This window comes from Micrasema longulum, unplaced genomic scaffold (genome assembly GCF_059751315.1).
Source record: "Micrasema longulum isolate JH-2025_06_02 unplaced genomic scaffold, ASM5975131v1 h1tg002220l, whole genome shotgun sequence".
Classification (NCBI taxonomy): Eukaryota; Metazoa; Arthropoda; class Insecta; order Trichoptera; family Brachycentridae; genus Micrasema; species Micrasema longulum.
Window position 1 is genome coordinate 1 of NW_028279382.1, and position 68,210 is coordinate 68,210.

Genomic DNA, 68,210 nt, shown 5'->3' on the forward strand with positions numbered 1-68,210 from the left:
TATTGTAGCCGGTCCCTATTGTACGATGATGCTTGGGGACTTGGGGGCAAATATTATTAAAGTGGAACACCCTGTTGGCGGAGACGAGGCTCGGAAATGGGGACCTCCCTATATCAACAATAGTTCTGAGACTTGTTATTTTATGTCATTAAACAGAAATAAAAAAAGCATATGCATTGACATAACGACTTCAGCAGGTAAACACATAGTTAAAAATGTCACGTGTCATGCTTTTGCTAAACATGCCCAAGGAGCTGGGTTCAGACATGAAGTGTTAATTTAAATGGGCAATTTTCACTGTAAAACATCTCATAGTCTCTGGACTGCATCTAAAACGGAAGACTGATCATCTTTTCGCCGTGTATCAAATAAAACAGATAAGCTTCAATAAGGAAGTTCAGTGTTTTTTGAAAAAATCTGTTTATAGATTGTCAGACTATCAAGCCATATTTTTTATGTATCATATTATCGCTATGATTTTTAAAAGTTTTGTAATTACTCCACCCTCGGCATCATGAGTTGTCGTCGGTGAGTTGTACTGACATTTAAAGGTAGAACCTCGTAGCGTCAAAATACACTATACGTTGAAAAAAATAGCTACCCTAAAACCGGAAATCTTTCACAACTCATAACAATGCTGTAATTGATTGGTTGATTCACAAGAACCTGTGACGTGGTGCAAATTAGTATGTTTTTATAATTTTTTAAAACATTTTTTTAGAAACTTCACCGTACAATTAAATGCTCTAATTTTTACCGCATGTAAGAAAATATTTTTTATCTCCAATTTCCCGTAGCACTGAACTTCCTCATTGGGTTGCCAATTCAGTGCCCTATGCACCACTGGGTGTGGCTAAAGAAATTATGAAACATAAAATATTTGTAAATAATTAAAGTTTTTCAGCACCCAGTAACCCAGAAAAATGTCATCATAATTATTTCAAATTTCGATTAGATGCACAAAATCCTCTAACTGTAAAATAGTCATCAAATGGGTTGAGAGGTTTAAGGACGTGGGGTGATGCAACAGGAAATGGCAAAATGGTTCCTGAATACTGGTAGTGCAGCTACGATAAGCTGGCACTGCATTTAAAGTTAAAGGCTGTTTGGAGATGGGGTGTATACTCGATAAAAACTTAATGCCCCTTAGATAACGCCTGCATAGCACCTAAATTCCTCTATGCGAATGGTGGCACCTACCTGGAACCAATATAATAAATTATTGAGTTTTAAGAATAGGGTTCTCAAAAGAAATTTGGGTGTGTGGTGGCTTGATTTTGTAAGTAGCATAGAAATAAATGGTAAGTGTATTAGAGCACATTTCAAAATGGTGTAAAATGTTTCCCTCGGTGCTTGACACCCGGACAGTGAGGGATCTTTAGTGTAAAAAATAAATATAAAAATTGTAAAAAAACAAATTAATGGATGCAGCAATTTTTAGCATTGAGCTGAGATTATTTGGTTGCGTTGGTCACATACAGGCGATGCCTTCGAGAGCCTTATCCAGGCTATCCCACTTTAGATGGCATCAAACTCTCGATGTTCATTGCAGTCAGTTTGTTAGTAGTTCACGTCTGAACTATGGGATGCGGAACTGACTTGGGAAGACGGACAAGAGTTGACAGCAAATAGAGAGACATGGAGATTTGTTTGCAGACCCCATATGCTTCAACAAGGGAATGGACGTTGAATATTGGATTTATTATTATTATGTACAGCCTTATGCTTAAATCTTGCAATGCACGGTTCTTTGTTCATTTTCAAGTAATTCATCATTTTTCATTATGTTTAGTCTATTCTTGTAGCTATTGATTTAAAAAATATATATATTGGATATGTATTTTTAGGAGCGTCTGTAATTTATGACTTAGTGAAAAAATGTGATGTTTTAATTGAAAATTATGTTCCTGGTAAACTTCATAAGTATGGTCTTGGTTATGACAAACTGAGAAATTTGGCTCCTCATCTCATACATTGTTCCGTGACGGGATATGGTTCAGATGGCCCCTATGCTTCCAAACCGGGGTATGGCTGCAATTAGTTCATTTTTATAACAATTACTATAGTACGTTTATTATTTGTATTATAAAAAAATAAATTCTTCAGGTATGATGTTATAGCTGCCGGTTATGGTGGTCTTCTCAGTATAACCGGGAGTGAAGGTGAACATCCCGCCAAGGTGGGAGTTCCCATGACTGACATAGCCACGGGACTATGCGCTTATGGCTCCATCATGGCTGCTCTACTTCTTCGACAGAAGACTGGGGAGGGACAGAAGATCGAATGTAACCTTCTCGCTACACAAGTTGCTAGCTTGATAAATCTGGGATCCAACTATCTGAATTGCGGTCTTGTTGCTGTTAGACGAGGCACTGCTCACGAAAGTATTGTTCCTTATCAAGCCTTTACTACCAAGAATGGCCATTTGATAATTGGAACTGGGTCCAATAAACAATTTCAGGCCCTGTGCAAAATTTTAAATATTCAACATATTTCAGTCGATAAAAAGTATTCTACTCACGCTGGCAGAGTTGAGAATAGAAAAGATTTAATAGAGATTTTAGAACAAATTTTTATCACCAAGAATACGAAGGACTGGATGAGTATATTAGAGGGTTCACCTTTCCCATTTGGGCCAGTCAACGCCATAGATAAAGTATTCACAGATCCTCAAGTAGAACATCTCAAATTAGTCGAAGAGTTGGATCATCCCACCGTTGGAAAGATAAAGATGGTCGGACCACCAGTGAAGTTTAGCAGGGGGGGTAATTTCATCAGGTCACGTCCCCCCTTACTTGGTGAACACACTACACAAATCCTTTCCAAATTTTTAGGATACACAGATGATAAAATTTCATCTTTAAAATCAGATGGTGCCATCATTTGATAAATCACTAAATTTCAATTCAATTTACCCCCTATTTTATTCGCCCTTTTAGGTATCTGGTTGTATTGTTAGGTTAATAATATAAAGTAAGTCTTCTTAACAGTATATGATAACATAAAATTTCATATCAAACTTTTGCTGTTACATAAACCGACATAGTGAAATGTTATGCGTAATAAAATTTAAGAAATGTTTATATGTTTAGTATTTAAATTTCTAAAAATGTATTAATGTTAATTATTCAATTTTAAATGTCCATCATCAAAGTTTTGATATTACGGATATAAAAAATGTAGAGAAATGAAAATAAAAATTATTTTGCTATCATTTTGTTTTGTATTTTATAAACCATGTTTTTAATTTCATGCACTTCCCTTTCGAGTAAGACCGGGAAATTAATAATATAGGAAATTAAGTATAAAAACATACTTTAATGATAAAATAGACTAGAAATTTATTCAAATAATAATTCTATTTTGGACTGATCTCCGCACTTCCACAATATTTTCAGGACCGATTTACTCTAAAAATCATTCCACACAGATATTAATATACAAAGATAGAAAATTAAAATAGTGAAATTTATTCCATAAACCACTAGGTATAATACATGTAATAAGACCTGTAAATTTCTGGTAATCTAAACTCCTGAATGTGTTAAATCCTATATTTGTCTACAAACATTTATACATGCTTGCAATATTGTTTAAAATATATTATGCCTAACGACAGTGCTAAGTCAATCTGATATTTCCGTCACATGCGCCTGTTGCACTTATTCAAGATGTTGATGTATTTATTCCTTTGAGATTATGTCAAAAACCTTTCATTGTGTACGCGTGCTGTGAATACGTTGTATTCTTCTTGTTTTAATGTTACCTAAAAAAGTAAATAGATCATGAATCGGGATAAGCATTTCATCTGTGGAAGAGTTACATGAAACCTGTACATTGGAAAAGAATGGTCTTTATTTAGTAATTACATTTTCCTTAATAACATTATTTCTAAGAACCGATTATTACTTAATCCTTTACTATGCTGTGTTCTCCTAAGTATCGTCTGTGTAAAATTCTTTATTAATTTTTATTGTTTAATTAATGATTTTATAAACTAATATTAATATCCCAAAAAACCTGGCGTCAAAATATTCACTTTAAAATTCGAAATAAATAATTGCAACATTATTGCTTTTTTATTTACAATTAATGCGTTTTAAGCGGGATTCAAAGCCAGAATCTGTATACACAACGCAAAAATCTTTGCCATTTCATCACGGACGTGATCAAAGTAATGTTCTATTACGTGTTTTGCTTGTGTAGAAGCTTTAAATACCCACAAAAATCTGAATAGTAAGTAGTGGCTAAAGGTTAGAAGGTAGAAAGAAGGTAGAAATAACTTATATTTCTACTTATATGAAAATAAAATATGTATTTTTTTATGCATGGTAGAATTGGCTCTGCACTATTTAGCCATTTTACTGGAATAATTTAACTATACTGTCCTTTATTATTATTATTGTTATATTGTCCTTTATTCTTTGTGTATTGTTTGTTTTTTTTAGATTTTATTTGGTATTAGTTTATAATGGAAAACTCAGTCTAAAAATAGCACGTGCTAAAGGTTGACAATATCTCCCAATTCTTATCTTAATTTATTTTATGTTGATGAACACACAAAACTACAGCCAACCGGTACTATAAAACTATATTTTGCAAATTATATTTTTATTCGCTTTTTTTGGTTATATCGGGACTGAAAATTTTCATTTGTGTCTCGAATCGAAGCTATTTTTTTTTTAAAGATTTGACTTAATGAAAATCGCATATAAAATTTATTTATCGCGTAATTGATAATTTTCGTATTCATAGGGTCTGAGAATCCCATCTCCGGTGGGTATGAGTTAATGAGTAAATTTAAAAGCTCTAATGAAAAATTGCAAAACTTTGTGTCACATAGCCATAGAATTTATGCACATAGCACTAGAAAAATAATTTTGATCGTCTTTAACTAATTCTGAGTTTAAAAAAGATTAAATCCGTGTACATCAGTAATTTGTTTAAAAAGTCTGATTTTTATTGTATCTCAAAAGGTTCCGGGTTCAATTTCCATTGAGAACACAAAAAAAGTTTTTTCTATATTCTAGGTATTTTGGGGCAATATTTTAAAATAAAGTTGGTGTATTTTTGTGAATGTACACAAATTATTAATGTGAATAACTAAAATAGGAAAATCACAAAGATTGCTTGATAGTGCTTTAAATATTGAGTGTAGATTTAATTCTAGTGATTAAAAATATATAATAAATTTATTCCAGCAACCTCCCCCAGTGGCGGTATTGAAGCTCCGCAGACCACGGACTGAAAAAAAAGTAGAATGGACCAATGATACTGTGGATAACGAGAATATGAACAAAAAAAAGAGCAAATGTAAGTTTCTAAAATCATGCTTTATTTCTAAAACCAGCAAAAAAAGGAATATAATTCAGAGGAAAATTATATTAAAAAACACATGTTTTAGACCAGTGACCTAGTTTTGTTTCTCATTTATTTAACTTTTTGTACATAATGTTAATTGTAAATTAGCGGGCTTATTGCCAAATGGCAATTTCTTCCAACCAATCAATGTTGTTGGACCCATCGTCATAAAACTAGTGTTTCATAATTATTGTTTGGTAATGTTTTTATTTTTATTGTACCTATCGTTGGTGATAGCAACACTGCAAAACTATCAATTGATTTTTTTAACAGGTGATCCTAAAAAGTGTTATGTTAATATAATGGATTTTACTCAACCAAACATACAATACAGCTTGAGTATCAGAAAAACTATAATTATTTGTTATTATTTAAAAATGGCAATCATTAAAAACTAATGGCTCTTGGTCCCTATAACAATTTCTTTCATTAAATCATTTTTGTAAAAAAAACAGGGTACGCGGTATTGCAGTATCACCGACACTATGTGTTTATTTACTTTATATGATACGAAAATACATAAGTTTTTGTAAATATACTATTTTATAAAAATATGGTTTAGGTACTTTTCTTTTTTTTTAGTTTTGTATTAACTTATTTTCTATTGAATTGTCTTTAAAATTCATTTACTTCTTATTTTGTTCAACGCATGATACTAAAAAAAAGAAAAAATAATTTAATATTTTTTTTTTTTATGATAAAAAAGTTGTACATCATAATAATAATTTATTTATTATTTGTGTTTGTTAATTGTAAATAATGTGTATTTTGGGAATGAACATTATTGATATGCAGCCAGCATGTATGTAAGATCAAAAGTCAACACATAAAATTCTAACCAAAGCAGGTCAACAGTTTGACAGTCAGTATATTAATGATTCTATAATTAAAGACTGCGCTTGAAAAATATTATTACTGTTCCGAAAATATGAAAAAAATTATTTGTTTATTAAACAATTCGAATGATTATACAAACACAGAATAGAAGAGTTTTAAATCTGCTGGAAATTACTTTTATGTGTCATATTATCATTTTTTCCCTTTATAAAACTTTGTAAATGAAATAATTATTGCACTTTGTTATATGTACTTAATTATTAAATAAATTGTATGTATCCAGGTTGCTGCATATATGAAAAGAAAAAAGAGATTGGAGATTCAGATTCAGATGACTCAGCCGATGAATGCGATAACTGTTCGGGACATGGAAGGAAAAAGCACCACCCTAATCCTGCACCCAGTAATGTTAATCCCTCTCCACAAAATATATCATAAGTTATTTTACCATATTTTTTCTCTTTAGATGTTCTTTGTTAAATAATATCTTAAACAGCATTTCAGTAAAAGTTAAATTGTGGAAAATATCAATTTATTCTCGTTGAACTACTTGATAATTTATTCATGTGTATAGTGTAATTTAAAAATAATATGTTAAGTAATTATTATGTATAGGGCACAGTTTATAGCATAAGAAGTGGCATGGTCAGCGAGCAATATTATTTTGGATTTGAATACAGAAGTGACAGAATTTTTAAAAATGAAGTTATTTATACATTATACTTAAGCAGTAGGGAAAAAATCATGAATGTCAAAAAACAGGAAGGCAAAACACATTTATAAAGTATATAATAATTGTTAGCATTTCTAAAAATATATAATTATTTTGCTTCCAGTTATGTTCAATACCATTTGTACATTGTCCTAGTGATTAATCCTGGTATTTTTCACCTCATTGCCTGATGGAATAGCTGACTGATTTCAGTGGAAAATCTTTATTTAAAAGACATTTTATAGTCATGACTTATTTTCGTATTTATGTAGTACCTCAATGACAAATAATGCATTTAAACTTTGTTAATATTATTTCAATAAGATCCTGCTATAAGAATAATATATTTAATAGAAAGAGTAATATATATACTACAACTCGTTTATATAAAAAGCTGAAATTTCCTAAACTGATAACATGCCCATAAGGGCTGCTCGCACTTTAGTAATGAATATTTTGCTGTAAACTCTCGAAAATAATATTATATTATACCCTTTAGCAATATTATACTTCCTCTATAATTTATCTGAACTAAAATATCTATCTAGCTCAGCTGATTAGTTTACTCGAGTTAGCACAAAGAGTACTTTAGCTTAAAGAAGTAATTATTTTATAGATTAAAATAACTCTTATTCTTTATAACATATTTATTATTTGATAACTTTCGACAAATAAATCCTTATTTAACCCTTAGTTACATGCGCCACGCCACTGTGTGCTGTTTTTTTTTTTCTAAATTTGAAATAGTATGGTAAATAAATAGTATGGCCCATTAGTTGCATCGCAGATGGCAAGTGCCGCAGGTAAAAACTATCAACTAGCAGTCTGTCATCAAGTGTCAAAGTGAAAAGGTCCTGATTACGCTACTTGGTGCCATGCGCCTGTGTTTATGTTTCATGAATGCATTTCCTCGGGCATTAGTTTTCTACCTCCTAAAGGCGAGGTATTCCTCATAAAATATCAAGAAATACTTCCAGAATAACCTCCGGTTTCTAATCTTTGAAGGTGCGGCTCCTGTCATGAGTGTAGGAAATGTATGAGTAATAAAACAACTGTGCGTTGCTCCAAGTGAACCTGATTTGTATGCAAACACTATTTTTGACAATTTACAAAATGCATAGCTTATATGGTCAACATCGATGAAGACGGTGAAGATTGATTTCACTTTAATTATTATCCTTATTTTTTGTTTATTATTATTTATAAAATATAACAATCTTGAGAAGGTATTATGTGACATTTTCGTTTACTTTTTCTGAAACTCATTTGGAGCCACTAATACAAATTTTTTTTTGAATTTTGAGTAAGTATACCGTGACATTTTTCTTTATTCTGGAACTCAAATGGGGCCACTAACACTACCTACTGTTTTGTGAATTTGTAAAATATTCGTATTTTACTGTTTTATTTAATTTTGTACTTGTCATACATTTTTTATGTCAACCCCTACTCAATTAAATGATGATTTTACAGTAGTGATAACTATTTTTTTATTTTTTTAATAGCATAATTATACATTTTTACAATTTAAAAAAAAATTAACTTGTTATATTTTTACTAAAACTAAAATCCCACCAAGCCACTTTTTGTAGCTTGTTGGTGAAGATTATATTTATACTGACTTAATAATATTATTTACATTTATAAAAACAATGAATAACAGATAAAAATTAACAGTCGGAAAGATCAGAATAAACAGGTTTATACAAATAATAATATATAAATTTATTTTTTAAATACAAGAAAATATATGAAAAATTAAAATATTTACACCTAAGCTACTATTCATATATAAACTCTTGATCGAGTAGCCACTCTCTTATTTTGCTCTTGTTACAATGTGAGTTAAATTTAAGTTCTTTTGGTAATAAATTAAAAATTCTAGGTACCAAATATTTGAGAGTTCTTTTTCCATATTTATTACATACTTTTGGTACTACCAAGCCATCATTAGACGTGAAGCGTGTATTATGGTTATGTTTGAGAGGAAACTTGAATGTATTGCTATTAAATTGTTCCAAAATGATGCAAAGCCACAGTAGTCCTCGAACAGGCAGAGTTTTGATTGTTTTGTACAGGAGATCATTATTACTTCTTTGTTCGTAAATCTCTGGAGGTACAATTTGCTTAACTAGAGAATACTGTAGACCCTGGATCATAATAAAAAACCCTATTATTTTTTTCTATTGATAAAGTCATAAAATTACAAAAAAAAACTTATGGAATACATGTATTCGTTTATTAAGTTACAAAAGCAAGCAAAATTAAATTACAAAAGCTTAAGATAATTAAAAAAATTACAATCATGTTCTAAGAACTGATATCTCCCAATATAGGCTGATTTACTAATGAGTTAACAATAGTTGGATTTTCTGCTTTTGTTGAAACGGTAAGATTTTGCTTTCTTTTATTTTATATTATTTGGTACTTAAACTATACATTAAAATTAAGTTGTGGTAAATACAATTCTAGTAATAATAATAATAATAATAATAACAATTTAATATTTTGTAACATCACACTTATTCTCTATAACAAGTTTTATCCTGTTAGGCATAGATTCATGCAGTGAACTAATAATTTCTTTTTTTCAGACATCAATCATGAGTTTTTTGAGCTCCATGATGTTTTTCGCCTTTTTTTGGCTAATTTTTCCTTCATTGGGATTCAGGTCAGGACTGTTTCCGGGCCATTTCATAGACATTATTCCCATTAATTCCTTGAAATTGGTTATCAATAATGAGATTACATTATTTATGAAGGATTAGCATTAAAATTTTGTTAAACATATTGGTCTTGTACTCATAAAACGAGCTCTATGACACGGGTCGGAATCGTATTGAAAAACTGGATCCTCGTCAAATTCAGTAAAGCCCCTATTGCAGGTATGGCGTCATTTTGGACAACTATTTTATACTGTGCTTCATTCATCATTCCTTGTACAAAGTATACTGGTCCAACGCCATGACTTGTCATACACCCCCGTATTATGACGTAAGGTGAATGTTTTATCGTCCTTCTCATACACTTTGGATGAAACCTTTCTCCAGGTTTACGGCGCACCTGCTGTCTTCTATCTGAGCCAAACAAGTTAAATTTGGACTCATCGAAAAACATCACTTTCTGCCAGTCGGTTATGATATCGATTTATAGCCCATTCGAGCCGAGTCTTCTTCGTCTTGTCTGTTAAGAGAAGCTTATTTACAGAGTTCCGCACCTGGAAACCCTTCTCTATCAATCTTCTGGATACGGTTATTCTTAAACACATTGGCTGGTAGATTACACTTCCTTGCGTATTTCTTCAGAAGTCATCGATCGACTATTTAACATGACCTTGACTATTTTACGATCTTCTCTCGGGGACGTAATTCTGGGCCGACTGCTTCGTTTTTTACGCTCAATAGAACCAGTTTCTTTTTGTTTTTTTTATGAAAGCCCTCACAGAGCTTTCGACAAACCCAACTCGTTTGGCGATTTCACCAATTTTTAATTTCTCCAAAAAGGCGAGAATTTTCGACAATCAACATTTGCTTGGAACTTTCCATATTAAGCGGACAATGCTTACTCTTAGACATGTAGCATGAGACTAAAATTATTTAGCTGTTTTAAAATACATTAACTAATTACCAAACCACCCCCCTAATTATAATGTAAAACAAATTTCTCAAATCAACTTCCATTTTCGAGAAATATTGCCATAAAGTTGAATTAACAATCAAAATTTTACTACGGGTTTTTTTATGATCATCACTGTATGTGATACATCCGATGGATGTATTTTTGTCGTTTCTTGTTAAGTCCTCATCCCATTCAATTTGTGTCTCTTTTGAAAACTCATCGATGAGAAATGGCTTAAAGCAAATTACTGTATGGAGTATCGTGCATGTGTAATAACATAACTCCTAACCGCGCGTGTAGCTGAGGGTTAAACATGCATTGTAAATATTATTTATTGTTTCAGCATTTACTTTGTGGAAAAACATTTTGAATTTATTTAAAATGAATGATGATGGGTAATTCAGAATACATGAAACTAGTTGTGTTATAATATATTAAACTCTTATGTGGTAAAAATTACAAAGGGATGTTTGCTAATGATATTATTTGTTTTTGGATTGTAAAAATAAAATTTACAGATTTTATTACTGTTTTTTTTTTTTAGATAAAAATAAATTAATTAAACTCTGAATAGTAGATAACATACTTCTGTGACTTTTGAATAAGGCAGGTCACTTTCATGATAAAATATCTTATCTGTGATATTTGATCATTTATAGATTTATAATACAATCATATTATGTATAAAATGCACAGAAATTTGTAAAATGTATTCATGTGTCAAATCAGTCACTTTTTTTAGTAACATAAATACGACTTTTATCAATTCATTTATATAGATTAACAAATACAATAGAGACGGAGAACATTTCAGCAAAGGGAATATGGAAGTCTAGGCTCCTTCTCTAGAATGTTTTCCATATCTGTTGTAATTTGTTAGTCTTAATAACTCCCTAGGGGGTGAAATCCGGTCTTATCTTTGGACAAACTCAAAATATTGCAATTTATATGGATTTGAGTGAGGAAACTGCAAGTGATGATTTGCTGTAGCAAAAATGATGTAATTAAGAATTTTTACTTATTTACGTAAATGTACAATTCTAGTAAAGTCTACTTACATAATATATATAAAATGTGCCGTATGTAAAGTTAGAATTACATATGAAAAATTATACAATTCACTTACTTGAAAATGAAATGTATTATTTTTGTGTGGAAGATTTCTGTGTATTATAAATTCTGAAAACTATTTTAACAGATTATAAAAAGTCAGCAATAATTGCCATAAATACATTTTTATCCTATTCTGATTAAGTTAATTGATCTTGTTCCAAATTGTCTATAATATTGATAATCACATTTATATGCAACCAATATTTGGTTGCGTATACTTTTACTTAGTATTTATAGAATGACTGTAATGAAGGCTGTTGAAATTGGAATTTATAATGATATGGTGAGGAATTAAAGATGGTACTATTTGGTCAAATTAATAACTTATGCCTTTAAAAATTTATGAGACAAAATTGGCAGTGCATATTTATTTTTATTTGAAAATTACCGCAGTCAACCTCGAACCCTAACTATACCAAACACAACATGTAAAATATCTCAATAATTTTAATTGTGTTATTGGTATTTGTGTACTTATTTTAATATAATTTTCAAAAGCAAAAAGGCATAATTGTTTTATTAAATAGAATTATTATGTATCATAGAAAACATGTTCAGTTAAAAAGTACCTGTATAGGTTGTATAAATATGCTGTTTAGATTTAATTTAATAATGTGTAGAAGAAATGTGTATACTATAAGATTTTTGCAAATTTCCTTTTTAAAGTCTTTTCTGGATCCTACTTCGAGTAATGTAAAATGCCACAGAAAGTGTTTTTACTTTAAGTTTGTATTTTAGTGTAGTTACTTGTGAAACAGGGATCGGTTCTTTCGACAGATTGGCGTATTTTTCGGGGTATTCATTTTCAGATCGATGTTGGTTTTTCTTAGATTGTATCATTTGAATAAAACCTGACCTTTTATTGTGAATTCTCCTATACTTTTCCTTACAAAGCAAATACAGAATACATTCTGAATTCATGAGAAATTTTCAGTTAGAGTTGGATATTTTTGTCAATTTTATTTTTATGTGCCTATTTATATTGAAAATTGAAAAATGGACAGTGCGGTGTTATACAATAACCAATTATGCGATACAATCTCAGAGTAATAATGCGCTAAGCTGCATTACTCTGAGGATACATGTTGTTTTTCGGTTTTTAAGTTTAACCCTGAGATCAATATGAATATTTCGTTCTGCCATAAACAGTTTTTAAAATAAAGGCAAAACTTGTGAATATCAGAAGAGGAAAAATAAAATAATAATCTGGATTTCATAAACAAATTTGAACTTCAAATGCGATTTATACAAAACTCTATTTTGCTGTTAAACTTTTTATTGGATAACAGTGTCCAAATATGCTAATTCATCCAAGTATCGAACCAACTGATAGCGAAAGAAGTTCCATAAAATAAGAAATGCCTAGAGTAAAAATTCATACTGACAGCAAAAAATTAAATTTAATGAAAACATGGAATTGACACTGAGGTATAATAATTAGAGATGATGCTTCATACAATTATTGGTTCGAATGATGTTTTAGAACAAATGTTCTAAATAGATGTTTAAAAAAAGGCGAACGCCACGTAGAGGGGAGAAGGGGGCGAGCATGTTCCATCATGCCACATCAACATTGCCATGCAAAATGCATTTTAGAGTGAAAAGGAATAACTGTCTATGCCGCTTCACAATGAATTCAAATCTGTATGTTGCGCTCTTTTGCAGTTTCACATTTGCTTAGCGTGTACAAGAAAAAACACTTGCGTACCAAGACCCAGGGTGGTTTCTACTAGTTGAAGTATTTATTTCGATTAAGTATTTATTATTGACTTTTAAGTCAAGTATTTAGTTTGAAAAATAATTGATTCTGTATTATTAGCTTTCTAAACCTCATGAATAAATATGCAAGACATTCTGAGACACAAAATGAATAAATAGGTGTTCTTACCATTTATTTTAGTAAAAAATATGAATTGACCAAGAATAAATGAAAATACTTTTTTTATAATTTCATGGTTCCATACAGTTAACATTATTGCATCGTATAAAACATACAGACAATAATACAGGCGGTTGGGGGATTTAGTTTGTGGTGTATTGACATCTGTCCCCACCAGAAGTAGATATAAGGAAATCATTGTAAGTGTCTAAAAAAGACATTGTAAATTGTTCACGTTAACGGAAAGAAAATTAAGTCTTAATTTTATTTTAAAACTAAATAAAGACTCATTTACTGGATGAAATGTTATTCCGCCAGCTTTCCAAATATTTGTGGATGTATTTTTGTATTACTTTACATACAGAATGGCATTTTGATGGAAATATAACAAAATTAAATTAAAGAACGAACTATCCGTCTCGTTACCGCTGCGCATAAAATACTATTTCCCACCAAACACAAGCTATGCCCGGAATTTTGGTAGAATGGAACACAAATCGGGCACTTAGTGCTGCATCTAGTGTTTACATATGTATCAATGAGAATTGACGGAATTTTAAAGATTGGTGCCACTAAAAATACCCACAATATTAACTATTAAGAGTTTTTCAAGTACAAAACTTTTATGTATGGGAATGACAAAAGCAAATGAGGTGACGTAACCCACAAACATGTGGATAATAGATTCTAAGATAATCGCATCCAAAGTTTAGCAATGTGGGGACAGAAGGGGGGGGGGGGGGGGCATAATGGGGATTTTAAGGGAAACCAAAAATAAAAATAGTTTAAACGTACTTTTGATCATTATTATTAATCACAACACTTCTATTACATTCTAAACTAAACATTGGCATATTTAAAAAAACAGACACAGCGTAGTAGTACCTGTATAAATATCACAATTAAATTATTTTCTCCTTTATATATTTTTTTAAAGAAACTGGGATTTCCTTTGTTAAAATGTCTTATGCCATAATATTTTTTCCCTAAAAATCAGTAAAAAATAACATTGAATATACCCTCAGAAGGATTTTACTGCACTCTTTTACAATGCTTTTTTTAGAATAGGTACATTTAATGATATATAAGAATAATATTATTACTAAAAACTAAAATATATTTTATTTTGGACCTACCCAGCAAGACTAAATCCAATAGTATTTTTGATCAAATTTAATAGAAATAGAAGATTATTTCAGTAGAGCATGTTGCTATGGTGATGTTATTTTTTGCTGTATCAATGAACTAAAATGATTTATTTTATTTTTATGTACAATGACATTTTGTGTGGATGTTGTGTCTGAAGATTCTTTTTACGAAAATTTAATTTTGGGTGTCATCAAGCTTTTAGGTAAATAATAAAAATACAAGCATTATTAAGATTAATAAATAAAAGCAACTTTGTTTTTAACCACTTTTTTTTTTCTACTGACCGGTTTCAAAGCTATACAAGCTTCTTTATCAAGGTATACTTAACTAGTTAACAAAATAGTTTTTATTTATTTTATTATAATGAATAACCACAAAGTTAGAGCTTTCAATATAAAATTAATTATTAAGATTAGTCAATAAAAATACATTTGTCTCAAGACATTACTGACATACTGTCAACAGTAAAATCAATAAATTAATTACAGTAAATAGTGGAATATAGTATTACTGAGATTTGTTTGTTTTACTTCATACGTTTTCAGAAATCAATCCACGAATATCAAAAATTTTAGTAGAGCGTAAAATGCCCGTAGATAGAGCAGTCTTAGCATCTTGGGAACAGAGGCATTCCGTTACTCTTCCAGAGGATATACGCCATTTTTATTTATCTACTGATGGATTCAAACTTAAATGGAGTTATCAATATTCACGTAATGTATTATTTCTATTATATGTATAAATCACATGCATAAACCACCAGGGCCCCGATTACAATGGGAAGTTAACATTTATCTTCAATTTAATTTTATTTTAACAATTATATTTATTTTACAAAGTAAAATTAAGTTTTTTGCATGAAAAGCAGAATATGCATACAATTTTTTCTTCTAAACATGTTCAATTATAAGTTACCGATGAAGATACTTAATGCAAATATACTTATTTTTATAGACAAATATCGATTTTTCTTTATAGACAGTCTAAGATAACTCTGTTAACTTCCCATTGTAACCGAAGCCCAAGAATATGTCATCTTGGCTAGTAAAATAATCAAACATGATGGTACCTACTAAACAAGATGCAGAATTTTTGTTCAATAATTGTGAAAATAGGTATTGTGTACGTCTGGTTAACATAAAATTATTTTAGGGAAAAAAATTTTTTTTCCTCTACTCATTTCACTTTAAGCGAGAAAATAAAAACAGTGATTAAAAACAAAAAATATATTTTTGGTTCAAACAAAATAAAAAAAAGTGTATTTGTTTTTTTAGAAGAGGATATTTTACCAGTCGGAATGATAAATATAAACTCCGTGAGTGATCTCACATTAAGCCCAGCATTAAAGGAGTTGCTTGATCATGCCAATGTTAAAACAAACAGTGGTGATAAAAAGCCAGCTATTGGGGCAAAAAGTAAAGTATTTGAGATTGATGATTGCAAAGGAAAGGGAAAGGTGATTTATAATGATTTATATTAATTGCATCTTTACTCAAATCACATAAATATTCTGTATTTACAATTTTTTTGCATGCATTTTGTATCTTTGTGAATATATTAAAGTACATTCTGATGTCTTAAGTCCACATTATTCAAATTTTAGTAATAATAATGAAAGATCAGAAGTACGAACCTACCTCTAACCACCATTTGTTTCCCATTATGTAAATATTCGGTATAAGAACTAAGAACACAAATGTTTCTTTTCCCCAAAAAATATACTTAGTGTAATATACATAATTTAATATGCCTAGCGTGTAATATATTATATTATTGAATGCACCTAGAGTACATAACATCATTTTATTCAACACGATCTTCTAAGTAATTTTACCAATAACTGTTCAGCTTCTCTCTCTCAAAACGTTTCTCAATTTTTAATAATGTTTCTCATTATGGTCAGGCATGTCTAATGCACATTGACAATCAATGGTCCATCTGGTTATTGGATAACGAAGGGAGTTGGACATGGCTAGCAGACTCATTTGTTTACTACTTCCGGATGGCTCTAGTTCATCAAGGTATTCCTGGATGGCAAGCCGTGTTCTCTAAATCTGGTGTTGTACCTTGGACAGAGGTGTGTATTTATGTAAAAAAACATTTCTTAGCAAACTGTTATTCAAATAAAAAAAATATTTTGTATCCCCTCTGTGATTATATGATTATAAATACACACAAAAGTTTTTTTTTGTATCGTAATTTTTTTGATGTGTATGAACAAAACCTTGAACTCATAACAATAAGCTTGTGAAATTGAAAACATCCTAAGAAAGTTTTTGTCTAATCACCATTTTATTGCAGATCAAAATATTTGTTTATAATAATTTATTTGTAATAATAGGAACTTGAATAAGTTCTCACTGTTTCCTGACGGATGTTGTTATCTTAGCCCTTTTACTTTAGCCAAATTCTGAATATTGAAATAACAGTAAACGTTATTCCGCCGAAGTGTAAAGACCATATTTTTTTACAGAAAAAATATTTGCTAGAATTTTACTGCATGACTTTTTTCCAAAAAATGACCATGCTCTGTTGGAACTTAACTGACAAAGCAAGTTTGCAGCATGACAATGCTCGACCGCATGTTGCAAGGCCAATCAAAACATACTTTGAAATGCTCAAATGAGAAGTCCTACCCTACCTGCAGTATTCACCGGACATTGCTACTTCCAATTACCACTTGTTCCGATCGATGACTCATGGCCTGGTTGAGCAGCACTTCGTTCTTGTGAAGGTGCCAAAAACTGGCTCGATTCGTGGATAACCTCAAAAGTTGAGTCCTTCTTTCGAGATGTAGCTGCCAGAAAGATGGGAGAAAGTATTTGCCAGCGCTATCGCTTGAAAGTATTGTCTATACAATACTTCAATGGCATGTTCTTTGCTTTTTTTATAAAAAACATTAAATTCCACAAAAAAACTGCAAGAATTAGTCAAGTCCCCGATACAATATGTGATTTTAAATATGGTCATTATATAAATATAATGAAAATTGAATAGTGATACAGGGTTCAAAGTACCAATATCTACTAGTTTTTAATCTTATCTTTTAAAAAACTGCTAGCCAATTTTTTAATAGAATATTACTTAAAATTGGCCACGGATTTTCTTAGTGTTAATATGTAATAACTTGTATCTATAATGTACATATCTTGCATTACTAACATGCTTATTGTTATATTTTTAAAAGCAATTATTTCTGCTGTTGGCTCCACATCTACTAGAAGATCCTGGCGATGGGAAACGGCCAGCCGGGTGTATGAATGATGCTCCATTAAATCACATAGATCCGAGCATTTTTAAGGTCCCGCCAAAAAATCAGAAGGGTTCAAAACATCCATGATATATATTTTTTTTAAACTCAATGTATTTGTGCAATAAATTGGTGTGTTAAGGATAATGAATAAAAAAAATACAACTGCATAGCGACTTTTTTATTGTAGTTTATAATAATGTATAACAATATAAATGAGATTCGGTAAGGTAATAATAAAAATAATATTCTCTTATGAATACTCAAATTAACAAAGGTACAAAGTATTATGTACTCTCAATTACATAATAATTCATTATGTATGTTGGTACTATGTAAAAATTCACTTAATGTAACAAAATCTGATTACATATATAGGCATAATGCTACAAAAATTTTCTTTGCTGTGTAAAAAGATAGTGATTTGAAAAAATTAAATTTCAAAAGAAAATATAATGTTTAGCGAGAAAGTTTTAGACCAAAATAAACCCGTAGTAAAAATAAAAAAACACGTAATGATTTAATATTTCAAATACATTTTTAAATACAAGAAACAACTGAATTTATTTCTTAATATTTTTAACAACACACTTATAGTGAAAGAAATAATCTTATGCTTATAACTATTTATTGGACGGATAGAATTAAGTAGAAAAAATTACCTATACTTTAATAGGTATATAAAATAAAGAACCTAGAATTATAACACAATAATATTTAACTTTAAAATCTTTATAATGCAGTAGTGATTCAATAGCAAATGACTTGACTTGATAGTTATTCCTATTGCGTAAATCAATCCTATCATACACTTCTTGACATAGCCGGACCTACAGTAGGTTCAGTTGGCACAAAGAACCAGACACTTACTTGCAGGGGAGGAGAAACAATATGATCATCATAATTTACAAATGTGTGTATTCCCGTCCCTTTTTAGTAAGTGTTGGGGTGCTAGATCCGGTTGGATCCAGCGCTGCTTCTTGATTTGGGCATGTAAAATATCTCGAGAAGATTTAATATTGCTAAAGCTCAGTATTATTGACTGTATACATTTTTATATTAGTACTTTTTTATTTTTCTACAAAATTAAAATCAAACAAAATGTATATGTATATTTATTGAAACTCCCATATTGACAAACACAGAAGTTTAAATTTAATATATTAAGTTACCTTAAATAATAATTATTTTTTTATCTAAAAGTTATAGAATGTGATTGAAATATAGCAACAGGCACATGTATAATATCTGAATTATTCTACTAGTAGGCAGCTGTTTCCATAAATCAACCAACAAGTCCCGATGTGGTTTATGTAATAAATATACTTTGCATTCTAACTTTACAAGATCATAACATTTAGAATGTGCCATATATTTTGATGGTAAATTTAATAAATCTTTATGATAATAATGAATAAAATTTTATCTAAGACTCAGACTCCATTTATGAGGTTTTATCATACAATTATGTAAGCATTTTTTTAGTTTTGTTTCTACAAAAACAAAACACGTACGCCAATAATACTTTTCATTTTTTATTTTAGCTACGTAAAGATTACAGTATGAAATTGTGCTTTCAATTAAAAAAAATATAAACATATATGACTATGTTTTATCCATTTTGATAAAGTTCAGAAAGACTGCAGCAATGAGAAGGCAAATTCAATCACAATTGAACGAAAAAGCTTCAGATACGGACCATGTCTTCTACAGGAACCTAATAACATATAGATATAAACATGGCAAATTGTAAGATTGAAAAAAATCTTAAATTGAATTATATTGTTAATCAAAATTGTGAATGGATATTTAATAATAGTGTAATCACAACAACTTCTTAATAAGTCCAATTTACTGGAACCCATTGATGGTTGGTGGAAAGTGTTTCTAAAGCTTCAACAACTTTTCGGAAAGTGGCGTCAAAGTCTTGGTTAACAATGACAAGGTCAATGTACTTCTCATATGTTCTCTGCAAACAAGCACTTTCTTCCAGAGTTGTTCTCAGGTCGTCTTCCTAATGGGCGAGATAAAAACAGCAAATTCAATTTACTTGTAGCTGAACATTATGTTTAGTTTTGGTTTCAAAAATGTCGAGTTAGCAAAAAAATTTACAGTAAAAATGAAAATAGTCACTCTGTTCCCACAGTGTCGGATGTACATACATGTAATATTTACTTTATTAGAAATTAAAATACATTTAATTTAAATGTATTTTAATTTCTAAAAAACAAACAATAAAGTACAATGGACAACTATCCATATATATAGTATACGCTAACACCTTAGATGAGTGGAATAACCACCCTGCTTATGGGTTCCATCACTGATTAATCTGTTTTTTTTTGTTGTATAGTTCCAATAATGACACTGTGAACAATATTCCATATGTACTACAGCTGAACTTGGTTATAATGACACGAAAATAGCAAGATCTCGGATATATTGAGGAAACATTAGTTGACATTTTAGTTTGTGGTTTTCTCCAAACATTTATTCACTTTTATAGTGAGCTACTTCTCTGACATACTGAACAAAAATATTGTCAACAGTTGGGCACAAACTCTTCAATCGTTTAAAAACATAATTATAAGAACCTAAGTAATGAAATCCAAATGGGGGACTAACTCAGTACCGGTGGCGCTGGGCATCAGAATCGGTTTTTTTGTTTTTCACCGAATTGGTGTTTTTGCCGACAACATTGATAAAGTTATCATACATATAGTTGGAATGGCGAATACAAAATCCAAGCTTTGTGAACTTAGTAAGTACGGGCTCGGCATCTTATTAAAATTTACTACTTTCTTTGTACTTTATGAATGACATCCTTGTTTCAGGGGTTTTAACAATGTTTTGCTTTTATTTAAAGTTTTATGGTCAATGCATAAAGAACATTACTAGTGGGTGATGTCAGATAAGTTAAAACCTAACCCTTGAATTGTAAATATGACTGCTGATAAGCAGAAGTGTTTAAATTTGTGAAAAAGTGACAATTATTTGTAAAATAGAAGGTTGCGAGAAAAATGTTGAAGTGTGTAAAAAGTTTTCAGTATCCCTTATCCATAGTGTCAACATTGTAAAACAATACGAATGTTTATCTGCAATTGAAATTAAGAAAGTGGAAAGTTTCAATAGTTTCATTTCGGAGTGACGGTCGATGGGAGGAGTGCTCTCCCGAAACTGTAGTAGTGTTCTTGTAAAAGAATGTGAAATTTCAATAATTTACTGTTCTGGGATAAAATTACACAGCAATGGATTCAAAACAATAAAATAACAAAAAATATATTTTTTATAACAAATAAAAATCGAGTTTGAATCGATGATCCCGAGGGAAGCCGGATAATAAAGCTAGAACTTAAATAAACTTAAATTGAAATTAAAGAACAAAATAAAATACCTCATATAAAGATGCCAAAGACTCGAGAGTGCGAGCCCTTCGAGAACTGAATCGGATGGAACTCTGCCTGTCAAACTGGTAAAATAAAACAACATGCAAAATGAACAAAAATCAAATGATCATGCAATTAATATTCAAACAAAATAAAATTTCATAAGCGGCATAAGTAATAACATAAATAGATTACACATCCAGGCATGGCTATAACTAAAAGCTATACTGAAACTACTTTCAATATGAAGAAAATCACAATTGACTATTTTTCCTTGGGTAAAGGAAGCCTACTCCTTTAGAAGTAAATTTGCAACAATATTGTATATACATACACATATATTCTGCCCACAAATAAATCTACTCAATGCTTCATGTGGTGACGAATACTTTGTGGATTGATAGATTTGTAAGTTAAAGGAGTCGAGAGCTAGATATATTGAGTAAGTAAAATATTTTTCTGATAAACTCCCTAATATTGATGCATGTCATCACTGCAATGTTTTGTCAGCTTTCTACATGTACTAATTATGATCATATTTATTAATCCTTGCTTTCTAATTCTTTATGCAAGAAAATCCATTGATTGAAGTATGAGATCCTAACACATGTACGTATGTATAACGCAATATAGGCAGATGATTAGTGCTTAATAATATAAGGTATGTATTTAAGACTGCGTTCAGAACAACTAAAACTTATTGTTAAATATGAGTTAATTGCTACAAATAGTGACCTAAGATGTATCAATTGAATGCCTATATTTTTTTTCACAAAGTACACATTTAAAGGATATAAATAAAACATAGCTTTTTAGAAAAAGACTGACAAATACAAAACAACAATGATTTTTTAATTCATGCAAAAATTGAATACATATTAATAATTATGCATAGTAATACATACTTGTAAGTTTCGATTTGAAGTAAGATTGAGGTTCCTCAGTTGGTCCATTCCCGGAGAAGCAATGAAAACAACATACGGAAGGAACTCACGAGAGTTGTGAAGAAGTTTCAATGATGCCGGAGAACAATCCAGTACACACATTTTACCTAAAATGTCAATAAAATATACATAATGTGGTTTGGTACAATAGTTATTATTAAAGCAAAAAAAGGTGGTGTACAGGTTTACTTGAAATTATGTTACTTTCATCCATTATTTGGGATTACGAAGAGTGATCTTAATAATGTTTTAAAAATTCTTCTAATATATGAATGATTTATCTTATGTAAGAAGGGGAGAAGTATAATATGTAGTAGGATATGTGATCTGAGGGAATGCGAACAATGCTGTATAGTAATAATAGGCAGCATAAATATATAAATAATGTCTGTCATAACATAAGTCAATCTGCTTACATTTCCAAATAATGTATCTATTTGTCTCACATGGCTATACTATGATATGTTAAGTCCTCGTCCCTAAACTACATAAGCTTCTGAGGTCTCCACTTGTAGCACTCGTAAATGTTCCGAGATTTATAATTCAATTTAACAGAATACAATATTTTATAATATTTATGAGTCTTAGAACCTTATAAAAGAACTGTATAGATACCTTGTTGAACTATTGAGCGAATAGAATCAAAGTGAGTTCCATAAAGGTGTCCATTATGTTCACCGTATTCCAAAAATGCACAATTCCTTATATTCTTCTCCATTTCTTCTCGCTCAGAGAACCAATAAGATGTACCATTTTCTTCTAGTGGCCGTGGAGGACGTGAAGTATCTACAGAAGAAAATAATATTTAAATAACAATAAATATGACTTTATAATGGAATAAAAATAAATGAATACTGACGTGGTACAATGGCAGCAAACTTTGAGGGATCACTGTTGATGAGACGATTCTTGAGTGTTCTTCTTCCAACACCCTGGCAGCCGATAAGAACCAGAGTTTTCCTGTTAAACGGTGGCATTCGAGCTACTTCTTCATAAAGAACTAAATCAGCATTATCAAAATCACTTGCGCTTCGTGATTCATATACAAACTTACGTTTCTTCTTGGATATCTGAAATACAAACCAAAAAAGCTAAATAAGATGCAATAATGAACTTGTTACAAGAAAAATAATTGAGTGGAATTTTATTGAGATTATTTTTGATCGGTATTTAAAAAAAAACTGCATATAAATATTTTGTATTTAGACTACAAAAGCTGATTGATTTGGCGCAGAAAAATGTAATAAAAATTATATAGATCCATAGCTTGTTAATTCTTACTTTTTTCAAGTTTCATATAAATATTTTCACAGCTGATCAGTGTTTAATTTAATATTTCTAGCAAAACAAAATTACACATTAGATCATAAAGTTAAAAAATAAATTATTTAATTACTTCAACAATTGGATTGTGCATGTTTAATTATAAAGAAAGTAAACTTTTCATACCCATGTTCCACATATGCTAATCTTGTGAACAAAATCAGCTTCAGGAGGCACATAAGCTTTTCTCCTTTCTTCTAACTCGGGTGACGGAACTAATCCGACAACTTCTGGTGCTTCTACATTGCACGCTTGCCACCAGTTAGGATCTTTTCTATCCGTAATCTGAAACAATTCCGAAATTATATTATCCTAAGAGTAATAATTCTCTAGAGAAGCCCTTGAGCAAGCTCTATTGCGTAGAACAAAAGCCTTCCAAATTTTTGGTTTGGTTTTTAGTTTAACGACAAACGTGTAATAGACGGTTTCAGAAGCACCTGCGGCTGTTGTATTGCTGTAATCTGTAGGTAACTTCTTGTTCAATAATCATAGAATGGTTTTTCTCCGTATGGGCAACTCTATTAGGTTATTACTCTAAGATATTTATTATCATACATAACAGTTGTTTTTGAGATCTATAAAAATATAACATTATACTGAGTTACATATGGATTTATTAAAATAAACCGATTTTATTGATTAAATTGACACTCATTTTGTAATACTTCAAGATAAATAATTAATAAGAAAAAAATTATTTTTTTTAACTAAACCAGCACTGCACAAGGAATTTCAGTTTGGCTTGCTTATTAAACATTTACCTGTAAAATGTCACCTCGCTTGAAGGGTAGACCAATTTCTTTACAAGGCAGCAAAGTATCATCGACGGGATTGTACTCAAACATTGTTCGCATATAGCACTGAAACCAAATGTTTTTTTATTTATTAAAAAAAAAACTTACTATGAGTAAATACTAAAAAACAATTAACAAGAGCTGATCTTGAGTATTTGGTGTGGAATTTCAGCATATAAGTAAGTAAAGTAAGTCACACCATGAGAACATTAGTGTATTGAGTTAAAACACATAGTTTAGAGAATGAGCATTGGAAGTTAGAAACTTCATTATTAAATTTATTTAAATATTTTGGTTTCAGAAAATTTGGCATACCCTAGGGGTTGGGTTATCTCTATCTAATACACTAATAAACCATTATTTTTGATCATGTTAATGCATTAGTGTATATGTCCTAAAGCACTAAAACTATTTTTATAATACTTTAGTGTTTTTATACCATTTAGCAGTGTTAATTTTTTTATTTTGAATTACCATGGTAGAGAAATAAATAGAGCAAAAAATTCTCAAAAAAAACTAAATATTTCTTTGAAACACTTGTTTTTTAATCTTAATACACTAAAGTACTCATGGCGTTAAGTACAGAATGAAAAATATTACATATTAATAAAAATGGGTTAAATAATGTCTGCCATAACTTATCTGTATTTATAATATAAAAAATAATGCTACATATTTGTTAAAACAAAAACATTATAAACATATTGGAAAATTAAAACGTTTTGTGAAAATATTACTGTATTTGAGAAACACAACTGTTTCAAATCGGAATATTTGGATTGTTTCAGCGTTGTTTTAGTGAGCAAAAAAAAAACAATTGTATTCGTCAGTAAACGACTAACCAAGTTATCAATAAATAATTCGGAAAAATACAGCATATTTTCTTTTTAAAAAAATGCCTTTTTATGGTTTACCCAAATATTTTGAAGTTAAGTTAGAAAAATGGACAGTAAGTTGTTGTTGAGCGGGATTGGAATCTTGGACCTCTTGAATCGGAATTTGTCGAGAATTCCGATTCAAGAGGTCCAAGACCCACCTGAAGTTATAATGAAAAAAAATGGTTAGACTAAGTATATGGGTTATTATTATTAAAAGTATTTTACCTTGAGATTCCTGACAGCATTATTATTAGGGCTGAGGCGGTTGTTGGGGCCAACTTTGAGCGTGATGTGGTGGGAGGAGCGGGAGCACTCTGCACGCAGCTGCTCGGCAGAGCTCACCGCAGAACCGTTGACCTCCAGCACCACATCCCCGGGGGCCAGCAGTCCCTGCTGTGCCACCGCTCCCCCGGCCAGGACGCGTGCCACCACCAGCTGCCCGTGCTCATCCTCGGTCACCTAAATTATCGCTCTTAGGTACACTAGCAGTATTTGGCGGATGTGCGTACTTACGTCTTATGCACTGAGTTTTAAATTATATAAATACAAAAAAAAAAATACACATAATATAAAATACAATACAAAATGCAATGAATTTTTGTGTTCATCCAGTCAGTTTTTGAACTCTTCTAGTGTTATGCCAGTATTGTGCTAACCCATCTCTTACTGTGCCAAAAATATCCTCGCATTCTGGTGCTGTGTAGTCATTACAGATGCAAAATTTAGAGAATTTAAATTATAAAAATTGAATATTCATAGGCAATTGCTTCAATTATTTATATTTGAAGTCAAAAGTGATAATATTTATATTCTAATTTTGAAAAACATGAAAAAACCATTAGCTCACGCTTGCAACGCGAGCAGCTCTTAAGTTCACGTTGCTTTATGCGCTGATCATGCTTTTATGTAAACAACAAACGATTTAGGTACACAGCCATAGGAGTAATAATTCTGTGCACTATACACCATTATATGCAGATAAAGGAATTTTTTATTTTTATTTTACAAGAATAACCCGCTAAGCTTCTATTTTAGAGGCTTGTCACCAGGTAGGAAAGAAAGGATTTGGAAGGAGGTTATGAATTATACACAATGCCCAGACCAATTGAAAAAACAATCTTAGTTGAATTTTTTTTCTTGCAACTGGTGGGAATCGAACTCGCGACACCATTTTCACAGTTGGCCGTTTAACCAACCGAGCCAAGACACCTGTCTGCATGATTACACTAGTGATATTTATATTTTTAACATACACACAGACAAGCTGTATTTTTTCTGTAAATAAAACAGTGACGATATATATTTTTTTTATTGAACTATATCTGTACCTCAGAGGCCAGTTTATGATCATGTCCATTGATTTAAAAAAAATGTAAGGCTTATAATGAAAGAACCAATGTATCAAGATTAAAATACAAATGAATGCTTTTAATTATTAGAAATCACTTAGAGAAAGTAGATTCTTCAGGCTTTTTTCTAACATTTGATGTTAGGATTTGCATCCGTCTGCCTCTGACGTACAGATATATTTATTTGTAATAAATAGATTACTTAGATGAACCTAAATACTTTTGCTATTTACTCAGGTCTTGTAGAAGATTAGTGTAACGGTATTGAGGTAGATATACATGCATACATGCTTTTCGATAATACAACATACTGGTTTATTTAACACAGGTAAACATACGTAGTTGATTGGATTGGTCTGGCTCTTGCTGTATGTACATCAAGTAAATTTATAGACTCCCGAAATGTTTGTAAACATATGTAGATCAAACCAATAGATTAGTTTTTGTATCATAGCATTGTGCAATTCAGAGGTTTTATGTGTCCATTGTATTCAAGTTTAAGGAATTAACAAAAAAAAAGTGATTATATTCAATATTTTTTTACTGTGTATTTAATACACAATCATTTCTTTAAAACCATCATTGTGCAAATGTCCTTAAACATGTTTGGTATGTGTTGAGTACAAAAAACATTGTATATTTTAGACAATAAGTTCAGTTCCCATAATTAAAGTTAAAAGTCTGACAGTTTTAGTATAATATAATGAGTTCTTCATTATTTAAATACTATAAATGCATGACATATAAATATAGCTTTAACAAAAAAAATGTAGGTTTGAAACATTTTACTACAAAAGTTTTGAGGTGGAACATGGTTATTAAGTAATGTGAGGTAGATTATTACAACTCAAATTATATTGTCAGCAGAAATATAAAAAGCTGTAAGGAACTGAGAATAAATTCTTCAAGAACGGGATAAGAAAAAAACAACATAATTCTTGTTTTTGTGCATATATAAAAAAAATAATTTTGTTGTACAATATTAAAATTTGTACTAATATATTAATAAAAACTAGAAACATATATTTTTTTAAACTTTAATTTATCTTTTACCTCTTTCGTACAGTTCACACTTTGCCCTTATTGCATTTCAAATTTTTATCGACGATATTATCTTTATATTAAAAATTATGTTTGAATAGACATGTAATTTTTAAACATTTATATATTTTTATCAAAGGAAGCCCCCAGAAAAGAGTGTTTTGTCATTGGACAATTATACTCATTTAGCAGTTACCTCACATTTACTCATCTATTCACCCACACATTATTTATGGGGTCAATAAGACGTATAAGATGACCTCAATACAGGTGGACATAATAAGTCTGAGACAATTGAATTGGACCATAATTTATCCATATTGGTCAACGGTGAGTGCAATTTTGGTTTTTTATCAGCAAAGATAGATCATATGATGGAGTCTGAAATGTCGGTAATAAATACAAACAACAAAAGAATACAAAATGAAAGATTCTTCCAGTAGAACCTTTTTTGGATTTTGGTAAAATTTAACAGCTGCTGTGTTTAGTGTTTAATTAAGTAAGTAACGATTTCACGAAATTATGAAAACTAAAAATACAAAGCGGGGTTTGTAGAATGTATTTATCAAATTCATTGTTTATGATTATTTTCTACCTTTTGAGGGCATTTTGAAAAAAAGTACTACAATCGTATCAATTAACATTAACAAAAGAAATTATAGATAAAAAAATGCTTAAATTTCTCTGGTTTAAAAATATTTGATCGCAAAAAAAGTAGAGGAATTAAATCTAGTATTTGGTTGTAAAAATTTGTACTTATGTCAGAAAAACCAATGTTACGTGTAACTTATCGTGCCTAGATGCCCAAAATCCCCTGAACTGTAAAGATCGAAAGCTACACTTTTGAAGGCAGCTTTCAAAACCAGCAAGGAGTATGGCTAGGATTAGCAGGTGCTGCATTCAACAGTATGAAAGCTGTCTGGAGTTCAGATGTTTAGTCGGTAAAAACTAAATGCCTAGTCGTCTATACAATCCCTTCATAATACCTATTCACCTTGACTGATACGAATCGTGGTTCCTCACTATGGCCCATAACAACTAATTATTGAGTCCTGAGAATAGGTGCCTCAGAAGAATAATGGGTGTTCGGTGGTATGACTTCATAAGGTATTTAGATATAAGATAAGCAGCAACCTTCGGTGACAACCAACAGGAAGCGGAGGCAATACGGCTGTCTGGGCTATATATTACGGATGCCTCCTGAGAGCCTTAAACACGCTTGCCCACTTTACAAGGCATCAGGATATCGTGGTTCTGGATGTCCACAGCGTCAGCCTGTCAAGGTTGAAGGCAGTCTGAACTGCGGGATGAGGACCTGACTTGGGAATTGGCAGCAGACAGAGAAGCCTGGAGAGATTTAAATAATAAGATAAATAAAACTTACAGTTAGACCGAGAGGTTGATCGGGGTTCTTCCTGATACCAACTATCTTAATTGCGTCTTTAGCAGGCATTTCGCCGTCGTCGCCAACAAACACCGAGTTGTCAATTATGTCCTCCGAACAAGCTACGCTCAGTAAGCGGGATACCCAAAGGGCACCGACTTGATCATGAGCATCTATTAACGCCTAAAAACATTAATGAATTAGAAATACATATCACCCATCCAGTAAAATAGAGTCATAACTAAAACAAACTGACTATGAGTTAAGTATACAGAATAAATTATAGTAAAAACTCGCATGTGCTAAAAAATGGACATAATTATACCTTTATGATTTAACAGCTTGATGGCTTTTGGACTCGCTAATTGGAATGGGGCCATTCTCAGTCATATTCATAGTCAGCTATTTTATTTGATACAATTGAGATTTTCTTTGCATTTTTTAAGATAAATCTGAATATTAGGTGTTGTTGTGTTCGTTTTTTTCCAAATTAAAAAATGAGCACCAAAAGTAAAACAAAATGGTAAAGGTTAAACGCCATTCGAAAGAAAATTTTCTGCTCTGTAAGATATTGTGTTTGCTTTTACCTTACATTTATTATTTTATTTGTTTATAAGCCTTCAAAATGGAATGTCAAGTAGACAAAAGTGAGCATTTTTGACATGCCTTTTGTTTGTGTTCAATAAAGGATAAAACTTTTAAGGAGAATACATTTATTGAGTATTTTGTTGTAATTTTTTTTTTTGTGTCTTCTTGTTCTCTTCATTTAGAAAAAAAACGGACACAACTTGTGTTAACACCCGATATATATGACACATTGGCATTGCTTTAAAGGGTGTAAAGAAATATTTTTAAAAAAAACATGGGTTCTTCAGTTTGTAGGCTCTCCTGGAAAATCTGCTATTTGAGTTACGGCTCTATTTTATCGGATGTGCGATATGTAAAACATACACAAATATTAAACACATAAATATATAATCATCGTAATTATTTCCCTATCAGTACCCAGTGGTGGATAAGGCACTGCATTGGTACTAATTGTAGCGTGTCTGAGACAATTACATGGACGGAAAGGTCATCAGTCTTACGCTTCAGGTGCCAGTCTAGCAACAATGGAATGTTGCAGTGAAAAACCACCTTAAAAACCAATATTTCATATCCCCCCCCAGCCAGGAATCGTATCCGAGACCTTAACACTACGAGGTGGACTCTAAATGATGGCGCTTAATGGATACTAAATGTAGCGATGTCTTGAAGGTAACACTTAAATTTCAAGTATTTAACTAGTTCACGTTTAAAAGATAAGATAGGTTTAAGTACTCAAATACATATTTATAAAAGGAAATAAAAATCTCAAAAGAAGGTCCATAGGTTTCAAGAATATAAGTCTTCCATCTATTTGAAGTAAAAACTAAAATTATTAAATAACCTTTGTATTTATTTTAGTCTTCTGAAATTTAATGTATCATATGATTTTTAGTTTAATACAAAGAAAATAGGGAATTTACAAAGAGTCACCTTACCTGACCACAATTAGTCACTAGTAAACATGATAAGAGACAATATTATGTATATGGTACCTATACTTAAATGTATTTTTTTCATTTCGAGGATATAAATTAATCATAAAATTAAATAAATGCATGTAACTTGAACAGATATTATAAAAATGATTTGGGTCGAGTTTTAAAGTAAAAATAAATTTATTTAAATAAAACACACAGGCAAACCTTACCTTAAAATGCGGCTTTGACAGTAAAATTGCAAGCTCAGCTTGTTCTATTGTCCTTATGTTGTTTCCTCTATATTCACTTAGTTTTTTAATTATTTGGACGTTTCCCAAAGAATATGGTTTTACAGGTGCTGGGGCATCCAATTCGTAATCAGAATTCTGCAAAAAAAAGAAACCCGTTGAAAAACAATCTAATTAGAACATTCCACTCTGAATAATTGGGCGTGACATTTTAAAGGAAATAAACAGACATATTAATTATTATAAATGTTTAATGCGTCAAAAAAATATGTTAACCTCGAAAGTAGAGTTTCGGTAGAAAATATTTAATAAATACAAAGATTTTATGTTATTGATTTAAAAACACAAAATGACTCGAAGCCACGACAAACGTTGACAAACAAGTGGCACACCCACTACACGCACATGTTAGAGATGGCCATCCTGGAACTTGGTCGATATATTTCAAATAGTCGATTAAATAAAACTTTTTATGTAAAATTAGTATTTTTTAAATCAATAACCTGAATTGAGAGTTAATTCAAGATAAAAAAATATTTAGTTTAACTGTCATGTATTTTCGAAACATTAATAAAGCCATTTTATAAATGAGTAAAACTTCGTATATGTGTATTAGATTTTTTTTAAAAGCCTATTATTAAATGACTTCCACCCACAATAAATCTGAAAAAAAACAGAACCAAAATTGTGAAAATTTTAGTAAAAAAAAAGAAAAAAATATTATTAGTTGACATTTTATTTTATTAATCTGTGTCGATTTTTTAAGTTAAAATTTTACGGGGTCATAAGTTTGAAAAATAAATCTTTTACAGAACAATAATAAAATTATCTATGTATTTTCGATTTCTAAAAAAATCGATTCTAGTATAGTACGCGGGATGAACGTCCCTATTCAGGTCAGGTAGAATCAAGGCTGCCATCGTTGAGATTCTAAAATATTAGCGTTTGGATTCTCAATGTTAATAACCTGCATCTGCATCAAATCAGGTGTACTCAACCAATGGGGTTTTGTTGTTTATTGTTAAAAAATACTGTCTTTCATTATTAGGTATCTACGTAACCAAAGTAGCTAAAACCCAACAAAATACAAAGACATGGAATTAACTTTAATTTTTGTCTTTCATACAGTCTTGATTAATAAATTATAGAAAACATAGAAATAAATTCTTTTGTGGTTTTGTGTGCAGAAAAACGTAAAACAGAAGATAAGCGATTTCGGATTTCAGATCATTATTTTAAAAACTTTACCTTTATTCGCTGGTGTTTGGGACTATCAAGTAGACCTTGTAAAAATATTTCTTCCGTGTTATTCAAATTAACTTCATTTATAACGATTTCTGGTTCTTCTTTTATTTCAACTGAAAAAAAGTAAAGCATATACCTAAAGATAAGTATAAAAAATAAAAGGTTTTCAAAGACAGTTTTAAGTAACATTCAATCTGCATATAGGTATTTCTTTGCAAAAAATAAATCGTAAACAATAAATTTTCTAACTTGATTTTAACTTCGTCATAATTTTTTATGTATTTTGATTATTCAATAATATTGTGAGTTCTCGTGGTACTTTCTAAAGTTATTAACACCCAAAAAATACAGGTACCTAGGTGATATATACTTTTTGGATGAATCAAATAGGTTTATGGTAAAAAAATATAGTTAATATTTTTTTAAAATAATAAATACATAAATAATAGGTACCTCAAAGCCTAATATTTTTTTTCAAATACGGGTTTTTTTCCTTTATTAGGGTCTTCTACTAAAACATGATAACTTGGACCAAAAATAAGTTGCATGAATTTACAAATTATAATAAACATAAAAATAACTCAAACAGAAAAAAATATCAATATAGACAAAAACACATATTACGAGTAAATGCCTTTCATTCATTATCATCACCGTAATTTATTTTGTTCATTAACGCCCAAAAGGCATTTACAAAAAATAAAAATGAAATACATGCTAACATACTAAATAATAAACATACAGAAAAAAAATGTGAAATTAGTTAAAAAGGATTTGTTACAAAGTAAAAAAAAAACAATAATAATAAAGGTATGCAAGAAAAAACAGTAAGCATATAAACAAAAAATGCAAATATATATAAAGATTATGAAATAAATCCTGTAAAGCAAACAATAAATAAAGTGTAAGTGTAAGTTAAGGTAAGCAAGAAAAACATTTTTAAGATAAATTAATAAACAAGCAAGCATATATTATCACAAAAAAATAAGAAATAAACATATTTATCTATGAAATGCGTATTTGCCAATACTACAATGCAATTTGATATAATAGTAAAAAAAAAAACAAGTATAAGGTAATAAAAATAAACAAGTAAGTATTTTTTTTAAATTTATGGATGCGTATGTTATTGGCCAAAAACCCCTTTTTGGCTGAAAATCAATTTTTCTGGTTTGCTCATATTTAGGGGAATTCTCCGATTGTAATACACAAATTACATTTGAACTTCTCAATCAAACTACGTGCTGATGAACGCAATAGATTTACATAATTGGAATGTTGTCTTGTACGAAAAACGCCTTATATGGAAACCGCGTTATAGGAGAGTTGTTTGCAATATTCGTTCGCGTTGTATGAAAACTGCATTATAAGAATGCCGCGTTGTAGAAGGGTTCACTGTACTTTATGATGACTTTAATTAGTGGAATTCCATATTTTCATGGTAAATCTTGACAAGTAAATGACTCTTTAGTTTTTATCGCATGCCGAAATTGCTGAACCATAAAAATGTTTACTATCCTTGCGTTTTGAACACTATGCTTGCAGGTAGGTGTTTTAATGTTACGTGTGTGTAGATTACTTACATTATAGAACAAACCCTTTTTCTGCCGCCTAATCTAATTTTTTTTTATGCCACCAGAACACATTATATGTCTGAATTAACAATAGTCCTTACTAGAAAGACCCGTGTAGAGGAATATATTTTACAAGTTTAATCGAGTTTGATTAATTATTTTTTTACTTAAAGAAAAGTTTTAGAATACACTTTTTGCATATTATAGGTATTGTTAAGATCTCTGTCAAGAACTAAAATATTTAATTCATATTAATTGAGTTGCCAGTGTCAGCCACAATGACAGGTACTTTCAATGCCCGTGGGGTGCTATTCTGAACCACTCTCGTGGCACGAGAAAACAGTTTTTGTCGTGCATTTTGTATGTAAATACACGAGATAATACGGCCACGAGAGCGTTTGGAATACCAGGCCTGTTTAGATTAAATTAATTTTACAACGATACGTTATGCGAAATTTTTGCCACACATATTTATGTTTTATTCATCAACCAGGTTGTGGTCCCGTGGCTAGTGTCTCGGACTCACGGACCAAAGGTCCGTCGTTCGAATCCCACTCTACCCCAACTTGATTCCATTTTCTAATGGTGAGTTATTTACAACTCGTTGAGAATGGCCCTCAAAATGAAATATTTGGGTAAATCATAAGAACGCAAATATTTATTTAAAAAAAAATAAAATAATTGGACAGCTGCTTTGTGGTGTACTATTTATTGCGTTTGCCTATCATGCTTAAGCTTCCGGGCTAGATTTCCGGTGAGGTCAAAGTGAAATATTTAAAGTTGGTTTTGCACTAAAATTGTTCATTGTCTTTGGATAGGCGTCTGGCTGATTTTCTTCAATGTATAATTTATTACAAATGATCGCTGATACGCTGGGATACGTATACAGTGCCCAATGCACAAAGATAAAGAAACAACTTAATTTTTTTCCTTCTTAAATATAACGGTAATTTATAAAAGTCCTGTACGTTATTTTATTTTCTTTACTAAATTGAGGGAATTAAGAAATGTTATATGAAATTGATTGTAACTATTTTTTACAGTTCTTTACTAAAAAAAATGTGAAACCGTAATCTACTTAGACGAAACATATGGGCAGTTTTTATAGAAACAGAGGTGAAAAAGAAGATCTTGATGTCATGTACCTAAAAAAGAATTTGACGTTTTACGACCAGTTAGGTAGGTGTCTTTATTGGACACCATGCGATCTAATTATCTACATGTACTTATAAGGGAAATACGGACAAAATGACGTACACGGGTAAAATGGCACACCCTCAGAGTAATGATTCACTAGTCGCTTATGTAATGTAATGTATTTATTTAGATAGTTGTACAAATAAAATTTGAACACATACTCGCACCGTAACTAATAAACAATATAATACAAAAATTATTTCAAAAACCAAATATTGTTATAAAATCCAGACGCCATAGAGATGCCCTTTTGTTCTATTGCATAGAGCAAAACAAACGTGTAACGAACGGTTTCGGTTTGCGCTTGCAATTCTCGATCTAAGTACCTACGGCCAGTTGTATTGCTGTAAACTGTAGTTAACTTCGTGGTTGATAATCATAGAATGGTTTTCGTCCGTATGGGCGGCTCTATAAACGGATGGCGTATTATTACCCTGGGGACACACCGCACTTGATGAACATGCAGGGCCCTTTTCTTAGTTCCCTTACATATTCGCTACTCAGCAGAACGAACAGTAATTTTCATATATTATGTCAATTAATATAATTTAATAAAATTGGGATAAATAGGTATGTATATAAGAAAATAAATTTATATATTTATCAATTTATTATGATTTAAAAAATAAAAAAAACTTGTTAAATGTACTTATTCCTTGGCAAATCATATTTTAGGCAAATCATGCATTTTTTTATCAATGAAATACTGACAAAAAATGAAGGTATTTTTTAGTTATTTAATACACAGATTAGTTAAAAAACAATTGAAATATTTAGATTTTAATGTATTTTTGCATAAGATTCCTTAATACAAAAATTTACGTTTTATTAAAATAAAATCACATTTAAATTAATGGTCTTTGTAAAAATATGTTTGAATACTGTTTACTCTTGTTTAAAATTAATTTCTTAAACTTATTTTTGAGTACGTAATAACGTATGTGGGCACTTAAGCGAAAGACAAATTAAATTTCGTGTGATTGCGTGCAATCATTTCTAATTTAACAAAATAAAATAAATATAAATTATAAAACATAATTTGGGTTTTCAATTTTTCACTGATATTATTACCAAGGTGGTAAAATCCAGTCCCTGTCTACAAACATTTGAACAAACTCAAAATATTATCAGTAAATAAATTGTTTATTCAAAGATGGAAAGTAAAAACAACGATTTAAAATAAACTATCAGACAAAGCTGAACAAAAGACTCAAACAACCTTTATAAAAGATTTTAAAAATGAATATTGTCGCTAACAATAAATTATGAATTAAAAAATGAAAATAGTTTTTTTCTATGAATGTAGTAATCCGCAATTAATTTGAAATAAATAAAATTAAATGAAATATTCATAAGTTAAAAATATAATATACCTACTTGATTCTAGCTATAAATATAGAGGAAATAATTTTCAATTATATTTACATGAAAATGAAGTAAAATTTTATTTTTGTTTTTTCACGCCTAACAATATGGAAAATTGTAAATAAATTTCAATTAAATTATTTAGCGTTCTATGGGTACATTTATAAATATTGGCACGGTGATCATGGAATTGCATGTTAAGTCAATATGAAAAAGGTGTATTTTAAAATAAATGAGAAAAAACACTAACGGTCTCCACGGCGACGACCTGACGTCACATAATCTCGGTATCCGCGAATGTCATTAGTGAACCTCCCTTTCCTGCGCCCGATCATTTGAATTAGGTATTAGATTACTTATTTTAAATGGAATTATAAATCACAGCGATGAGCTTTTGAAATTTCGCAATTACGAGTGCATGGCGAGAAATTTTCACTACCGAATGACGTTTGCACTGAGCGAAAGCTTTCCCGGAACACGCGGGCGTCGCGACGGAGTTATACGGAATGGAGCTTCGCGGCTGCGCGCGCATGCTGCCTACACGATCTCTACACACAGCGAGCTTTTTCAGCGCGCTGTGTTGCAACCACATTATTCGAGTTCCCTGAAAATATTTTATCTGGTCAACCAGTGAAGGTGAAATCTTCAGGTAAGATCAATATCTCTACTTTCCTTTCATGAGCTATTACTTTTCGTGTGGGAGGAATAGGGTGATTGATCACATGCGTGTATAGCATTATTCAATATCCACCAAAGTACGTTTTAAACTACATTTGTTAACATTGTATTTTATTTCCAATGTACTTATTTATCAAAAATATGGATATCTATGTATATTTATTTGAATACACGCGGAATGTAAAAAACTAACTATTTGACTTTTATCGTTAACAAATAAGAAAGAAACTAAATTTGACACAATTAATTAAATAAAAGGAACAATTTTCAATCAGTAATATAAAAGATGTCGATAACCGAAAATACAGTAATTTTTTTTTGGCTGGTTGGTTCAGCTGTAATTGTCTTTAAAAAAATATAGCACATATGAACACAAATTTAGATTAGAATGATTTTTAATAGATGCACATTTTTTCTTCTAGTTGTTTTATGACTCTCGGTATTCATTAAAATCATACTATTTTGTACATAATATCCGCTGGATATCGAGCAATTACCTAATATTCATAAAACTGTGAAAATTTCATGAAATCAATGCCACTAAATGAATTTATTCATAAGGACCGTATTTGAGAAAAGGGAATCCCTCATTATTTGAAAATTGGATTTTTCTGCATATAAACGTTCGTCTGTGTTCTGTATACACTCTAGAAAAATAATTTATCCCCATATAAATAATGTTTATCAAAATTATTTTTCAATGCCCCGACTTAACACGATTTTTCTAGCGAGTCGGGGCAAGTTCACACGCATAGATCGCTTCTGATTGTGTCGTTATAAACTGTGTCTCTGTCCCTTATAAATGTATATACAGTTTTATAAATAATCAAATTAAAAATACATTTCCTTTAAAAAAATTTACAATGTGCCGGATATCCGGCTATTCGGCTTAGGGACTCTCCGAATATCCGGTATCCGGCAAAGCCACTATCCGTTTCATCACTAATAATAAGGTTCTTAATTGCTGTTTTGCGTATAATATATCATCAAAATGAACAAAATCATCGGAGACTAGCTATCGCGATTTTTTTACATATTTTTATTGACTATTTCACGCGGTTAACCGTAAATATTATGTCTTGCTTGACTTCTCTGTAGATAATGAAGAACGAATGTCGTTATAACTATCTAAATAACATTTCAATCACAGTGCAACTGTGTTCTTCGACGAAAGCGGACGCTTGTGACAAATTGGTTAGTGCTCATTTTTGCAGTTTCTAAATGATAATACTTGATACATACTAGTTTATTACAGTTTGATATACCTAAAAAAATTATAATTTGATTATGTAAGTAGTTTTAGAAGAATAATATTATACTTAAATAGGTAGGTATCCATGTTAGACGGAAAACACATTATGAAAACTGGTACGAGAGTACACTTACTGGATTTAACATCAATATGAATGTAGCTATAATCTTTTTAGGTACTAACTAGTATTTATGTCACGTATGCAGTAACGAAAAGATGTAATAATTATCTTTATAATAATGTTAAAGAGTAATCAAAATAAAACCTTTAAATGTTTTATTTTGATTACTCTTTTTTAGTTGTCACGGTTAACCGTGACAACTAAAAAAGTGTCAATTTAATTTTGTCCGTTTACTAATCAGGTTTGCCCCATGTTAATACGAGTATATTATGCATTTTTGTTGACTAAAATCTTGACAGTCGCTCTAGCTCATTCTAACTTGTTCTAGTAATACTGGTGACTATTATTCGTAAGTATGCACTTGTTTATATGTTTTAACTTTGTTAATGTTAAATGTTGTTTATTTTTTATACATTGATTACATTACTAATTATTGACCGTATTATTGAACGCAAAATGTTGGGTAAATAAATATTATTTTGCAAATTGGGATATTCGGTATTAAGATGACATTACCTTGTAGGTTTGTGTACCTATCTACTTATGTAAGTTGATCTATTTTAAGATTAATAATTTCAGAAAAACAAATTTAGCTTCTCAAAATATTACATAATATACCTACGTAGATACAATATTACTCAGAAATTGAAATTTTACAACAAACATTAATTCAGAGAGATAGCAAATAATTGGATCTGAATTGTATAAATGGAAATATTAATAATATTGTTTTCATATGACATACCGTTCAAATCTCAGAGTAATAATGCGCCAAGCTATAGAGGAGCCCAAACGTAGAAAAACCATTATATGACTATTGGGTATTAAGTTAGCTACAGTTCGCAGCAAAACAATGGGCCGTACTCAAGTCGATAATTGCCAAATGGATATTAATTTGCATTGCAAATACTTTTAAATATGTACCTGTGTATTTATTTTTGCAGGGTTATTCCTATTTTATTTTTTTTAATTCGCCTGCATTTATTTTATAAAACTGGAAATACATGTGTGTGATTATTTTTTTAATTCATTTATTAATTTTATTCACAATTTACTTATGTTACATTTATTGACACATACATTCCAGCTCCATGGAACCAAAGTCCGTTTTGAGTTTGTTTGTTTGTCTGTCACATCTCCGAAACAGCGAGTCGTAGGTGCCTGAAATTTGGACACGTCATTTAAGATGCGATTTCAAGGTTAACGTAGCTGATTTCGAGTAAAATTTGAATCAACCTCTATTCGATAAAGACTCAAACTTTATATGGATGCCTAGTGCGGCCCTGGCATATTTTCCTTAATTAATTGTCATTACCAACAGTAAACATTTTAATTCACAAATTTATCCCCTAAATTGAGAAAAAATAGTATCTGAAGTAAATATGTTGATATAAGGAAAGTTTTTAAGCAACATAATACACGTGTCGGGACAATAAATGCCAAAAATCAATGTAAATCATGGGAAAATATTCGGAATCAATTACCTGTGAAAACTGATTCCCTTAACACCTTTGACCCTCCTACTGCTGCAACCAAACATACTGCAATTCACCATAGTCGATTTTTATTTATTGTAACGTAAATATCCAAGTTATTTACAAAGAAAGCCAAGCACACCGACAAAAGCATCCGACAGAACCGTTATGTGTTTGTTGTCAAACAAAACAAAATGGTTGCTAGCCAACAAACCAACATCGCTTGCGTTTTATGAAACATGGTGATAGGGCTTCTCTCTAGGTTAAGCATTATTACTCTGAGGTTCAAACCCTAGAATTCTCTAATTAATTTGGTAATTTAGTATTTCAAGTATCAACAATATTTTTTAAACGACGATTTATACTTGTTTGCAGACCTAATAGGAGTTTAATATTTTTATTTATTACATCTAACTTTTAATTTTTTCCTTACGTTATTTTACCCTGTGATGTTATATTTCCTCCGTATTATAAGAAATATTTCATAAATAATATATGTAACTATGCTGCCTGTTTTTTAGAAAATATTATTTCACACCGAATAAATTAAGTTAGAAAAACGAAAGTATCTACCTACTAGTTTCATAAAGTGCTTAAATATTTGTGTTTTTAAATACTCAATTACACTCTTCCTGCTCAAACGAAAATACATCACTACCCAGCAATGTTTACATAATCTTAATACAATAATTAACCAATTCGAAATTATATCATGAGAATTTACATTTTCTCACACCATATTATTTACCTACGTGGTGTGTTTTGTTATTATTATTGTCTTTATTCAAGCATGCTCTTACAATATTAATACATTAAAAAAAACTCAAGTATAAAAACATATTCGTCCCTATAAACTATTAAATAATAGTTTGTCATCGGGTTTGGCATCGCTCAGACAATTATGTTAATTAAGATTCAAATAAAAGAGTACTGACATAATATTGTACATACATGAAATAATAAACATATCGACGCTGGAAAGGCTATTTACTTTAAGCGACATCGCACTTTGCACGAAACGGGAAAACATTCAAATATGATTTACCCCGTCCATAAACGATGTTCTGAATGGAGAAAGAAATATTTTTTTTAATAAAAAATAATAATTTTAATGGCTCCTGTAAAGTGTGCAAAATGTCGCTTAAAGTAAATAGCCTTTCCAGGGTCGAAATGTTAATTTTGTTTTTAATGCTTTGAAAATAAAAAAATGTGTTAAGAATAAAAAAAACTCAATAAAACTAGATAAAATGGTTTTAAATATATAAAAAAAGTGTAAAACGAGTGAAAAATAAAACAATTAAATTAAAGTATGAACAGAAACTTTAAATTAAATGCAACCAAATCATGATAAAAAATAAAAATAAAATAAATTAAAATCTAAATAAAAATTTTAAAAAATAAGATTCACCTATAGATAACAGATAAAATTAAGATTTCAAATAATGAAGAAAGAAAAAAAAGGGTAGAAAAAATATTTATGAAGTCGTTTTATTTTATTACATATTTTTATTGCGTATAGTGCTGAGTACTTTTAATGTTCTTGTAATATATTTACAACTGATAAAAAATGTAAATTAACTGAGAAACGGGTTATCAAATGATAAAATTCAGTTGAATTTTGACCTTCGAAATGTGCTGTAGAAATACATAATACATTATTATATATTGTGATGTTGGTATTTGTAATTGTGTAACTTAAAATATCAAATATTGTTCATAATTATTTGTATCGATTACCATTTTCAGTGTCAATCATAATAAATCTAAGATGTTCTTAGGTAGGAACTTACTTGAGCTTATTGATAGAATATTAATATATTAAACGCGTTGTTACGTGTCCGGTAAAATTGTGTATGTTTCGTAATGAGAAAGTTCAGTGCTACGAGAGATTGGATATAAAAAATGTTTTCTTAAGTGCAGTAAAAATTAAAGCATTAAATTGTACGGCGAAGTTCCTTGAAAATAAGTGAAAAAATAATAAGAACGAACTATTTTGATCGACGTTGCTAATTCTTTCGACACAACTAATGATAGAGTGTTGTGATAGATTTCCGGTTTACGGGATGCCTATATCCCAATCATCAGAACTCACTGAAGAGAACTTGTGATATCTCACGCGGAGTAATGCCGAATACAAAACTTTATAAAATCATAGCGCTAATAATATGTAAAAGAAAAACGATACATAAAATATAAGATTTTTTTTTCGGCTTAGTTTGATAATCTATTAACAAATAAAAATAAACCACTGAACTTCTTCATTGCTGATTTTCTAAAAATAGACATATAAATAAATCACAAAACAATCAAACAGGCGCCGTGGCGCAGTTGGTTAGACAGCCAACTGTAAAACTGGCGTCGCGGGTTCGATTCCCGCCAGTTGCAAGAAAAAAATCCAAGAAAGATTTTTTTCTCAATTGGTCTGAGTGTTGTGTTGTATTTTTCGTTACCTCCTTCCATATCCCCCCTATCTCACCTGCTGACATGCCTCAAAATAGAGGCATAGAGGGTTATTCCATTAAAAAAAAAATGTAAAACAACTTTGGTTTAACCACTTTTTTTTCTACATTCCGGTTTCGAAGCTACACATGCTTCTTTATCAAGGTATAATTAACTAATTGATTCTATGCTATTTTATTTTAACAGTGATTATTAAATATTACAAACCGACAAGTTTTAAAGCTTCACAATACTCAAACTTTCAATTTTTATATGAACAACACAACAAAAAGATTTGACTTATTAGCTCCATTTGTTTGACGTAATATTTAGTAATAATCGTTAAAATAAAACAGGATTGAATTCATTAATTAACTATAACTTAATAAAGAATCTTGTGTAGCTTTGAAACCGTTCGGTAGAAAAAAAAGGGTTTTTTTTTTCATTGAGTATTTACAATATAATATACACATTATTACAATATCAATATATTATAAAGAAAACAAAGTATTAAAATATATTTTGTCCCGATAAACTATTCAATAATAGTTTGTCATCGGGTGCTCAGACATTAGTTTTAATTAATAATCAAATAAAAAGAGGACATACATAATACTGTATACGTGTAAAATAATAAACATAAAAAATAGTTTGAATATTTTTTTTAGTAACATAATTTGGCTAAATTTAGAGGAAGCAATGGTTTCGTGCGTTCTATGGACGGACTGCGCATGACTCCGACTCCATTTAGTGTTTAGTATTTTATAAATGTAGAATATTTATTTCATAATAATATTTTTGACAGCTTTTGAACCAAAAAAAAAAATATGGATTCGCCAATTTATTTCTTATTAAGGTTAAACATTTAATACGCATTTACAGAATCTCCGGAAAAAACCAAGAATCGAATGATGGCAAATGAAGATCGATACGAGATTACAGATCGGGGGTACGGTAAGAATTACGTGAAGTTGCTTCACGTGAGAAAGGAAGGATTGAAGCACACCATAAAAGAATTCGAAGTCAACACATCCCTTAAATTAAACAGCCAATACGACTACAAGGTCGGGGATAACAGGGATATAGTGGCCACAGATACCCAGAAAAATACGGTTTATATTATTGCAAAGAAACACGGCATAACCACCCCGGAAGAGTTCGCTATGCTGCTATGCAAACACTTTCTCGGCACGTACACTCACGTGATTGAAGTAAATATTAAAGTGGATGAGTATCCATGGCAGAGAATTAAGAAAGGAAAGGATTGCCACAATCACGCTTTCGTCTTCACACCGGTCGCTCTCAGATCGGCCAACGTTTTCCAAAGAAGAAACGGTAAGTAAATACGTTATTTATAGTGAAAAGTTATAGTACTAAGAAAACTTACCCAATATTGCAATGAAATGAAAAAAGATTTATGGATATTTTTATCGGTATACTCAAATTTTAACAATGTTTTGAGCAGGTCCAAATGTTTGTAGACAGGCTGGATCTGGATCTGTTGACTTTTATGTAGTAAAAGAGCTGAAACCTTTATCGCGTGACACTTGCCAATGACAGGTTATAAGCCCTGTAAATTCCTAGGCATCTATGTTCTCCTCTCGAAAATGTTTTCCCTCTCTGTTACAACAAATTTAGTGCCTACTCAAATTTCCATGAACAAAATTGGAATATTTGTAAGAAATTATCGGCATCGCGTCAGTTATGTGAAATCAATCTTGTTACTGAAAAAAATTGTACACATTTGCATCGGTGATATTTGTTACCTTCACATTGTAATGCGGTTCTTAAAGGGAAATCTGATAAATGGAATTTTGACATATATTGTTTGAGTGCTGTTAGGATATCGCGATACGCCGGTATATCGATAAATGCATCAGTTTTTCAAAAGATTTTTTTACTACGCACGTGTTAAAAATGTTCCTGAAATTAATTTAAGAGTCCTCCACACTAGCAACACCTGTTTTAAAGAGTACAGTGCTAAAAATTCAATTTACCTTCTTTACGTGTAACCCTTTTTTTTTTAAATTTCTTCCATGTTATTTGATTCAGCGAGATTTTGATTTCTTTTTTGAAATATTTTTTGTGATCTGTTAACTTAATTTTATGGGGAGTATAAACGGTTTGGGAGAGAAATAATTCTTGCACCTTAGACCAAACGTTGTTTTATAGTGAGGGATAGTCATAATGATATTATTTCTTGCCTTTGTTACATATTCATGTCCCTGGGCAAGGGGATTACGATGTCCATCTCCAAATCTATCTGGGGGATATAATTATGTATAAAATTTTAGAAAGATTTCTTAATAATGGTATGAAACTTTTACAAGTAGATCTGCTGACTAATCTCCCCCTAAAAAAAAGTTTTTACGATTTTGGATGAAGTATTTTATCATTTACTTAATTCAAAACGACAATAAATAAAAAAAATACATGTTTTTGTTTTTAAATTTAAATTTGACTTTGTAGATAGTCGAAAATAACTTTGTTAACTTTCCATTGTAACCGGGCCTTGGACTGATAACTGAAGCGTTAGATTGATAATTTACCTTCATTGAAACTAAAATGATTCGGGTACGCTGCAAGCAGAGTATTTATACAGTGTTCTATGCACCACATGTTGCGAATAGGGAAATGATGACGATGAGTCGTAATCTATTACCCAAAACTAATCAAATCTGTTTTTTTACAGGGCCTTTCAAAATTACTGCCTCTTTATCCAACCTTCGAGTTTTAAAGAGCACTCAATCGTCATTCGAAAAATTCCTTCGCGATGATTATACCACCCTTCCCGAGGCCAGTGACAGGATATTCAGCACCATTGTGGACGCAGAGTGGGAGTATAGTTCGCACCAAGGAGTGGACTTTGACTTTTCGTGGGCTAAGGTGAAGGAAGCCATCTTGGAGAAGTTTTCTGGGAACGCTGTGACAGGAGTTCCATCTCCTTCTGTGCAGAAAACCCTTTATCAGGCCGAGCAGTTAGTCCTAGATACTATCAGCCAAGTAAGGACTTTAATTGTTTTGTTTTTTTTATTATTTTATAGAGAAGAATAATTGAGTTTTTTTTAAAAAGGAAATATACCATTCGCACTTTGGAAATAACAGTGGCCCAACTCTTTAAAATTCTATAACTCTCCCATGAGAACATTTAAACACACCCGCGCTGTTAGGAAAGGTGAGGAAAGCACATTCTTCTGTCCTCTCCTTCCATATATTATTATTTGCATGTGAGATTAGAATGTACTTTTCTCACCTTAAGTTTTATATCTGAATACGGGCATAACATTCATTCGCAGAAAACAAAGGCACACCTTATTCAATCATTTGTCCCATCTAGTTAAAAAAATCTGAAATAACAAGAGGAATAATAAATTATCATTATGCCATTATTATTTCTTTGATTTGAATACAATATTTTAGTATAAAATCGAAATTTTTAATTAAGTCTACACAAATGTTTTTAAAAACCCTCGAAATACACAGAGGCACCTGAAATACATAGACACCCAAAAAACAAAAATGAAGACGGGCGGTGGGCTGAAATTAAACTCAACATGGTTCCTGGCACTACACACTTCAAAAATGACACGAAATGTTCCTGCTGCCGACTGCGACACTGTACAAATGACTAGTTCATAAACATTTTTTTCATCTACAAAACACACAGTTTATCCTGAAGATGGCTCCTGCAATGGTAGCTGAAACGTCGGAACAAATCCAACTTACACGAGCTCACCCAAAAATATATATATTAATTTTTGTTTTGTTTAAAAAAAAAGTATTTAGAGACATTTCTAAACACTTAACTAAAAAATGTCACGGGTTTGCTTCTGTACCGTATGCTGATATTATTTGAAACAGATTTTTCAAAAGCGTTTTACTCATTTTCCTTGATTTACCTAGATGCTATTACTTTTTCAACGTTGTTATTATTACAGTAAATGAATTATTATCATAGCAAACATTCTTATCGCTAGTACTAGTGAAGTAATGGATGAGGTATTTAAGTATCTGTCCATTTGCTACGTGTCATCACACAATTTTGTCATAATATGTGTGTTATGTAACTGGATATTATGTAGACTGCGAGCATATGATTTGAAATTTTTTCACACTTCTGAATTAATCATCTTCTTCTTCGACCTGTTTTGGCATAATCAATTTATCGCCAAGATAATTATTTTATTTCACAAAATGTGATTGTTTCAATTACTTATCATTTTATTTTTTCATTTTTTAAACCGACGCTTTATTTTGTTACAATTAAGTAAATACATGTTTTTGGGTAGCAGTACTACTTTTATATATTTATATATATGTTTTTTAATAGTCTTTATGTATTAACATTTAACATGTACATCTGTTTGTATTCTAATTAAGTAAAATAAAATGAATAATTAATTAATAAAATAAAAAATTAGTAAAGGATGAATTATAAGCATGAATATTTGAAATTAATCAAACGACATATCAGTCGGTAAAGTTGAACATTCATCCCTCCATCCACATCCAATCAAAATAATTAACACTTAACCAGGGTAAACGATCAAATATTGACATGTTCAGTGAACTTTATACTAAAAAATCTTTTTGATAAGTTTAATAGTAAATTAACGCCGCCATATAGCACAAAACTAAAATAAAAAAATGTTATATATATTAGACGCTCAGTTTTTATGTTACTCTTAAATTGTAGGTGATTGTTCTGTGTCCGGGCGGATAAAGAACACAGTTTTGAATGTGAAAAATAATTAGAACCCCAGGGTGGTCCAGACGAACGTTTTCGACTCGAAAGCTACTCTCAGATAAAAATTCTAAAAAAGGAAATCGAGTTGAGATAAGTCCGTCTCGTTGTGTATTGGTTAGCGCTTTCGCCTACCATTCTTGACTTTAAATATTTGTTTTAAAAGTGGTTCTCCACTGCAATATTTCAATGTTCCTGGATTCTCACTTGAAGCGTTAAACTAGTCACCTTACCTTCCATGTAGCAAAAATGATCTGGTTTTGCTGCAATTGGAGTAAAAATGCACTGCCCAATGCACTACTAGGTGCGGATAGGGAAACGATGATGATGATTATAAATAACTCGCGTTTTATTAGTACTAAAGCAAAATACCTACAAACGAACAAAAATAGATTCCTAATTCAATCATATCGTTAGGTTTTGAGTTTTGAGTACCTACTTCTAATTTTAGTGAAAAAAAAATACCTACATTATATTATCTGTTATGTTTTAGTGCTTGGCCGTAGTGGCGAGTGTGTTGCGGCGCGGGCGCGGTGAACTCGAATAAATATTATGGTAGCAAGTGTAGTGTCCATAGTGACCGCGCGGGCGAGACAAAGCGCCGCGCCCGCGCCGTGTCGTAAAACGCTCGTCATTATGACCAAGCATTTGATGTAAATAATTTTGTGTTTGTTGCTTATGTCCAAATGACATTCAAAACCAAACGATAACGAGATTTTTATTTTTGTTAAAATTATTCGTGTGTTCAAAAGAATGAATTAATTATTTTGTTTGTGATGCTGTTTTGATAATGAGGCATGTTTTTTCTTTTGTCTTTGCAGATCAGTAGAATTTCTATGGTGATGCCGAACAAGCACTATTTTAACATTGACTTCACTAAGTTCCCAAGCCGCCTATACAGCGGCAATAGTAACATTGAGGTCTTGCAGCCAGCTGACAAACCCTCGGGTCTCATAAGGGCTGAACTCAGCAGAAAGGGACTCAGCAAACTATGATTCTATAAACATGGAAAATAAATAGAGATAAAATAAACTACTCGGGATTCCAATTACCGATGTACTTTAATGTACATATATTTTATGTGTGAAGCCTAAGAATCAAAATTACATTGTTAGAATAAATAATAAAAAAATGAAGCCTTTTTAAAACTCATTCTTTTTTAATTTGAAATACAATATTTAACTGTGTTCGCTGCCCTAGTTCATGTATGTTCAATAGACCACTATGCAAATTTTACAAAAGACATTTTAATTATTTTTTAAATCTAATAAGTAAGATTAGTAAGTGAAGATTGGCACTCAAAAAATGATGAAAATACTATTTACTAACGGAAAAAAACAATAATACTTTAGCTACATGGACGCGTAGTAAAATAATGAACATATTGGCATTTGCATTCATAACTCAAATTTCTAAAAATGGTATATTGAACATACAAGAACTAGGGCAGCGTGTTGTATTATCATTGTGATACAGAGGTTAACTTCGAAACTCCAGGTTCTAACCCGTGGGATACATATTTTTTCATTTATCACAAACTTTGAAAAACTAAAGATTGCTAATTTGGTGGCAGCCATAATTCGTATTAAATAAACCACGCAAAATTTAGTAACTAAAAGTTTATTATTATCCGATGTGTTACATACAGATATATTATATACTTGCTTCAATTTTTATAAAATATTTTACTAGGTTTTTGCCTGTGTAGTGCTATCGCATGGGTTGAATGTATACAAATATACACTCGTAAATCTTTGTGTTTTTGCAGTTAAACATAACTAACTGCAAAAACACAAGGACATTTATGAAAAAAATATACTTATTTATATTAGTCAACACTAGCCAGAAAAAGAACGTATTAAAACTATCTGATTTGAAATATTCTATTCCCTATTTCCACACCTTCTTAATTCTTTTTTAAGATCTATCTTTATGAATTTTTCGTTTGAATAAGGTTTAATTTATTTATATATACGCCCAATGGGCATTTTTATGGACATATTTATACATAGAAAATTATAATAAAAAAGTAGAAAGACTCAATGGTATATATTAGACTTTGTGGGAGTGGAAGCGGGAGAGAGGTGAATATAATTTAATTTGATTCAGTGATCGTTTGAAAGAAGATAACTTGTTATCAAAGAAATCAAGACTGGTATATTTGGCAGACCTAAGAATTCTGGGCATAGGGGAATGAAAACCATAGTTAGTTCTATGGTTATCGGTATGAAAGAGTAAGTTTTGTCTGAGGTTTCTAGTTGGGATATTTAATTTTATTGAGCTCAGTAGTTCAGGCGCATCAAAGAGTGAGTTGAGAATTTTAAATAGGACTATTAGGTCGGATTTATTTCGACGGTCTTGAAGAGAAGATATATTCAAGGTAGTTTCTAACTCATTATGCGTATATATGTCTCTGGATAAGCCCTATTTAATCTGATTTATCTGTCTTGTTTTCTATTGTATTATACTAATTTAATATTTGTAAACATTGTTTGTTCATTTGTGGCTAATTTTACCAGGAATGGTAAAGAAAGAAAAAACGAAAAACAAAAACTGTTCCTTATAATGTAAACACAAATATTCAGGTTGCGGGAAAATTGCGATTTCGTGAAATTATTCGAGTACTTCATAAGACAATATTTTATATTACCGTTTTTATTTTTCGCAAAGCAACGTACATGTAAACATTATAACAAAATTAAATAACTTAAAAAGTATCACAAAGAATACAGACACAATTGAAATATAATGTGCATAAGTAATTTGAATGCACACCTGTTTAATATCTTACATTGTGTAAATACGAAATACTATTTTTACTATAAATAAATATATTATGAAAAAAAGACATGTTCTCTATACATCCAACGAAAACATAATTTATACAAACTGTAATTTAGGTATGACATTTTTTATGGGGATTAAGGTGCGCGCGGTCACGTTTCTTCCCTCACTTGTTCAAACGTTCGCCTAATTCATTAATGAATAATTTATTATCCCAGTATATCCGTATTATACTATAAAGTACTTTTCAATTTATTTAGATATTCAGGGTATTCAATTTCGCAAAGCATTGTCAATTCTTCATACGCGCCAATAATGCAAATCCTGACTACATATTCATATCATGGTGACAGGTTTAAGTTTTAATAAAGCTGTACATGTCACTGTTATTTCGAAGTATTCAAATCATATTGGATTATCTACTTTTGGAACTCCGATAATTTTGTCGGCCATCTGGTACAGTTCTTCAACGGTCTGAAATCATAAAACCAAAATATTAAAATGTTTTCTCCTGTAACTCGAACGAAAATATCAAAAGTGCACACTCAATGTAAAATAAATATTTATTTAAGTGTATTTTTAGCCATTCTAGAAGTTGATGTACGTGATATTCAATATCTGCTTATGATATTTGACGTTTGATACGAGGAATCATTTAAATATTTGCAATATAAGAAGTGGTAAATGGCTATCTGCCAAGTAGGTTTATTATTTCAAATAAATATTTTTGTTCTTTGATTATTTGATGAGAATATACTTGAAATGCTTAATCAAATGCCTTTTTGAGATTTCAATCATTGATTGAATAAATAACGAAATCTCGACAACAAAGTGTCATAATTAAGCAAATTATATTTCATCTTTATAAGTATAGGTTTGAAAATAGTAAATATCCATTAAAATTTGGATAAAAATGTTTAGAATTATGCAAATTCATGTAGCTAAATTATTTATTATACGGCACAATTGCCTTTTACAACGTATAATATAACATTATAATGAGTTCAGTTACACAAAAAAACACTATATTAAAATATGGAGATATAAAAAGATAAAAATATATACATATAGGTATGTTTGTCAGCATACATAAGATATAAAAAAAATTGGAATATTATAAACATAAAATGAGTTAACAGCAGATCATTAGCATAAGAAGCTTTTGCAATTTAATGGTTAATCGTTAACATATAATTATAATTTAAATATAATATTTTGGGATTTTAAGGATTAAAAATTAAAATCGACAAAACATATAAAAATATATATTAAGAACAGTAAAATATTTGAATTCACTTAATTCATCCAAAATTAATTCTGCGATTTGGTCTCCATTTTATAAGTTACACCAGTATAAATAAGAAAAATTTCAAAGTAAATTCTTAATATTTATTTTCTTTAAAGTATCAATTCCCCTTGAAATAATTTATTATAATTTACTAATGTGTCGGCCTAGTGGTGTAATGGTCAGCGTGTCTGCCTACCATGCAAGAGGTCTCGGGTTCGATTCCCGACATGGTTGATACGAAATATTTATTTAACAGGGTTTTTTAACACTAGAATTTTTCACAGTCCCTGGACAGGTACCTGAAGCGTTAAGCTGATCATCTTACCTTCATGTAACAAAAAATGATCAAGATGAGCTGTGATTGGTGTATCAATGCAGTACCCTATGCACCATTCGGTGCGGGAAGGGGAATGATGATGATGAATGTGTAAACTTAAATTAAAGAAACGTTATCTAGTAAAAGGATAATCAGTTTTTTTTTTTTTTTTTTAAATTGAATCGGCATTCACTTCATTATAAATTATTATGAAAATAAAACTTTGTTATCAGTTTTTTTTGTTTTATTTATACAAATATTTTCTTCTTTTATGTGTTTATTTTGTATTTGTATAGTGTATTACTTCGCAGTTTACAAATGAGGAGCAGACATCCAAAAACTGATTTGTCACAGGAATATAGAAATTGAAAACTAAAGGAAAACTTTTTTTTAAAAACACTTTTTACTGTATGAACTTTAGTAGATATTTTAAATATAAAAACACGCGTATTGATCATTATATTATTATTACAATATATCTATTTTATAACGATTTATTTTAAGTTGAAACCCCTACTACAGCGGGCTTTTCCATAAAAAAATACATGAGTATGTTTACACATTTGAGTAGCAAACATTTATATTAATAAGTAACTGTCTAAAGTTGAAGAAAATGGGTTTACATCAAATTTCACAGTTTATATCTAAATCTATGAGACTAAACCATACTATGAGAACTTATCAATACGTAAATCTATTTATGTATTTACTTTTAAAAACGTAAAAGCCCGTTGAGAGCGTTTAAAATTTATAAAATCAATAATAATAATAAAAAAATCAAAATATTGAACTATTTACTAAAAAAATGCAGAAGCGAGGTTTGTATTTTCAATTAAAAGTACCTAATGTAAAGTATATCAGAAAAATAACAGAATATTATTTTTTACCTAAGTAAATGTTATTTTTTTTCTTAAAAATACTAAAGTAAATTTTGATATAGATAAATTATAGAAAAGTACAAAACCTCATCATTTCTCTATACGCACCTAGTGAAGCGTAAGGAAATTCATTGACACTAATTGCAGCGTATCTGGGTCATTTTTGTTAGATGGAAAGTAAGGTGACCAGTCTTATGCTTCAGGTACCAGTCCATTAATAATGAAATACAGCAGTGTAGAACTATCTTTCAAATCAATATTTTACTTCATTTATACCGGGAATTAAACCAGGGGCCTTATGCTGGACTCATTCGTCTTAAAAATCGTATGCGACTTATGTAATTCGACGAGTGACAGCATTCTTGAACCACCCGTACGAATGCAGTCGATTGAAAATCAATCGACTTAATCTCGAGTTCCCCAAAGCACTCGACATTAACAATCGAATGCGACATCGTAACTTTAGCTGTCAATCTCCATTTTGTAAAACGCTCGGCATTCATGTTTGAATGACGAATAGATATTTTTGTTGTATTTTAACTTAAAATTTATAACACTGATCAATGTTATGATGATGGTATAATTATATATAACTGTACTTATTTTTAATCCATTATCAAATTAATGAAGTTTCACTAGAAACATGATTTTGAAATTATTTTATCGCTCGTCAATGTCAAATTACGTATTTGAGATGTATGGTTATACAATTTGTTTTTTAAACCCACTAAATGAATATGAAATATTTCTAATAACATCAAATGTGTGTTACGTCAAAGGCAAATAATAATTATAAATGTTGCAGAGTTTCAGTAAAACATTTTCTTTTATTTTTTCATAATATTCCATCCACAAAATATTCGACGGAAGAAGTCTGACAAAAAACAATAAAGGTTTACGTGTGGCAGGAGAGCCCACAGATAAACACGGATTTGTTAGTGTTGCCACTTTCTCATTCGTCTTTGTAATTAAATTGTCAGAGGGTTTTCAAGAATAGCATTATGACAAAGCAATCGAGATGCCCAATCGACTATTATCGAGTGGATGACAAAATGTCACACGGTGCGGACTCACATTCACCCATGTGTCTATTGAAAATACGATAGATACATATTTGGCAATTCTACAATAACTGATAGCTTCTTTAAAAAATACCAAGGTTTATTGTTGCTCTCCTGTAAACCTCGCAAAATAAGGATCCAATACTATACGTAGGGACCGTCAAAATATTTTGTATGAAAATTAGGCCAGTGTATTTATTTTCCGTATCCAAGGAGATGAAAAATGCAGATGTGTGAGAAAGAGAACCAAAATCCTGAATGGCAACTCACGGGTAAAAATCGTGGGACAGAGAAATCGAGTGGAGAGAAGTCCGAATGGTAATGGAGTGGTTAGCGCGTTCGCCTACAGTACTTGAGTTCCTGGTTTCAATCCCCGGAAGGTCGACACGAATTATTTGTTTTCAAGGTGGTTTTATACAGCAATATTTCATTGTCTCTGGACTGACACACGAAGCGTGAAACTGATTACCTTACCCTCCTGTATCAAAAAGAATCGAGATACGCTGTGATTGGAGTACCGATTCAGTGCCGTATACACCACTTGGTGCCGGTAGTAAAATGATGATGATGATGATGACGATGAAATAAATTAATAGAAGAATAAAACCGAAGCACGAGACTGATTACTCTCCTGTAACTGATGATCGAGATACACCGCATTTAGTATAATAATGCAGTGCGCTATGCACCATCGGGTGCAGACGTTTTGATGGCGGTATGAGGCAGACGTGATGTACGTACTGTTAAATTTCTCAGTTGCTTAACGCCTTCATCTTCATACTTGGGTTTGATTTTGGTCGCAAGGGGCATAATAAGGCTTTCTTCTCGGGGTGGAGTTCCAGCGGTGGGGCGCTCGGCCACGGGGGAGTTGTTGGGGACCTGTGACCCCTCGAGGCTCACCAGACTGACTTCTTCCGTTCCTGGAGGGTCCCTCTGACTGTTCCTGCGAGTTCCCCGCCGCGTTCTGCGGTATTTCTTGTAGTACGCGTCCACTCGAGCCTGTTGAATGGGATATTTTCACAAATATGGAATAACGTTTAAAATATATCATATAAATATGTATTTGAATATGATTTTTACGATTCTAATAATCAATGTAAATGTAGGTATAAAAATATCAATTTTTTGATAATTTTAAAAACCGGGTTGGGTTAGGTTAGGTAGTACCAAAAGTATGTAATAAGTATGGTAATAGAACTCTCAAATATTTAGTATCTAGTATTTTAAATTTATTGCCGAAAGAACTTAAATTTAACTCACATTGTTACAAGAGCAAAATAAAAGAGTGGCTACTCGATTAAAATTTTTAATTTTCGAGAATAGTAGCTTATGCGGAAATATTTAAATTTTTCATATATTTTCTTGTATTTAAAAAAATTATATTTTAATATATACATGTATATTCTGATCTTTCCGGCGGTTAATTTATATTTGTTATTCATTGTTTTTATAAATGTAAATAATATTACATAAGTTAGTATAAATATAATCTCCACCAACAAGCAACAGAAAGTGGCTTGGTGGGATTTTGGTTTTAGTAAAAATATAACAATTGAAATTTTAAAAAAATTGTAAAAATGTATAATTAAATAAAAAAAAATTAAAAACTTGTTAAAAGTTCATACTGTTATCATTCTAAGGTATCTCGTGTTTAATCGTCGCGTGTTTTTAATTTCTATTTTAAATTTATCTCCGATGTAATTTTCAAATTCCGGTATTGTATTTGTGTGTCAGCATTTTTGGTTACTAATCTGTCTGTAATTTGGTTATCGTCTTGTAACTTTCCCATTGAAATTTTATTTACGATTATATTATTTTATGTTCCGTTATAATTTAATTACTTAAAAAAAATTATATTTGCCTTCCTATACCTAAATTACGTAAATATTGAAATTTTTGGGTCATTATGTTTTAGTGGTAAAAAATCGTGTTAGGAAATGGGAAACACGTTGTCCAAGAGGGGAATTGGCAACTCGGACCTTCTAATCCGGTGTGCGTGACGTTACCAAAGAAACCACAACCCGTTGAAATGCTTGAATATTTACTATTGTTTGAAAAAAAATACAGCACAGGAACACAGCCCAAGAAAAATAACATTTGATTGTTGTGATTTCATCGGTAATCGAACCAGAAACTCATTTTTTTTTTAAAAAATGTGTTTTTACAAATACTGAATATTCATATTATTTTACGAGAATATTAATATTACTTTATCGAGGTCTATTTTTTAAAATGTTTTATTTCATTTATACTTTTACGATGTTTGTATTATTTTTTTATACAGAATAATGTCACTGGGATGTCTTGTGCCGAGGGAAACATTTTGCAATAAGTGAAACATGCCTTAAATTAGTTATTTAACAAAGTTAACATAATAATAAAGTAAAAACGTAATTAATCTAATTCACCTAATTATCATTTACATAATAAGCAAACTAAACTAAAACAACCATAAAAAACAAAACCAAATTTTAAGGGATAAGGTAGGTAAATACAATGTTTGGACTGAAATTTATTACAAGAGAGATGAAAAACTTTTTTGAAGGGGGAATTATTGTTATTCTTATTTTGAAAATGTGGGTCAGTGCTATATAAGTTCCTGACGCCACTGAGACTCAGTTTGAATGAACCCTTTACTGATTTTGTAACATTTATCATTATGTTGGGAGATTCATATTTCATATATTGAAAATATCGAATAAGGTAGGTACCAGGGCGAGCAGTGATTTATTTTATAGGTAATCTACAAAAAATATTAATTCATTTGTACCTACATATCACGAGCCTTAGTGACATATGTCATTAAAACAAGTTCCGAGATAATCGCATTTAATTTTTTTTATTCATTCTCCCACAATTTTATTTTATTTTTTAAAAATTGAAACTTTGAGAGAGTAATCTTTATTTTGGACAAAGTATAAAATTGGAAATCAACATCTTGCACTTATATTAAAAAATAATTCAAATATTTTCAGTATAGCCTCGATATATAAGTAATGTAATTATAAATAGCTATTTTTTCTGTGGTTCTGTGAAAATCAACTCATACAAAAATAATTATTTACTTCACGATATATGTAGTTTTATTCTACACTATTTTAATGCAACACCTGTACAAAAGTGTATTAAAAATACCACAATGACATTCAGCAGATATTTCCATTATGATTGAAATGTCAACTCTGAGCACTGGCCGATTCGTATAAATTGAATAATGCCAAAAACGATCACTTCAAACGCCACAGGTCATATGTGATACATAACATTATGTCAACGGTATTCTATTAAAGAAAAATAGTCCTTCAGAAATAATGTTCGAAATACTAGTTTCCAAATAGAGAACCTTCAAATAATATTTGTAATCATCAATCTTGTTTTAGTACTCAAAAACCTAAATATATAAAATATAGTGTACTTTTTAGTATGGAGAAATAAGCTTAGGAAATCGGCTAGTTTCACCATTCACTGAAAAAGAGCTGGGCGCTGGGCGCACTTTATATATTTTTTTTGTAGGGAGATATAAAACGGTGTTGGTGATTTACCATAAATAATTATTATTTTACTATTTTCCCAGAAACATAGTTACCATAAAACATTATTATATATAGTCAAATATAATGGTAAGCTGTGCATGGTCGCTTATTTGGACGATTTGCCCCTGGTACTAGTTAAATCAAATAATAGACTTTGGTTTCTTAATGACTCATTTAAATGTTTGATTTAAATGAAACGATACCGATCAATCAATCTGATAAAAATAATGTAAAATTCAAATGATAAATTAGAAGTTATTAATTCTGAAATTATGAAAATTATTTTTGTTTCTGAACAGGATTAAAGTTTATTCAATTTAAAGCATTTTGACAGTGATAAATGGGTAAATATTCTCAGCAGTTCACGGTGCTATCCGAGGTATTTTGAAAGAAGTTAGGTAGGTAATATGGTCTCGAACATTTCATTTACTAAAATAAACATAAAACATATTTTTTCTACCGACCGGTTTCACAGCTACACAAGCTTTTTATCGAGGTATACCTACTTAACTAATGAATTATATCCTACTTTATTTTAACAGTGATTGCTAAATATTAATCGATACATATTAAGCTAATGAGTCAAGTCTTTTTGGCATGTTGTTCATGTAAATATGGGAAGTGTAAAGTCAGATGGATACGACCTTTAAAACTAGACAGGAATGGACTAAAGGAAATTTTGTTTATTCTTGGATTTTTTTCTTGCCACTGGCGGCAATCAAACCCGCGACGCCAAAGTTGGCCGTCGAATCGACTGAGCCGCGATGCTTGTCTATATTTTAGTGATAACTACGTAAAGATAATAAACTAAATTGATTTTTCAAGTTCATAATGCCAAAAGGAAACAAAGAAATATTATACTATGTTCGCTGATGCTAGTTCCTACTAGACTAAATGGAGTCCATAAACGTGTAGTTTAGTGAAAAAAATAACATGCATTAAAGAGTTCAGAATTGAAAGAATATTATATATTAAATAAGTATTACATAAAGCATTAAAAATATTGGTATTTCGAAAGAAAATAACGTGTAAATATTTATTGTCATCGAAAATAGTTAGACTAAACGTTATGGTATGATTTAAAGGGTTTTATATTGAATATTTAGATTGTAATAATAAACATATTTTTCTAGAAACCAAGTAGATAAGTAAAAAAAAGGAGTGAAATACTGTGTTTTTCATGTACATTTCTTAAAACACTTAATCATATATAAGGAGGTTTTTCGTTTTTCCGACTTTCACCCTAAAAGGAAAGAAACGAAAGAAATTACCTTCCCGAAACATTTCTGTTGCACTACAGAAGTGTTTTCCAACCATTTTTAAGTAAAAAAAAAAAATGGCGAAACCTCAGAACCTAAATTTTATTATACTATTGGTTTACCAGTGATTTTAACGACGGCGTATTTAACTTTATTTCTGTTGAGACGATATAGTTATTATTCGAGAAATTAAGTGCAAGGTAGAAGCATTAACACGGTATAAGATTCATACAGCATACTTAAAATATAATTTAAGTTGCATAAGATTGACGTTTGAAATGATTGATATCATTTGCGGCCAGGCGGTAATTTTTGTCATTTGCGACATTGTGTGTTTTATCCAAAGCTCACTGTAGATGGGTATGCAGTGTGTTGGGGTATATATATGGAGTAATAAGAGTTTATTGACATTGTCGTACATTTAAAGAAACGACGGGTAAGCATTCCTTTAGCTTCTATGTTAGCTTCATCATTAATTTAGCACTTCGTTTAAAATATGCATGTTCAAGATACTTAACATTTTCTATTAATTTTAATATTTTCCCCTCTAGGAATAAAATTCAATTTTAAAAAAATTAAGATGTAGGTAAAATAAATAAAAAAATAATACTTCTCTTATATTTTCCGTAAAAGTCTTTATTGAAAAGTGTCGAAGCAAATCTTTTACCTTATTCATTTTATCAACTTCTTTATTGACCACTCTCCAGAACACGAATACAGGATGTGACTTCATCTCCGGGGGGCAATCGTCCAGAGGTGATCTTCCACTCAATATTAACTTCTTTAAGCGATCCATTTCCTCTGCCTGAAACAAAACAGTTCTAAAAATTTTTTTTTTTTTGAAAAGATGAATAATGGTAAAATGAACTTGCTAATTTAAATGTTTAAACAATCGATTAGGACATTATCAACCCCCGATTTACGTGTTATGCATGAATTAAATGGGATATTAGATGAATAATTATGAATAATATTTTCATAAATGCACGATTGACTGTGCAAATTTAAAAAAAAAACGGATCGTTTGCGATTTTCTTATATTTACATATCTACATTTAATTTCCACAAATATCCTAAAAAAATTGCGTATTCGCCTATCATGCTTGAGATCCCGGGTTCAATTCCTGGGAAATTTGACGTTGGTTTTAATCGCTGGATTGGCACTTCAATAAACATCCCTTCCACTAACCCCACACCTCACCAAAAAAATATCAAAAACTGACAAATAAGTGTTTGACCAATAAAGCGATACGCACCTAGAGTTACCTTATGACAGGCGATTGCCAAACTTGACAGGCATACGGCCGGCATTGTTTTGAGACAGGTATTTTTAATCGGGTCATCTAAGATTTTCAAGTACCGGTAAGTTTGTGACAAAAAAAGCAGCTATTCCCCTACTGATAATGAATCAAGAGATCAATCCCACCGGCATTTGGGTGGAGAATAATGAATTTACCCATTTATTTTTCGGAACCTACCACTTTTTACCTAAGACATGCATTTTCCTGAAAAATCTGGCACTTTATGCCCCTGTACAGGCATCCCCTCATTTTGGAATGGTAACCCTATACGCACCGGGCGCGGACAAGAGCAGCGGCTGGGTAGGAGAAGAGTATGGGTTTTGTGAAAGGGATGCTAGTCTGGGAAATTAAGGTTACATTTTTATTTTTAAATTGTAACAAAAACATTTAAAAAAAGGGAAGTTTCGCAATCTAGCCCTGAAACACCGTGTATATTAAAAAAAAAATACCCGTAGGCTCTGTGATCTGTGATACATAAAAGAATATTCAAATAAAACAAATGTTTGAATTTTTCTGGCAGTCTAAGGTCAAAAGTTAATATTTGTGGGCACATAAAGTCATAAAAATATTGCATATATTTTGTTCCCCGTCAGAATATGTTCGAAACAAGTCGAGTGCATGCCTAATGTCTATTGCCTTTCGACCTTCGCTCTTTACTTCGTCCCTAATGTCACGAGACAATATGTCACGGAAGCTGACATTTCCATGTTTCCTGTGAATCAATAGATATAATTCATGTTGGTGAATATTATGGAGAAGATCGCGATAACACTCAACTATTCAAGCGAATATTCTTATAACTTTTTGTATTTTTGCATATGTGTTTTACTAGTGGGGTTTTCGACAAAGTAAGGATTTCCAACATATTTTAACAAACGCATAGCTTTAATGGATTATCGTAAAGCATTCGGTTCTGTGGAAACCCGGGTAATTATAAGTGCACTTGAAAATGCCAGGATGATTCTAGATGCACGAGGTTGATTAAATATGTAAATGAAAATGATACTATGGATGCAAAAGAAAACGACGATCTAAAAACTGAGACAATCAAAATTAAAAAAGGTGTAAGACAAAATGACAGGATATCTTCAAAACTTTTTACATTAGCCTTAGAAGACATTTTCAAGACGCTTAATTGAAATAACAAAGGCATAAAAGTAGATAGTAAGTATTTAAAATCCCCTTTGTTTTACAGACGATATAGTTATAATAAAGAAGTAAATGAACTAGAAACTGTGGTAAAAAAAATATAAGATGCCTCTAGAACGATTGTTCTGGAAATGAATATAGACAAAACCAAGATTTTGAGTCCAACACCTAGCATCATATGTACTGGAAATAAAACTGTTGGTGCTGTTGACGAGTACATTTACCTGGGGCACAAAATAATATTGGGAAAATCAAATCAAACTGCGGAACTTCCTCGACGAATCGAATTAAGTTGGTCTGCTTTTGGAAAGCTAAAATACGCTTTAAAAAATAAGTAAATCCCAAACAATCTGAAGGCCAAAGTCTACAACTCTTGTGTTCTGCCGGTTACAACATACGGTTTTGACACCATATCAAGCACTGCCAGAAGTATTCAGAAAATTCAAAGGTTTCTTACTTTTTACTAAGCTCTTTCTTGTACCATTTTTAATACAATTACAAGTTTTAAACAATTATTTTTTTATTCCTCCCTCATTCATTCCCACACGCACATGTATCCTCTCCCTCATTCATTCACGCATACACACATTCACTTACACATGAATACAAACGTCACACAAATACAATTACGAAACTTCTTTTCTTATATATTATGTGTCATTATATTTACAGTGGATTTTTTTAATTGGCTTTAGCATTGTCAATATTTTTTTTTATTTGTTTGTTTTTATGTAATAGCTGTGAAAATCCCAAATAAAATAAAATAAAATAAATAAATAAAATTAAGTGCACTCAGCGGTCTAAGGAAATACAAATGTTGGGTGTCTCCTTAAGAGACCTAACATGGAATGAGGAGATAAGACACCGTACAAAGGTGACCGATATTGCAGAAAGAGTGGGAAGACAAAAATGACAGTGAGCGGGTTATGTGGCAAGACAAAAAGTTGATAGGTGGACCCCAGAATACTAAATTGGAGACCCTAAGAAAAAAAAGGAAAACAGGGGGACCGCAAAAGAGATGGACTGGCGACATCGTCGAGCTCGTGCGACATGGATGGAAACAAGAGTGCCCAGGACGGAAAAATATGGAAAAAATTGGATGAGGCCTATATCCAGCAGTGGAGAAAAACAGTCTGATAAGAAGAAGAAGGATTTTGAAATAACCCTTTTGTGCTTATCTTATTACCCTTAGAATATTGCTAATGTAAAAGTAAATTAATATTTTTAGGGTGAATTGATAATTTGTAACACGATGGCAAGATAATGCAAATTTGAAATTTGAAATATTTTTAACAATACGGAGCACTATTAAACATAAAGTGAAAAAATCCTAAAAAGTATTTTATATTTTACCGCATAAACTAATTGAATGCAGATTAAATAGGCTGACATTTATTTTATCGTTATTAATATTACACTGTGTCCACGTTCAGGGAATTATTGATTAGATTTTTAAGAGTTTATAATAATTATTCCATTTTAGGACTGTAATTTGTCACTGTTAATTTGTCTGTTACTTAAATTTCTATTGAATTTGGGTGTGGCATCCTTCTTTCTGCGCGAAAGGATGAAACTTAATATTGTTGCTGAATTCCTAATTTGAGTTTTAAATTTAATTGTTGAGTTGCTTTTTTATTTATTGGGGACCTGACTGAATTCCTATTATAGTAAAATATGAATATGAATAAAATAAAACACTATACTCCTTGTTATAAAGACGCAATAAAATCAACATGTTTTTATTATACTCCTCCAAATATATACTACGATTGGCCTTTAAATTAATTAACATTTGAAATATGTTACATAAGCCAAGAAATAATTTAGGGTCAGAAAAAAAAACAATAATAAGGATATTTGAACATATGCATACAAAAAATAATTAAACGTGGAGAGGCTACTTCAGAAATGCATTCATAATATAATAATGTATTTAAATTTAAACATCCTGTGTATTGATTTTCCTTTAGTAAAATAACTTTGGCACAATTTGTTTTAATTCTTCTTAAATTTATGTACTAAAATTCAGCAACCGAAAATGTCGTAATTTTTGCGAAAAGTTAATCTGCCGTTTTCAGCAGCGAATGGCGAAGAAATATTAAGTCACGATAAACACGAGAAGCATAATATCAGTTCAAAAGAAAAATAGAATCACAAGACAAATTACTCTAAAGGAAAGGCAATATCTTTTATCGCTGATTGCCGTTTTATTAGGAAAACTTTTTCCATCATAAAGCCTCTTCGGAACACAGAAGAAATAACACGAATTTTAATAGTCATCAAAATTATATTATTTATCGTTTCAGCATATTTACTTTAGAGAATAATATTTAAAATAAACACTTTGTACATCGAGTTTAATATTAGATCACAACTAGTTACAGGTATTCTGAATTACCATAATCAATAATCATTGGTATTTACACCTGGGTAATTCAGAATACCTGAGACTAGTTGTGTTCTGATATTAAACTCGTGTGTGGTAGGTATACCACAAAGTGTTTTTTTAAAAGAATATTGTTAAAAAAACATATATGTTTATGAAAATGCCAACTTTCGCTGTAAAAATACAATATATTATAATAAGAAAATTAGTATTAATATACAATATTTAAATAAAGACAAAAAATGATGTAGAGGTTTTTAACTTCTCTCTCTTCTGAACAACTTTAAAATGCAATAAAAAAAAATAAAAGTGATGCATTATTTTTTCAAGTATTTTATAGAAGACAAAACAATAAATTATTTAGTTTTCTCCGATATCAATAAAGGTTTTAACTTTTTGACATTACAAAAATTAATGTATGAGAAAATTTAAGAAACATGGACATTCAAATAAAAAGAAAGGTGGATGTTACACATTTCTTGTATTTATTTATTTTTATTCAAGAAAGCAAACATGAACAGAAAAAATATAAATGGAAAAATAATGAAATCCACTAAATCGATAATTTAAACCAGTAAATTACAAGTCATTTGCCCTATAAATGCCTGGTCTTTATATGTTTCCTTCTTAAATATCACCGTCTTTGTGGAGAAGTCAACCTGTCAGAAATAATTTAATTAAGAACGTTGTGTATTTTGACATGCATACAATATTATGGACGTAGGGACGTAAATATAGGTAATTGTAAGTTCAAACTGTTTAAGTTTGGCTTATATATGTTAACTTTTTGAATAAACTACCCGAAATAATATTTTCAATACTTTTTTTTTAATTTCCTGAAAAAAGTTGTAATATACTGAAAAAAAGTTTGTTTCCTTATATGTTTACTTTTAATAAGTTTACTAGATAAATTTTGAATTCATTCAACTTATGAATCATCATTCTAATGGATGATTTTATCATTATATCTTTAAGTATGAACGTACACTGATTTGCACGGCTAATGTTCAGTCTTATTTTTGGTTTCTACCGAGTACTAATTATGTGTTTCACCCTTAGAGTATATACATTTGATGTAGATCAGATGTATATACTCTAAAGTTTCACCATACTTTGAACCAAATCCAAAGAAATAGCAATTTGGTAAGTACGAAATATATTAATATGATTTTCTTTACTACAGAAGTTTATTCGCTCAATTATTTGTTGAATAAAATAAAAATCCATTTCTATTGTTTTCTTATCGTACGTATACCTCAATAGTATTTTTTTTTTTTAAATCACTAGCGGAGATCATTTTAAACACGAAAATATAGAATATAAATATGCATAAAACTAAAAACGAAATAATAAAAAAAGGACAGATATAATTGGTTAATTATAAATGCAAAGAATTTATTGAATGTAAGTATTTATTATTTAATTGATTTGTAAAGTTATTTTGTTTATATCCAAAGTAATTCAGATCCTGATTTTCGTTTACAAATCTGAGCATTCTGAGGAACAAAACTTTTCTGTGTTTCCGCTAAGAACATTAAAAAGCATTTGTTAATCAGCAAATAAAAAAAAAGTTAAATATTTTAAAGATGCAGATTGAATCTGCATTTGTCATTTTAAATTATTAATTTATTTAAATATTTAAAAAACATAGTTTTCTTGGGTTGAATATATTTTAGCTCTTTAGATAAAAGCCTGTATTGATCGGAAATGTTTTATATAAGAATAATTAAATATGAACTTTTTCATCACACGTTCTAAAAAACAATAACAAACAATAAATCAGCATTTTGAAAGAGTGGATAGACATGCTTGAAAAAGTGCTTTGAAGAATTTTTATAAAATGTATTTGTTTTAATAAAAAATACATTATGATTATAAAAAATATTTAAACTGATAAAATTCAGGAAGTTATTTGAAATAAGTACCTTAATGATAAAACTATGGAATTCTGGAAGATAAACAAATTCCTAGATATTTTAATATGCCATCAACGTATTGAGGCAAACCTTACAGAACAAAACTTCGCATGGGGTGATCCCATCAAATATAAAACGTTTTTTTAAAGACTCCTCCAAAGAGACATGTCATGTATTTTAGCATTCCATTTAAACTGTACGCTTAGAATAATTTTCAATAAGGGTGAAAAAGGCAGTAATATCTTATACGCCCCAAGACCTATTACGATGATATTTTTTGATTAAATTATTTTATATTAATCTCCTACACACCCCCGATGGCGCTTAAGGGATTGCATCGTTAAACTAAATTCAGCGTATCTCGATCATCAGTTACAGGTAGGTAAGGTGATCAATCTTATTCATCAAGTGTCAGTCCAGGGACAGTGAAACATTTCTGTGTAAAAGTACATTAAAATATTTCATGTCGACCTTCCCGGGAATCGAATTCGGGACCTCGAGCATGATGGGCAAATGCGCAAATCACTTCACTGCGAGGCGGACTTTTCTTTTCTTTTGATACTTGGTTTCTTTTTTCGGGATTTTACCTGAGAGTAATAATCAAACACTCGTCTACTATTTTGGCTCTATTTCACACATATAATTATATAATTCATCTGCCTGGACACAGACGATTTATTATGAATACATTATAGTTTGTATTTTATTATTTATTCGAGAAAAAATATTTACCATCCATTTTCTATACATTATATAAAAGACAAACGTTCCGCGATTACCCATCACCATTTATGAGGCATCCCGGAGAGTTCCCATCTACCCAAGAGCTAGCAAACTGCGTAATTAATTTGAAATTCCCGCCTTTCTTAACTGATTTTGGATTCCAGACAAATTTGGTAAACCTACCAGGCCGTCCAACATTAACTCGCTTTAAAAAATGAGCAAGTAAAATAATTGAAGAAATATGGATATTCAGATATAGACAAAATTGTGAATGTCACACAGACTGATAAAGCCGGCCGTAAATGAGTAGACTTCTACGTATATTTCCTTCTTCAAAATGTTCTCGATCTCTGCTTCAATATTTTTCGAAGCAGTTTCACTCAGATGGCATTTTTGGGTTTCGTTTAGTAAACTTGCGTTCAATTGAACGTAGTTATGCAGAAAGCAGCCAGTCCACAATTTTGAAAAAATTGATATTGGTGTTATCGGGTACAGTAAGGTCGATTCTATGTTCTGCTTAAAACAGCCAGACCGCTTTCATATAAAAAACTGTAATAATCGCCTACAGACAATAGTGTCGAAAAAAAACGGCATTTCTCAATTTGCAAAAAACACCCACTACACTAAAAAAATCTTACGGTACTTTAAAAATCATTAAAACTGGTCAAATACATAATAAGATTCTTGTTTGTAAGGTAGTAAAAAACTCATCTATCCATTGTTTATCATTTGTCAACGTCAAAAACATTGGAACTGTTGTGTACATTCGATTATTGACTCTTTTCATAAAAGTGCTATTATCTCAGTTTCGCTTTCCTATGGCTGACTGCTTTCTACATAACTACATTCAATTGAAGAAACACATTTTTTTACAACACTGTTTGTTTAAATGTATGAACTTTAGGACATATTAGAAAAAACGCGTTTTGAACAATTAGTGTGGTTTTTTCCCATAGATTTAGAAATGGACTTTTTGAATGTTTGCTCCTCATATATGACGTATTGTATGTACGCAATAGATCGTCTACTCGTATCTCGTATATTCGTTGGTTGAGTCAGACATTTTGTGAGTAAACCATGAAAATTGGGCTCCCACACGCGACAGCTGTATGGAGTTCACCTTATTTTTCATGTTTATTGCACTGTAAAATAGACAGTTCTAACCTGAGCCATAAAAAAACTCGTATGATGCATGGTTTTGATCACATTATAGTATATGGGCATGGATAAATAGATAGCATAAGATATTTAGTACATACGTTTCTGTAAAGGCAATATGCGGTTAAATAGAAATGTTGAGTACTTCAAATGATAGCGAAAAATGATTGATCTTAAGTTTTGTGGTTCAAATCGTTTTCCGCAGTTTGTTTTTATAATTTGATGAAAGGTTACTACGATTTAGTTTAAAAAGTAAACCAAATATTTTATTCATAAATGATATACCATTTTGATTATTTTTCCTTTCTCTGAGAGAATATTCCTTTTGAAACGATTCAAGTCAAAAAGTAATAGTGTAGTATATAAGTAGTATTGTACCAATAAATGTTTGTGAAATATTACATAATTTTCATTTAACTTCTTAGGAAGATGAAATGTGAAGCAACGTGTTGGTATCCATTATACAATATCAGAATACTGTTATTGTATATGATTAGTTTATTTTTTGTTTACTCGGTTTTGAATTCTTCGCTGTTTTTTTAAAAGCTAAATAAAATACTAATGATTGTGTATATTTTCAAAATACCGAAAAAATAAAATAAATCATTTAAGAGAATTTAAAAATAAGACGGTTTCCTAAAAAACAGCCTAAAATTTCATTTCATTTTATCAATAATATAGTCCACAAGCTCTGTAACGTGCCTTAATTTCCATATTCCCCTTTTAAAGAGGTTCTACATATTTGTTAAAATATCTATCAATCTTTATAAACTCCCAATGGGTTAAATCCTTGAAGTCACGCCACTGCCTAATAGAGCCGCCCATGCGGAGAAAAATGATTCTATGATTATTAATCACGAAGTTAGCTACATACAACATCAATACAACGGGCCGTAGATACTCGGGTCGAGAATGGTAAGCGTAAACCGCAACCGTTCGTCACACTTTGTTATTAAACTAAAAACCAAAACCCAAAATTTGGAACGTTCGTTCAAAAAAAAAAATTGTTCTATGCAATAGATCTAAAAGGCTTCTTTAGTGAATTATTACTCTGAGGTTGAATCCAACCTTTAAATTTATTTTTTAGGTTGGTTTTTAGAAACAACACGGAGAACTGCACGCTTGAGCTAACGGTTTTGTTTAATGAAAAAAAAAAACAAAAACTTTTCTTCTGCGTAAAATAGAACCAGAATCCTAAACAAGTGTTTTGAACGCGTTGGCTTCTCTTAAGTAAAAAAATCACGCGAAGATAAGTCCATTGCATAGTCTATTCCATGTTTGAGGTCCCAGGTTCGATTCCTGGCATAGTAGACTTGATATATTTGCTTAAAAGGTGGTTTTGTAATGCAATGTTTTATTCTCTGGACTGGCACCTGGGGTGCTGTTCTGAACCACTGTCGTGGCACGTGAAAACAGTTTTTCTCGTGTATTTTGTATGTAAATACACAAGATAATACGGGAACGAGAGCGTTTAGAATACCAGCCCTGAAGCGTAAGACTAAGATCACCTAACGTTAACGGAACATATGACCAAGATTCACTGCATTTTAGTGTACTTTCTTATGAGTGCCCTATCGAATGCGGATAGGGGTGTAAA

General features: G+C 30.6%; 6 protein-coding genes across 8 annotated transcripts; 4 read left to right on the forward strand and 2 right to left on the reverse strand.

The window, feature by feature from the left end:
- The first annotated feature begins 7 nt into the window (after positions 1 to 7).
- On the forward strand, positions 8 to 3,214 carry LOC148272705 (succinyl-CoA:glutarate CoA-transferase-like). 2 transcript variants are annotated; one of them, XM_088239677.1, is made up of 3 exons: positions 8 to 1,764; positions 1,848 to 2,025; positions 2,107 to 3,214. In XM_088239677.1, exon 3 carries the CDS (start codon positions 2,192 to 2,194, stop codon positions 2,885 to 2,887), a length of 696 nt encoding a protein of 231 aa, XP_088095803.1. In that variant the 5' UTR covers positions 8 to 1,764; positions 1,848 to 2,025; positions 2,107 to 2,191; the 3' UTR covers positions 2,888 to 3,214. The 2 variants fall into 2 exon arrangements, with proteins under 2 accessions (XP_088095803.1, XP_088095802.1); XM_088239676.1 differs by having other exon boundaries at positions 8 to 197.
- Positions 3,215 to 3,328: 114 nt separating this feature from the next.
- LOC148272706 (E3 ubiquitin-protein ligase PPP1R11-like) lies at positions 3,329 to 12,510 on the forward strand. Its single transcript, XM_088239678.1, has 2 exons — positions 3,329 to 5,313; positions 6,482 to 12,510. Exons 1-2 carry the CDS (start codon positions 5,292 to 5,294, stop codon positions 6,634 to 6,636), a joined length of 177 nt encoding a protein of 58 aa, XP_088095804.1. The 5' UTR covers positions 3,329 to 5,291; the 3' UTR covers positions 6,637 to 12,510.
- A 2,137-nt stretch (positions 12,511 to 14,647) lies between these two features.
- Positions 14,648 to 18,089, forward strand: LOC148272707 (tubulin polyglutamylase complex subunit 2-like). The gene is made up of 5 exons (XM_088239682.1): positions 14,648 to 14,871; positions 15,215 to 15,382; positions 15,944 to 16,125; positions 16,573 to 16,746; positions 17,857 to 18,089. Exons 1-5 carry the CDS (start codon positions 14,796 to 14,798, stop codon positions 18,007 to 18,009), a joined length of 753 nt encoding a protein of 250 aa, XP_088095808.1. The 5' UTR covers positions 14,648 to 14,795; the 3' UTR covers positions 18,010 to 18,089.
- Positions 18,086 to 36,711, reverse strand: LOC148272708 (MAGUK p55 subfamily member 2-like). 2 transcript variants are annotated; one of them, XM_088239680.1, is made up of 12 exons: positions 36,403 to 36,711; positions 32,020 to 32,129; positions 30,754 to 30,909; positions 29,019 to 29,201; positions 25,470 to 25,703; positions 24,334 to 24,432; positions 23,699 to 23,857; positions 23,109 to 23,319; positions 22,865 to 23,035; positions 22,211 to 22,356; positions 21,314 to 21,388; positions 18,086 to 19,933 (listed from the first exon to the last, which is right to left on the reverse strand). In XM_088239680.1, exons 1-12 carry the CDS (start codon positions 36,485 to 36,487, stop codon positions 19,757 to 19,759), a joined length of 1,806 nt encoding a protein of 601 aa, XP_088095806.1. In that variant the 5' UTR covers positions 36,488 to 36,711; the 3' UTR covers positions 18,086 to 19,756. The 2 variants fall into 2 exon arrangements, with proteins under 2 accessions (XP_088095806.1, XP_088095807.1); XM_088239681.1 differs by lacking the exons at positions 32,020 to 32,129; positions 36,403 to 36,711 and adding an exon at positions 31,048 to 31,194.
- Positions 36,712 to 37,978: 1,267 nt separating this feature from the next.
- LOC148272709 (uricase-like) lies at positions 37,979 to 48,013 on the forward strand. Its single transcript, XM_088239683.1, has 4 exons — positions 37,979 to 38,024; positions 43,000 to 43,452; positions 44,810 to 45,120; positions 47,683 to 48,013. The coding sequence occupies exons 2-4, from the start codon at positions 43,026 to 43,028 to the stop codon at positions 47,854 to 47,856; spliced, it is 912 nt and encodes a 303-aa protein (XP_088095809.1). The 5' UTR covers positions 37,979 to 38,024; positions 43,000 to 43,025; the 3' UTR covers positions 47,857 to 48,013.
- On the reverse strand, positions 48,013 to 59,291 carry LOC148272710 (uncharacterized). The gene is made up of 4 exons (XM_088239675.1): positions 59,247 to 59,291; positions 58,648 to 58,785; positions 53,930 to 54,187; positions 48,013 to 50,119 (listed from the first exon to the last, which is right to left on the reverse strand). The coding sequence occupies exons 1-4, from the start codon at positions 59,289 to 59,291 to the stop codon at positions 50,051 to 50,053; spliced, it is 510 nt and encodes a 169-aa protein (XP_088095801.1). The 3' UTR covers positions 48,013 to 50,050.
- Between the last annotated feature and the right edge of the window lie 8,919 nt (positions 59,292 to 68,210).

What these genes read in the sequence shown, in the direction of transcription:
- LOC148272705 (XM_088239676.1), top strand. Translation starts at nt 26, where the DNA reads ATGATGCTTGGGGACTTGGGGGCAAATATTATTAAAGTGGAACACCCT. An exon ending in TGACATAACGACTTCAGCAG is followed by an intron (nt 198 to 1,847) that starts GTAAACACATAG and finishes ATGTATTTTTAG; the next exon opens with GAGCGTCTGTAATTTATGAC. An exon ending in CCCTATGCTTCCAAACCGGG is followed by an intron (nt 2,026 to 2,106) that starts GTATGGCTGCAA and finishes TAAATTCTTCAG; the next exon opens with GTATGATGTTATAGCTGCCG.
- LOC148272706 (XM_088239678.1), top strand. Translation starts at nt 5,292, where the DNA reads ATGAACAAAAAAAAGAGCAAAT. An exon ending in GAACAAAAAAAAGAGCAAAT is followed by an intron (nt 5,314 to 6,481) that starts GTAAGTTTCTAA and finishes GTATGTATCCAG; the next exon opens with GTTGCTGCATATATGAAAAG.
- LOC148272707 (XM_088239682.1), top strand. Translation starts at nt 14,796, where the DNA reads ATGACATTTTGTGTGGATGTTGTGTCTGAAGATTCTTTTTACGAAAAT. An exon ending in ATGGAGTTATCAATATTCAC is followed by an intron (nt 15,383 to 15,943) that starts GTAATGTATTAT and finishes TTGTTTTTTTAG; the next exon opens with AAGAGGATATTTTACCAGTC. An exon ending in ATTGCAAAGGAAAGGGAAAG is followed by an intron (nt 16,126 to 16,572) that starts GTGATTTATAAT and finishes CATTATGGTCAG; the next exon opens with GCATGTCTAATGCACATTGA.
- LOC148272708 (XM_088239680.1), bottom strand. Translation starts at nt 36,487, where the DNA reads ATGATCGGGCGCAGGAAAGGGAGGTTCACTAATGACATTCGCGGATAC. An exon ending in ATCAACCTCTCGGTCTAACT is followed by an intron (nt 25,704 to 29,018) that starts GTAAGTTTTATT and finishes GCGATAATTTAG; the next exon opens with GTGACCGAGGATGAGCACGG. An exon ending in ATGCTGTCAGGAATCTCAAG is followed by an intron (nt 24,433 to 25,469) that starts GTAAAATACTTT and finishes ATTTGGTTTCAG; the next exon opens with TGCTATATGCGAACAATGTT.
- LOC148272709 (XM_088239683.1), top strand. Translation starts at nt 43,026, where the DNA reads ATGATGGCAAATGAAGATCGATACGAGATTACAGATCGGGGGTACGGT. An exon ending in CGTTTTCCAAAGAAGAAACG is followed by an intron (nt 43,453 to 44,809) that starts GTAAGTAAATAC and finishes GTTTTTTTACAG; the next exon opens with GGCCTTTCAAAATTACTGCC. An exon ending in TCCTAGATACTATCAGCCAA is followed by an intron (nt 45,121 to 47,682) that starts GTAAGGACTTTA and finishes TTGTCTTTGCAG; the next exon opens with ATCAGTAGAATTTCTATGGT.
- LOC148272710 (XM_088239675.1), bottom strand. Translation starts at nt 59,291, where the DNA reads ATGCCGGCCGTATGCCTGTCAAGTTTGGCAATCGCCTGTCATAAG. An exon ending in TGGCAATCGCCTGTCATAAG is followed by an intron (nt 58,786 to 59,246) that starts GTAACTCTAGGT and finishes GTTTTGTTTCAG; the next exon opens with GCAGAGGAAATGGATCGCTT. An exon ending in AAGTTGATAAAATGAATAAG is followed by an intron (nt 54,188 to 58,647) that starts GTAAAAGATTTG and finishes CCCATTCAACAG; the next exon opens with GCTCGAGTGGACGCGTACTA.